Raw genomic sequence first — 72,089 nt, 5'->3', positions numbered from 1 at the left:
AAAAGTGTTATTTTTTTAAATATTATATATGCATGTTTGAAACTATCTTTCGAAACAAGTTTTATACATATTATAGATATGCTTTTGATTTCATATTTTTCATCATAAACATACACTTGAGAGTGCATGAATGTGCATAGTTAACCATGTTAACACACATATCGCTAATGCATGCGGTCTTCACATGTGCACATGCATAGGTTATGTTCTCAAGTGAAATATGCTTATATGAAATTAATAGTTTAATTATAATAGTAAAAAAATGCTTATATATATAAATATATTACACGGTGCCAATTGATTTGCAAATACGAAAAAGAAAAAATAAACGATACTTATTGATGAGTATCACTTGCAGCTAGAAAAGCCATGCGCATTGAAAACAATGCAAATTATCAATCGGGTGTTTACTCATGGTAGGTATGTGGTACAAATGCATCACACCATGAATTTATTTTTATTGTATGCAACACTTTTTTTCTCACACATGCCACTTAGTTATAGATATCTAGGACTATTGTGACTGTAGTTCAGAGATTATGCTGAACATGATTTGAATGTATGAAAAAAAAATGTTTTCTTAATGTGGTTCAAGAGATCATGCTCATCATGATTTTAAATAACATAATACGAAGTGTGTTTGTACAGGTACATGTTTAAACATATATTGTGTAAAATATATGTTGCATAACTTGATGTGTTTGACATGACTATATTGAGTGCTAGTGTGAAATAATAATTGTGTAAAGCATATGTATGTAAAGTATGTATCATGTGGGTATGCTTTAAAATAAATGCATCATGCATGTGAACATGAATACGTGTTAATGCATATCCTTGTTTGTGTGCAAATTATGATATGACATATATTATGCATAAAATTTTGAATCAATTGTGATATGTTTCATGCATAAAAACACATGTGAAAGAATCATGCATAAGGCGTGCTGTAATTGAATCATACATAAAAGTATGTTAGAAATGGATCATATATGAGAGCATGTGTGAAATAAGTCATGACATCATAGGATCATGCATGAAAGTAAATATGATTATGTTATGTACATGCATGAAGACATGTAAGATTAAGTCATGCATATGATATAGACTATTTTAGTCATGCATGAGGGCATGAGAGGGTTATCTTGTGAGATAACAATACTTAATTATGACATATGACTTAATAATAACGATAACCCTAAACCATGGCTCCATTTGAGGTGTCGGAGAAGCCAGTCTCTCTAAGATGGTTGGGTCCATCCTAATCTCTTATTCTCCTAAGAAAAAAAATGGTGGTACAAGCCTCTTGGGACACTTTAAGTTTTGAGGGCTAAAGGCGCCTCTTATCCCCGTCATACGGAGGTTAGGGGAAAAGTCTACCAATGAGTCCTAGGTGGTAGTATCACAACTCTGCAAAGTTAATGATGCATGCCCAATTTTTTTATCGATGATTTTGGTTTGTCGTAGGCTAAGACCTGAGACTTTAGGTCTATTCTCCCAACCGCTGCATACAAGGTTGAATTGCTCGAGAAAGAACTAGTTAAAACATACAACTGCAAAAAAAATAATAGAATAATAAATACTTCTATGGTTGTTTCTAGATGTCTATACCATCTTTTGTACCGGATGAGTCTAAATAAACAAGAGAAACAATGAATTAGATTTATTAGAATCACTGTTATCATATGCATAAACATATAGATGTGAACATGTAGAGGCTACTAAGGTTTACATATGTCATTGCATATGAATTTCATGTGAATGAAAGAAATATTTATGATCATGTGATTGACCTGTTGATATAAGTCACGAGCTTGTTTGTTGCATATGAGGTGCTTGTGTGTGTGTGACACACATAAGAAAGGTAGAATCAGAGGTTGTTCTCTCTCTCTCTCTATATATATATAAATATATATGCAAAGGTGTATTAATGTTATGAGAATGTACATGAGAATTAATAATTTAGATAATGCATATCATAGTCATGAGTATGCTTTTCTTTTAAGATAAAGAAAGTGAAAGTTTACATTTTCATGGACTGTTATATTTTATTTTACTTTGAAACATGTTTTGAATTGTGTATTCTCATTCATTTATGCAAACACCTGTTATGGATATGAACGAATATAATGTTTAATGCCATGAATGAAAATAAATACGAGTTTGAGTTTCATGCATACAACTTATGCAATTATGAATGCCATGAAATAAATGATGATAAATATCATTGGATGTTATGTGTATGTTTTGATGTAGATTCCCTTGAACCTTATTTTTTTAAATGATGAAAATTATAATTTGATTGTACCATTATAAACTTGATATGTATTCTTCAAGTTTAGTTTTGGGTTTCCTACGGGTTGATGTTGCACAATATTACAGATAACCTCATGGAGGACTGAAGCGAAGTGCGACTGAAGGCTACACTCTTACCTATTACACCTATTACGATCCCTAAAGGATTTAGATAATTTTTTATGATTATAAACTTGTAATACTTTAACTCTTTTACGACGAGATCTTTTTGTTAGAAGAATTATAATATTTTTTAATGAGAATATTTTTGAATTCTGTATTTTAACTTATGTAATGGTTGTGCTTATGATTTGAAGATTTTAAATCTTTACGTAACTCCTCAATTGTCTTAAACCTTAAAATTTTGTCTTCCGCATTTTTTTTATGTATGAGGATCCTTGAAGTAATAACTTCAATCGAGTTATATTTATAGATGATTACGTACTAAATCTTATAATGAGAGGCTAATATACACTAGTGTTTGTGCTCAGGTGAGTCGTCTAGTATTTGAAACAGTTGGAATATAGCCATAGATGAACTCATTGACATATTACTTTTGGAAATCATACGAAACTTTGTAAGGAATAAAAAAGTTTTAAATTTTTCTCAAAATTTTAGGTCTGAGAAAATTTTAAAAGGTTGGATTTTTTAGGGACGTTACATTTTGCTAGAGATTATACTTTAGTTCATCCCTTTTTTTATTTGAAATGACTCAACTAACAAAAATTATGCATTTCTTAAAATGTACCATAATTTACCAAATTTGTTAAAAAGACAATATTGCAGGTTTCCAATTTTTTCTTGTTGCTTTTACTCGTTGCAACAACAAATTTTTTATTTTTGCATATAATGATGCTAAAATAATACACCCATGAAACTCGTTAACAAAATTTCATATGATGTGAAATTTTTAAAAAATCTAAAAATCCAAACAATTTATGAAATTTGTCACGAGTTTCATGCAAAAAACCTGCAAAAATCATAACATTTACAGAAGTTCGATAATTACAAAATTGTTGACGAGTATCACATGAAGTATTGTGAAAGTTTGATAATGCAAAATTTCTTATTTGAATTACACATGTATTATGAAATTATTTTTTCATGCAAAATTATGACTCATATATATGACGGTTTGTTTCACAACCCCTTTTTTTCATCTGAATGTCCTATTTTTGTAACACCTAGTGTTCTTGTGGTCCTCAAATAATGGTCCCCAATCCTTCTGACTATCTTTTGATGATATTTTGGTGACATTCAAGAGAATATTTTGGTGGGCAATGACTTTGCAAAAATCCTCCAGCGATGGTGGTTCATCGGCAACAGTTCACTGATGGTGGAAAACCTTAAACTTTGGTCTTTCATCAACGAGTTTTCTGGTGAATGTCCTTCGAATATTTTGGTAAAACCATCGACAATGACTTCATCGATGTCCTTCAACCGAGTTTTTTTTTGTAAGGTTACCGATGGCTAGGTTTTTCAGTGAATTATTTTTCGATGAATAGTTTTTTTATGTTTTTTTTCTTAAAATATATATTTTTAAATTGGTTGTATATGTCAATTATGTCTCTCAATTTGTTTTTTCATGTATATTGTCCAGTTTAATCAATTGTTTTTGAGTTTTTTGATGTGCAGAACTTTGTAGAACAACATCAAAGCATTTTTGCTCTATGTACATACTTATTCATCGACTCGGGTGAAAAGACGATCCATGGATCATACTTGGAATTGTTGCAACCATTGACTTTCATTAATGAATATGTTTGGGAAGTATCGTTCTTACAGACATGTATGCAGGTTTGTCTGAGTATATGATTGAAAAAAAAATATTACAGACTTATTTGTTTTGTTAGAGGTATTCATTCTTTTATGTTTCCTATTTGCTATTTTTTTTTGCATTCATCATATCTAAATTGCTGATGTTGTACTAATCATTGTATTAATTCTCATAGGTTTTGGATATCAGAGCACATATCCATTAGAAGGCTCTTGAGGCATGACTCTTTTCTTGAATTTTTATGTGCTGCAATATAAAGACAGACACGTGACAATGAGGATATAAATGATCAAAGAGGGTTAGGTTTTAATATCAATAGAGCGTCTTGCATAGCACAATTATAGAACATCAGTAAAGCATATGTAAGTTTTCTTCAAATAATTTGTTGAAAGTATTCATTCTATTATTGGAGGTGTTTATTCTTTTGTTTGAGTCATTCATGATGTTTGTTACATTTTAGGTAATGTGGTGCCTCTACGTAGACATGGTAAATAAGGACCATGATGATGTGGCTATGCACGTAAGAGACCTCGTAATCAGTAACATTTGGTTGCATAATATGAACAAAGTTGAGCATCAACTAGTCAGTAGAGTGGTTCGACAATTTGACTTTGTTCAGCAAACACCCTGTCATCCTAGAATAGTTAGTAAAGCAATCTATAACACAATGGAAGAAAAGAAGAATGATTACCCCACTCTCTTTGAATACGAATTAGAAGAATGATATGATGGTGGGGAAGACATCAATAAGAAATCAATGGCTTATATACAAAGGGATAAAGAGGGAGATACGGTCCACATTCATGAGAAAGTTGGGGCTACAACAAGTGCTACTAGGGTGGATGTATAAAATGCACATTTAAGGAAAGAAAATACCTGTTTAAGAGAGATACTTATCTCTCAAGGTACTCTTATTGCTAAATTATAAAATTACATTAACGAGCTACTTAAGTGATGAATCTTGTGTATTAATTGAATATTGTATATTATTAAAATTTATTATGTATATTAATTGATTAATTAAACTTTTTTTAAATTTTGTTATATACATTAATTGATTAATTAAAACTTTATATATTATTGAAGTTGTTTGAATTTTGTTATATACATTAATTGACTAATTAAAACTTTTTATATTATTGAAGTTTGAATTTAGTTATGTACATTAATTAATGAATGTGTGTGTTATGCACATTAATTAATTAATTGAAGTTGTTTGAGTATTATTTTTGGAGGGAGATGAATTATGTATATAATAGGGAATGAAGTTGTTTAAATCTTATAAGTTGTTGGATATGTGTTGTTTTTATAACAGGCGATTGATTTGTTTATAAGAATCATTTGTGTATAATGTGTGAAAAAATATAAAATGGACATGTGTTTGCAACTAGTGAGTTTTTGCACTATAAAAAATTTCACAAGGAGCGTGCACATTTTTGTTCATCTTTTTTTTTAAATGAGAAAGTAAATTTGCAAGGTATGTGCAAATTTTTGTTTATTCTTGTTTAAATAAAAAAATAAATGAAAATTTGCATGTACCTTTCAAATTTACTTTTTTATTTAAAAAATATATAGAAATTCACAAATACCTTATGAATTTACTTTCTCATTTTAAAAAAATAAATGAAAATTTTTACACACCTTGCAAAATTCTTTTCTGATGTGAAAATTCACCAATTACATACACATGTTCATTCTGTGTTTTTCCACACATTATACAAAAGTAACACATATCCAACAACTTACAAGAATTAAACTAACTTCATTCCATATTATATACATAATTTATTCTCTAAAAACAAGACTTAGACAAATTTATTTTCTCTTATATACATAATTCATCCTCTTCAAAAAACAACACTAAAAAAATTTAATTTACTATTATATACATAATTTATTCTTCTCAAAAAACATGACTCAAACAACTTCATTCATAAATAACTTCAATTAAACATAACACACATTCATTAAATAATATACATAATAAAATTCAAACAACTACAATAATATATAAAGTTTAATTAATTAATGTATATAACAAAATTCAATCAACTTCAATAATATATAAAGTTTCAATTAATCAATTAATGTACATAACAAAAATACAAAAAGATGGTCATTAGCTCATTGATTCGTTATGTCACCCATAATTGCCCAGAGCTCCTGTAAACTCTCATCACCATCTGAGACCTCATTATCCGATGTCATCTCTACATTCACATGGGCAAGAACATCCTTCATCTTCGATTCTTCATCAACTTTCATTGTCGCAAACTCAACCCACTTTTTATTCTGCTCCTCACAAATGACCTTCCTTTCACGTTTATAGACCTTGATCAATCGATGCCTAAATGCAGTTACATTAGATTGAAAAAATGTCACTCAATAAACATGCTACAAACATCATAAAATAAATAAATAAAACATAAATACATAGCATAGTGTACCAATGAAAAATTTAATGGTTTGCATAATGCTATGTATCACATATATTCTACAATCATACATGTAACATTCATATACCAAGTGAACAACACAACAACAACAACAACTACGCCTTCATCCCAAAACAATTGGGGTCGGCGATATGAACCAAAAAAGAAAATCATTCTTGGTCTTCCACATGAATCCTTCTCCTCCAATGATTTCTATCCAATGTCATGTCCTCGGTGAGGTTCAAAGCATTCATATATTTTCCTATCACCTCCTCCCATGTCTTCCTAGACCTACCCCGACCTCTTTTAACTAATATATTTTCCCATTTCTCCATCCTTCTAACTGGAGCATCATTAGGCCTTTGCCGAATATGTCCAAACCACCGTAAATGATTCTCTCTCATCTTATTTTCAATGGGTGCAACGCCTACCTTCTTACATATCTCCTCATTCTGAATCTTATCTTTTATTGTATTTTCACACATCCATCTCAGCATACGCATCTCAACTACACTCATTTTTTGAATATGATGTCTCTTGGCAGCCCAACATTCCGTATTATATAGTAAAGTGGGCCTAATAGTTGTCCTATAAAACTTTCCCTTCAACCGCAATGGCATTCTACGATCGCACAACACTCCAGTTGCACTCTTCCATTTCATCCACCCAACCTTTATCCTATGATTTACATCTCCATCAATTTCTCCATACTTTTGAATGATAGATCCCAAATATTTGAAAGAATCATCCACCGGTATTTCGTGCTCACCAAGCTTCACTACACTCCCATCACTACTTTGTTGCTTACTAAATCGACATTCCATGTATTCTGTCTTACTTTTACTCAACTTAAAACCTCTTGCTTCTAATGTCTGTCTCCATAATTCTAACTTAGCATTAACCCCAGCTCTAGACTCATCAATCAAAACAATATCATCAGCAAACAACATACACCATGGCACATTTTCTTGAATTGATCTCGTAAGCTCATCCATCACTATAGCAAATAGGAAAGGGCTTAAAGCAGATCCTTGATGTAACCCAACCGTTATAGGAAAATTGGTTGTCAACCCTCCACAAGTGCGGACATTGGTTACTACTTCTTCATACATATCTTTAATTATACTAATGTACTTGAGAGAAACACCTTTCTTCATCATTGTCCACCATAGAACGTCCCTAGGTACTCTATCGTAAGCCTTCTCCAAATCAATAAAAACCATATGCAAATCTTTGTTCCTCTCTCTATTTTTCTCAATAAGTTGTCTAAGAAGATGTATAGCTTCTATAGTTGATCTTCCAGGCATAAAACCAAATTGATTCTCCGATATCATGACAACCTTCCTCAACCTAGACTCAATCACCTCTCCCAAAGTTTCATAGTTTGACTCATGAGTTTTATACCACGATAGTTTGTGCAATCTTCTATATCACCCTTATTCTTATATAGAGTCACCAAAGTACTCTTCCTCCACTCATTAGGCATCTTATTTGTCCACCAAATCTTGTTAAAAATATTTGTCAACCATTCTAAACCTTTCTCTCCCGAGCATTTTCAAGCCTCGATAGGTATACCATCTGGGCCAACTGCCCTTCTTGATTTCATTTTCTTCAAAGCCCCTGCAATTTCTTTCTTTTGAATCTTGCGCATAAAGTCACAATTCATCTCATGAAAAGGAATGGAGAAGTCTCTAAGATCTTGAGCATGACTTTCATTAAATAGCTAGCAAACATATACAAAAGTAATCACTAATTTGATTTCTTAGGAAAGTCTTGCACAATGTGGCTAATCATTCTAAGTAAATATCGTAACTAATTCTTCCATGAAAAAAATGAACCTGAAACACAAAATTAAACTGAATGAGTGCTTGAACAAAAAAAGCATAATATATAATAGGTAATAAAATTTTGTGTACCACCTCTACGATATTACTATCAACAAGTTTTGTATTATCCATCAAATTGTATAACCTTAACTCCTTTGCTTTTATATTCATCTCTTAAAGAACCTAGTGATAATTGCCCTAGTTGACATGAATTAAGACATGCAATATAAATTAATTGTAAGATAGTTATACAATTTGAATTTTATGTTATGTAACCGCATAACTTATCATATTCATATAATGGATACAACAAATAGTCAGACTCTAAGCAATTGCATGCCCCATCTTAATGTAGGGAAGTTTCGAGCATTTATTGTGAATTTCAATGTTTACTAATTAGTTTTTATTATAAAAAAGAAAAGAAAAAAAATATTGCTTTATAGTCTGATAGAGAAGTACATGGTTATGTAAATGGTTTTTAGCAGAACCTGTCCTACCATTTTTTTTCTGTGAAAACTACTAAGTCTATGAATCTTTTTAGGTGTTGTATCAAATATACACATGTTATTTTTAAAAGAATTCACATACAATCGAAAAAAACAAACACACCTAAAAAAACTTGTAATATAATTACTTTATTGACCTAAAAAGTTTTTTTTGAAAGTTAGTATTACTTCACTATATTTTGGCTAGTTCTGTAAAGTCTCACCCACCATAATTGTGTCGAGTGATTAGTCGTTAACTCCTTTACTTGCACCATGTGTAGACATCACAACCTACCTATGATTTTAAAATAAAAGATCATAGAATTATGCCCAACCTTTTCATGTAGATTTCTAAATTGAAGACTTCTATGTTCTTTATAAATGATGCATCAATTAAAGAAAATATCATAGAATCATGCAATATTTTGCACCAAATGCTTTTAACTTATAATAATAACCTAGATTATGGACAAACATAATTCTCTTTGGAACAACTGAGTTTGATGCATTAAAAAAACTATGAACTAGAAAGCAAAATGGACAGGTAGCAAGATTTTTTGACAAAACTCCATGATGGAAACATGCTACTTAAAAGAAAATTCTATGATATATATTGGTATCGATTTTTGAAGAAAATATCACAGAATCATGCAATATTTTGCACCAAGTGCTTTTAACTCATAAAAATAACTTAAATTATGGACAAACATAGTTTTCTTAGGAACAACTAAGTTTGATGCATTCAATAAACCACAAACTAGAAAGCAAAATGGACAAGTAACACAAATTATTTACAAAACTCCGTGATGGCAACATGCTACTTAAAAGCAAACTCCTTGATGTCGACTTTTATAGGTAACTATATGCGAAAATTCTTAAAGATCTAAACCCTAAACAACAAAATATACATATTAAGTTCACAATAACAATCAAACAGAAAGAAAAAAAACTATATTATAATGAAAAAAATAATAATAAAACAATATATATTACATGTGAAAAATCCCTGAAGATCGTAAACCCTAAACTGTAAATCTGGTGACAAATATTACATGTTTATGATGTAAAAACATCGTTGAAGACCTCTTTTATATTAAAGAAACTACATAGATCACATTTACAATGTTAGATCTATATAAAAGTGAAAAAATATGAAAATTGGTGTTTTCTACTTGGATTGCATATGCAAACAAAAGTAGAAAATTTTATATCCTTTTAAAGTTAATACAATCATGAGGCTTCTGGATAAAAATTGATAATTCGTGGATTACTGTTAGGAATTAATTTACACATAGTAGTGCATCAACATATCATTTCGTGGTGATATTGGATTTTGATGCAGAAAAGTCTAGATGCATTTTTTTTTTGTATTTTGGGGGGCTTCGCAGTGGGGAGTTAATTAACTGAATTCAAGCTTGGGATTGAGTTAGAGCCACAGATGGTAGCAACGAATCTCCATTCTCCTTGGATTTATCAATTAAATGAGTTAGATGGGTTTCAACTTACAGGGCATATGGACTTGATTTGGAGAATAGGAAGTTATGTGTTTGGATTGAGGCATGGTTATGTGCTCGGGGCAGAATGCCCTTTTAAGAGGAGGGGCACTTCACTGCCCCCCTACCCACCCCCTCGGCTATATTTAATAGGGGCGCTCCCTTTCATATGGGAGGCAGCAACTACATGGTAAGTGTTTTGCCCAGAAAACTGCTTTCGTTTGGATTAGATATTCAATTGAACTTCATCATTTAGCTAGATTTAGTATTTTTATAACAAGTATCATCAAGATATTGAATATGTTGCAATATCGCAAGGTGAAATTTTTGGATTTGGGCTGGAGTTCCAACCATGCACAACCCTTCAAACAAAATTTGGCTTCCATACATCAAATATAAACGGACCTTACAGATGATGCAAGCAAGACTTTTTTTAGACAATCCGAACCACGACACCCGCCACCCCCCGGTCATCAATAATCGGTCTCACATTGGCTGACCTCCACTTGGTAAAACCCTTGAGGTCTCCCTTGCCAACTGAAAAGTACACTCAGCTCCGACTTTGTGGCAAGGGACACCACTTATGCAAAATTTGGCTTACAAGGGCTTCACCTTTTTGGCTAGGGGCGATCATGGTATGTCACTTAGGATGGGATGACCACTGTTTGAAACCCCATGAGGAGTGTCCCTTGCCACAAATTAAAAGCTGAGTACTCCTGGTTGGACCAGAAGAACTTCAAGGGTTGTTAATGGGAGGCTTGCCAATGTGCAGTTAGAGATTGTAAGAGGGCAAGGTGCTTCATTGGCCTAGAAAAAAAACCAAAAACTATTCATGTGCCAAGCAAATTTCATTTATATTGCAATACATGCAACGCCACTGACAGCCTCCCATTTCCGCGTTTCTTGACATGAAGACCACCCCCATCTCTAAAAATGCCAAGATGGGTGGTTGTGTGGGCAGTGCACTATGCAGGCTTCCCTGCATATATCATGTGAATACTTGAAATGTATTGCACTATTAGCATGGTTTTCTTTTCATTATAAACAATTTATATTGTTAATAGTTTCTGATCAATGTTGTCAGTATGGCACTGAATCGTTTGGCAACAGATTCAGCTGTATAGGTTGATACCGATACTCAACTGATTGTTCTGTATGAGCCAAAAAATAATAAAATATTATTACGTGTCAATCATAACATGACACATGTTAAACCATTAAAATAATTTTAAAATAATATTTAAAATTATTTTTTAGTGTTTTTACATTTATTAAAAATAGCCGATTCAGGCTCGCAGCGTATCGAATTTTCTAGCGATACTATACTTATGGGCCGATAAGCACCGATACTGACAGCATTGTTTCTGATGATATATATCAAGATTTTCATATGTTTTGAAAACTTTTTTTTTCCAACGATTTCTCTCCTGCCAATCTTACATCATCGGATCTGATTAGGGTTCGGACTTGGATTGAGATTGGTTGCAGGAAATTTGGATCCGGATTCGAATAAAAAAAGATCAGGTCCGTATCCGAACCGTTTACAGTCCTACCTACATTCGTACCAGTGTGATAGGCTCAGTCTGGTGCAGAGAGGTGAATCAATGTTGATATGATAAAATGCTGCACTGAACCAATTCCACTTCCACCACCACCCGTTGGGGGCCACCGGTGGCCATGGAGACGTCCTGCCTCTGCTCTTCCCTCACCCATTCTCCGGCTGGAATCACCGGAAAGCGTACGGCACCGACAGCTGCTCGCCGTTCTTCTCTCAAGCTTTCACTTCACCCTCGCTCTTCTTCTTCTTCTTCTTCTTCGAAACCGCACGAACTCAACGACCCTTCTCCAATCTCCGGCCACGTCCGTCGCCCCGGAAACTCCACCTTCGGGCCTTCCTCCGTCCAGAAACCCGACCAAACCAAACCCAACCCACCAAAAAACTCGAACCCACTTCGCAATTTCGCCGGTTCTTCCAAGGTCTCAGAGAAGCTCTGGCTCTCCAACAAAATTTCCCCGGCTCCGTCCGACCACCCACCTCCCCAGTCCCCAGAGGAACCGACCGGGACCGCGGAGAACGAAGTTCGAGAAGAAAGACGAAGTGGGGTGCCTTCAGATGCGCCGTACAGGGAGGAAGGGAAGATTTTCGTAGGGAATCTGCCGCTCTGGATCAAGAAGAAGGAGGTCGCGGAGTTCTTTCGGCAATTCGGGCCTCTGAAGAACGTGATTCTGATTAAGGGCCACGGCGATTCAGAGAGAAACATGGGCTACTGTTTCGTGATCTATGGAGGGCCCACGGCCGCGAATTCTGCGGCCAAGGCCGTGGAATTCGATGGGGTCGAGTTTCACGGGAGGGTCCTCACTGTGAAGCTGGACAATGGGAGGAGGATGAAGGTGAGATCTGCGGAGAGATCGAAATGGTTGGAGGGCTCGGATTCGAAGGATTACCGGTCGAAGTGGCACGAGGAGAGGCATAACTCCTGCAAAGAGTTCCGGAGGGTCCTTGATACCGAACCAGAGAATTGGCAGGCTGTGGTTTCAAGCTTCCAAAGGATTAAGAAGGTACCAACGTCGATTATAATTCACTGAATTGTTGGTGTTCGAAAATGGATGCATAGACATGTTACAATTAATTTCAAATTCTAGTTGAAGGAAATGAATGCTCAAAGAAGGATGATGCTATGTAATTGTACACTGAAATGTCTTAGTAAGTGAATGCATCTAAATGTGTGTTTTTTAGAATGTGCCTGCTCTATGAACTAATTCTGAAGTACACAAATGTTGCAGAGGACAAAATACATTTTGACAACATTTAAATACTCTTTTAGCTAAAATTCTAACTCAGATATTTATAGCGGTGTTCAGCTTAAGATGATTCAATAATAAAGGATGCATGTGATTGCTATTTGTACTCGAAGTAATTCAGCACTTTGGTATAATTTTCAGTTGATATCAAGATGTTCTTATTGAATGTGCTTGTGCAATTGCATGTGTACCTATGTCAATTGAACTAAGGTGTGCAAGTTCTCTCTTTCGCTTCCTCGCTCATCAATGAGAGCTGGCTTACTTATTTTGCGTGTAGAATACTTTTCTGTAAGTTTGTTAGCTTTCTGTTGTTTATCTATGGATGCATTAGTTCTAACTGATTTTGAGGACTATAATGCAACTTATTGGCTTGCTTAAATGCTAATCTTTTTCAGCCTTCAAGAAGGGAGTTTGGATTAATGGTTAATTATTATGCTAAACGAGGTGACAAGCATCACGCACGTGCAACTTTTGAGGGTATGAGAGCAAGGGGAATAGAACCAAATTCATATGTCTATACCAAGTAAGTATAATTTTTATTCTTAATTTCTTTTGCTCCTTATTCTGGGTGTGGTTTTATGCTATTTTTGGTTTTGTCTATTCAACATATAAAGTATGGAAATGCTTGAGTTGAAGATGATGAGTTAAAGATGAAACAGATGGGAGGATTAAGAACCAGAGTAATACAAATAAAGTATAGAACTGCTTCATCTGAAAATGAAACAAATGAGGATAAAAGTGGAAGTAATACAGAAATGAATAAACAGTATAATTTTATGCGAGTCTGATAAACATTAAAATCACAAAGAGTTATATCAATAAAAAACACATACAGAATAACTGTCACAACGAAGAAGAAAATTCTGTACTCTAATAGGCACCTAAAATATTGTGAGACTATCTGAGAAAGATATAAGTACTTCCTCCTATAAGCTATATTTTTTATAATTTTCGATAGTGATGGTTTTATTAACAAAATTTCCTGCATTTTATGCCTGTATGGATGTCTTGTTGTTATGGATGTGTGTGGGATACTTGGGTGGACATGCATTACAAGTCATGGATACATTTTCCTATTAGGCAGCTGCATAAACGAACACTCACCTCATCTCCAAATTGATTTTTTGTCAACAAGTTATTGATATGCATGTGTACATGTGCTGCATATGAGATTTATAATTGAATCGCTATTCTAGTCAGCATCTTGATATGGACAAGATGTATTTTTTCTTTTCCCTTGTTTTTGGCTGGTATTGTGTGGGAGAGACTTGAACAAGCTGCATGAATTCTTCGAACTGATCACAGGTACATCACAACATCCTCTTTAAAAGCTGCATTAAATGTGGTTGGAGGCTTCGCTGTCATGATCTTCAACTATTAATTCAGAGGGTACACTTACATATATTTAGCAAAATTTGTATATAAGGGCTCACTGATTTTCTATGCTTAATTTCTTCAACTGTTAATGTTCATGCTAAAATTACTCCTGTATAACATAATTATAGGCTAACCTGATTTAGTCCAAGAGATTTCTCCAGTTGTTGCATTACAACCTTTCATATATAACTACATCTTATAGAAGACATTACTGTATTTATTTTAACATCTAGAGTTTAGTAGCTTTTCCGTCTCTTGGTAAGGCTTGACATAAACATCAGCAGACGAGAGGTGATGGATGACTTGTGCTATTTTCCTTCAGAATTCATATATATATATATATATATATATATATATATATATATATATATATATATATATATATATATATATATATATATATATATATATATATATATAAGGAGTATAGGACCCTGTTGCTGTTTTGAGATGTAAACTTTTTCTTATGGAGTATTGGAGGACACTATTCTTGGTTATGGTTTTGTCCTCTTTGTTCTCACACTAAGTTACTTTGGATTCATTTGGTCTATATCGGTCATTTTCCTGATGGCTGGCCAATTTTGTGATCTATATAAAAGTTGTGTCAGGATTTATAATTTTATATGTGATTAAATGTCCATTAAATGGTCCAGATCCTTCATTGAATCATTATCTTCTACTAGATTCTTTCATATGATGATTGAAACTTTTTTATTGTCTTTGTGATCAACAGCCATTAGAATCTTTAGAGTATGCCTCTTCTATGAAAAGATTTAGGTGCGAGAACTATCTTTCTTCGAAGAACTGAACCAAATTGATTGCATCTACAAATTCTGACAAGATTACAGCACATGCTAGTATGTTTTTTGCATAATCTCAGTTTAAGATTGTTTCATGCAGCCTTGTTCACGCTTATGCAGTTGCCCGAGACATGCAGGGGGCAGTAGCTTGTGTGCAGGAAATGAAGTCTGAGGACATTGAGATTACTTTGGTGACGTACAGTATTCTTATTGCTGGCTTTGCCAATATTGGTGATGCTAAGTAAGTAGCTTCATGCATCTGTATGCATTTTTTTCTGTGTTATCTTTTTTCTCATTTGTTATTAAGTTTTCAAATTCTGAAATGGGACTTTTGGCGTTGACTGTTGTCTTTTATCATTTTCTCTTCTGGAAATCCAGTGTTCATTCTTCAGAAAACTTCATTTTGGGCTTGACTGTTATTATTATTTTGCATGATTTTAAGCATAGCTTGAATTGAAAATCAAATGTTAGGTTTCAAAAAAAAAATAATCTTGGATCAGATTCCTTACAGTTCCTGAAGGCTTGATGTAGGAATTGACTAGTGTCAACTTGTCGAATTCCAATAGATGATGCAATATATGATGGTTTTCCTTCTAATTCCAGGAAGAAGAGGCCTCCTAATTTTCCTAGTTCGAGGAATTAGCTGCCTCCATAGAATTCTAGAGAATTCTCTATACTTTCATTACTTAGATAGATGCTTACAATGGAAGGCTCATGTATTTATACTCCTTTCCTAACCAGAGGCGTAGACCCAAATTATCAACCCAATTACTATATCTGGATCCAAGATCCAAATGCATACTCCTAACTAGGACTAAGAACCATCAAGGCACATGTAAACTCAGACTCAAATATGTCAGATAAGCCGAAACATATAAGAAATCCAACTAAACTCAGCATATTACCAATCAAACCTACTACACTACTATGAAGGTGGTGGGCTCGTAACATTAATAAGCACTTTCTGGTATCAACTCTTTACACATTATAATATACTTAGTATGTTTAACCATAGTTAATGCCTTATTCTTGGCAGTATGGGTTTCCCCATGGAATATCTATTTTTTGCAGCAATCTTTTTCCTGTAGTTGAGCAATCTCTTCTTCATTGATTGGTGTTCCTCTTTTTGATACATGTGTAAAAATATCTTCAAAGATGTGCACTACAAGCACAAGCTCCACAAAGGGATACATGTACAAAGACACACCAAGAACACTTGAATAAAAGTACACAAAGGTACAAAGAGAACACTTGAAATGCAAAAAAAAGAATCTATTGAGCAAGGGTGAGCACAAAGGCTCCCAAAAGAATAACTTACAATAGTGGGGATACACCCCTATTTATAATACAAGAGGAGACCAAAAGGAGGGGCTCCTACTAGACGTTGGAGGGGGGTCCAACGTCTCCCCCTCCTTTGACTTTTAGTCAAAAAGGTAAAAGAAAAAAAGAAAAGGAAAAAGGAAGAAAAGAAAAGAAAAGAAAAGAGAAAAATAAAAAGAAAAAGGAAAAGGAAAAGAGAAAAGAGAAAAGAGAAAAGAGAAAAGAGAAAAGAGAAAAGAGAAAAGAGAAAAGTTACATGCACATTCACAAGTGTGAATATGCGTAAAATGGGAAATGACAGAAATGCCTCTGAGGCTACATAAAGAATATATATATATATAATAGTAGATACATATGCATATATATATATATATATATATATATATGATTTGATACAATTTAACACCCCCCCTCAAACTTAGGGCATGATGACCGAAAGTTTGCCAAGAAGAAAATTAAATCTGGGGGAGCATAGCGCCTTTGTGAAAAAGTCTGCCAACTGGTATTCTGAAGTCACATAAGGAAGGTCTATGATTTTCTGTAAGTAGGCTTCTCTGACATAGTGGCAGTCCATCTCAATGTGCTTGGTACGCTCATGAAAAGTGTGATTTTTAGCAATATAGATTGCACTTTTATTATCACAATGCAATCGTGTAGGTCCTTGGATCAGTACTCCCATATCCTGCAACAATTGATGAATCCACACAATCTCCATAGTCGTGGAGGTCATGGCTCAATATTCTGCTTCTGTTGAGGAAAAAGACACCTTCTGTTGTTTCTTGCATCTCCATGAGATCAGTGATTCACCTAGAAAAATACAAAAATCAGTGGTGGAGTGACGATTATTTGGGTCACCTCCCCAGTCATAGTCAGTATATACAATCAATTCTAAATTAGAAGACGAGGAAAGAAATACTCCCTTGTTTATTGTGCCCTTTATGTATCTGACAATATGAAGTACAACACTCATATGAACTGATGTGGGGGCATGCTGAATGAGTTATGTCTGGCCGTGTGATACTAAGATACATAAGTGATTCCACAAGCTGCCGATAGAGAGTAGGACTTTTCAAAGAAATTCCATCATCACCCTTCATTTTTGAGCCCACAACTTCAGGGGTCTCATAAATTTTTTCATCGGTAATGCCGGACCTGTCAAGAATCTCGCAAGCTAGTTTAGTTTGAGACAAAAAATAACTTCTATGAGAGTAAGCAACTTCAATACCCCAAAAATATGTCAGATACACTAAGTCTGACATTTTAAACCTTTCTTTTAGAGTGGATTTGATATTTTTGATTCCCTTAATTTCATTGCCTGTTATTAGCATATCATCAACATATAACAACAAAATTACAATTCCTGCATAAGACTTTTTGACAAAGAGAGCAGTGTCAGTATAACAAGAATTTAATCCAGTTTCAACCACTACTTCATTAAATCGATCTTACCAAGCCTTTGAGGCTTGTTTTAAACCATACAAGGCTTTTCTAAGCCGAAGAACTTTACCCTTTGGTATATTCATGCCAGAGGGGGCCTCCATGTAGACTTTTTTGTTTAGGTCCCCATTCAGAAAGACATTTTTAACGTCCATTTGATATATGTTCCATTTTTTAATTGATGCAGTAGTGGTTAAACATCTCACAGTGACCATTCTTGTCATAGGAGCAAAGGTTTCTTCGTAATCAATACCATATTCCTGGCTATAACCTTTTGCTACAAGCCGGACCTTATATCTCTCAAGAGTCCCATCACTCTTGGTCTTAACCTTAAAGACCCATCTACATCTTATTGTCTTTTTCCCTTCTGGAAGACTTTGAAATTCCCAAGTTTTGGCTCTGTTAAGGGCATTAAGTTCATTATCTATTGCATCTCTCCATTTTAATCTTTCTTTAGCTTCTTCAAAGTTTCTGGGTTCTTCATACGTGTGAATGGCAGTAAGGCAGGCCCTATGTTTTGGGGAAAAAGATTCATAAGATATAAATCTGGAAGGGTTTCTCCTAGGTCTTTCAGTTCTTCGTAAGTTGCTATCTTGAGATGGCTCACTAAAATCATTATATCTTTCCATCACACTTCTAAATGTATTTATTGTAATGAGATATTGCGGAAATATAAAGAGTGCATACAAGCACTTATAACAATGAATAAAAGAGACAATATCACAAGTCCACAAAGGGACAATACAAGCACAAGCCTTTAAGAAGACAACAATATAAAAAGCCTCTTATTGAGAAGAGAGAAAGCTCTCAAGAATGAAAATACACAAGGGGTTCACCCCTATTTATACAAGAGGGAGAGAAGGAAAAAGGAGGGCCAAAGGGCCTCAAAAGGAGTGCCAAAAGGGGGCTCCCATAGAGTCGTTGAGAGCCCCCAACGGTCACATTTGTGACCGTTGGGGGCTCCAACGACTCTATGGTTGAAGCCCCTTTTAGTCCTCAAAAAATACAAAAAAGAATTCTAAAAAATAAAAAAAGAAAATTACATTTTATGAAATTCGAAAATAGTTGTTTTCTAAAACAACTATGTGAAATTACAAAAATACCCCTATCGGGTATTGATGTAATATACAGTATATATATATATGTATATATATATATACTATGTCACATGGGTGCGGGCGCGGGTGCGGGTGCAGGTGCGGGGATTCGGCACTTCCAAAAAACCCGGGTGCGGGGGTGCGGCAGGGGCAAAAATATAAAATATATATATATATATATATATATATATATATATATATATATATATATATATATATATATATATATATATATATATATATGCGACGCGGGTTTTTTCAAATTTCATTTTATATACAGTTGCACGCACCCATTTCGTCAGGAGAACAATGGAAATCCTTTACTAAAAAGAACCATCATTATCATTTATTATGGAGAGAGAAAATCCTTTACGAAAAAGGATTGAAAAAGCAGCTGCTGTCAGCTGTCATTTATTGTGGAGAGAGAAAATCCTTTACGAAATTGAAAAGGCAGGAGCAGCAGCTGCTGTCATTTATTGTGGAGAGAGAAAATCTTTTACGAAATTGAAAAGGCAGCTGCTAGCAGAATTGTTTTTTCAAAAAAATTTCGCAGCCCATTTCGTAGGGCAATTTTTTTTTTTTTTTAAAAAAAAATCCAAACAAAAATGGACCGAAATGATCCTGGTCCGCACCCAGGATTGGGTTGACCGCACCCGGTGCAGCACCCGCACCCGCATCCGCGTCGAGTCTCGTCGACGCGGGTGCGGCACCCTGCTAGCCGAATCCCTGTGACATAGTATATATATATATATATTAGATACATTTTAACACCCCCTCAAACTTTACGGGGAAATGACAGAAAGTTTGCCAAGAAGAAACATGAAGCGAGGAGCCAGAAGAGCTTTAGTGAAGAAGTCCGCCAACCTATGTCACATGGGTGCGGGGGTGCGACACTTTTAAAAAAACTTGGTTGCGGGGGTGTGGCAAAAATATAAAAAATTATATATATATATTTTATATATATAAAGTCCAAAAGTTGGACATAAATGACCCTGGGTGCGTTGACTGCACCCAAGGTCAGGTTGACCGCATGGGGTGCGGGTACGACGCGGATGCGGCACCTAGTTGAAGAGTCCCTGTGACATAGCCGCCAACTGATATTCTGAAGTGACATATGGCAGAGCAATAGTTCCTCGTAAGAATTCGTCACGAACATAGTGGCAATCCATTTCGATATGTTTTGTACGTTCATGAAAAGTATGATTGCTCGCAATATAGATGACACTCTTGTTGTCGCAACATAGCTTTGAGGCTTCGGTAATATCAACTCCCATGTCTTTAAGCAAACTGCGAAGCCATACAAGTTCCATTGTCATGGTTGCCATAGCCCGATACTCAGCTTCAGTGGATGATAATGAAACTTTCTGCTGCTTCTTGCATCGCCAGACAATCAAAGAGTCCCCTAAAAAGACACAAAAACCAGTAGTTGAGACTCGATCATTGGGATTACTTCCCCAATCCGCATCAGTATAAGCAAGAAGATTCAAGGAAGAAGAGGAGGATAGAAATAGCCCTTTATTGATAGTATTCCGAATGTAGCGGATGATTCGGAGAACAACACTCATATGCACAGTTGTAGGAGCATGCTGAAATTGGCTAACTGAGTGAACCGCATGAGTGATATCTGGTCTGGTGATGGTTAAATAGGTAAGAGACCCAATGAGTTGTCTGTAAGGTGTGGGATCTTCCAGAAGAACCCCATCCTCCAACCGCAATTTGGCATTAATAACCTCGGGAGTCTCTACTTTCTTATCATCAGAAATCCCAGACTTAGAACATATATCTGCAGCAAGCTTCATCTGTGACAAAATATATCCTCTAGGAGAATATGCAACCTCAATGCCAAGAAAATATCTGAGAAAACCTAAGTCAGACATATCAAAATTATCTTTTAACATATTTTTAACATTGATAATACTACTTTGATCATTCCCAGTGATAATCATATCATCAACATAAAGCAACAAAATTACGATACTAGAACCTGCATGTTTAACAAAAAGAGCAGTGTCAGTATAACAAAAGTGAAATCCTAACTTTATCATGATATCACTGAAACGATCATACCAAGCCTTAGGGGCTTGTTTAAGACCATACAAGGCCTTCAAAAGCCGAAGTGTTTGACCTTGCTTAATATTTATTCCGGGTGGCGGATCCATATAAACTTCTTCACTTAAACTTCCATTTAAAAAGGCATTTTTTACGTCAAGTTGATAAATATGCCATTTTTTGGTTGATGTGACAGCTATTAAGGTCCTGACACTAGTCATTCGAGCTACGGGAGCGAATGTTTCTTCGTAATCAATGCCATATTCTTGGGAGTATCCCTTAGCAACTAATCTAGCTTTATATCGTTCTAAAGAGCCATCGCTTTTAGTTTTAACTTTGAAGACCCAGCGACAACCAATAGGTTTTTTGTGTGAGGGTAGATTAACTATTTCCCAAGTATTGGCCTTTTTTTAAAACATTTAGTTCAACTTGCATTGCTTCAACCCAATGAGGTATAGATTTAGCTTGATTATAGTGGGCCGGTTCAAAATAAGAATGTAGGGTTATTAGACATGCCCGATAGTTGGGAGTTAAGGAATCATAGGATACAAACCTATTTGGGGGTATTGATATTCTAGAAGAATGCCTAACTTGTGGTTCCTCAGTGGATTTAGAAATTTGAGAGTATTTTTCAAGGGCACTAATAGGATTTTCTTGATTTCTTCTTGAGTAAACATTTATATTGGTATCACTATCATGAACATTTATATTTGAATCACTATCATTTGAGAGTGTTATGTCAAGAGGGGATACCTCACGAGTATCGTCTATGTTTTCAAGAAAATCTTCTTGTATGTCATCAATAAGATCATATAAGAATACATAATCAATTTCATTTGTTTCTTCTATTTTATCAAAACCATTTTCTTCTTCTAGAAATGTTACATCTTTTGAAATATATAGTTTATCATTCTTAAAATCATAACATCTATACCCTTTTTGATTTTCACCATATCCCCAAAAAACACATTCAATAGCTTTTGGATATAACTTATCCCTTTTATGTAGTAGGACAAAACATTTGCAACAAAAAATACGAAGACGATTGAAATCAGGTGAAAATTTAAAGAGTTTTTCATAGGGAGAAGCATTTTTTAACTTAGAAGAGGGCATTCTATTGATTAGATAGGTTGAGGTTAGAACGGCTTCGGCCCAAAACTTCTTTGGAATATTCCTAGAAATAAGTATTGTTCTAGCGGTTTCTATAATGTGCTTATGTTTCCTTTCTGTTAGACCATTTTGTTGAGGAGTCCTAGGACATGACTTTTGATGACAAATGCCATTTTGGGTTAAATAACTTTGGAATTCGTGAGATAAGTATTCGCCACCGGAATCGGATCTTAAAATAGATATGTTACTTTGAAATTGATTTTGAACCTTTTTATGAAAGTCTTTAAAGAAAGTAAATACTTCCGACTTATGACTAAGGAAATAAACCCAAACATACCGAGTAAAGTCATCAATAAACGTAACATAATATGAATAGCTCCCTTTAGACATAACCGGAGAAGGCCCCCAAACATCCGAATGCACCAATTTAAAAGGCCTTGATGAGAGAAAAGTTCTAATTGGAAATGAAATAGACTTCATTTTTCCAAAAATGCAATCTTTGCAATTAATTTATTTTTCCTTACAAAATTTGTTTCCATAAGGAAAGAGATACATTTTGGAATAACTTGGATGACCAAGTCTTTTATGCCAAGTTTTCATGTTTTTTTCTTGGACATAAGAACAAAAAAAGTTTGTAGGGAAATCAAGATGGTCCATATAATAGAGGTCTCCCTTTCTATGGCCTTGCCCAATCCGCTTCTCGGACCGGAGATCCTGCACAAAGCAACCATTAGATGAGAAAGATATTTCACATCCATGGTCGGCAATTTGAGAAACCGAAAATAGGTTTAAATTTAGTTTGGGAACAACTCTTACTTTTGGAACACAAAAATTTTGTGAATCTTTAAAAGAGCCAATACTTGAAATTTTCAAAAAAGTTCCATCGGCCGTAGAGACACAAGAGTCCTTTGAATTGGTGCAAACATCACTAAGTGCATTTTCATGAGGGGTCATATGAAAAGAAGCTCCAGAGTCAAGGATCCAAGAATACGTACCAGGTGATGATGATGAAGCAATAGCCGCACCCGATGTGGAGGAAGAAACTTTTAGCATTTGTTGGAGAGCCATAGATATTTGTCCAAGAGTTTCTTTAATGTCATTGTTCTTGCCTTCATCTTCCTTGGTGGTGGTTTCTTCAAGAGAGACCACTTTAGGCTTGAAGGTTCCAATAAGCTTTGGACAAGCGGGTCTAATGTGACCCAACTCATTGCAATAATGACAAACAATCATTTTTCTTCCTCCATTGTAGTTTCCTTGTTTTTCAAAATGAGGAGGCTTATAGGTTCTAACATTGTTACCCGGTTTTGATACGACAAAGACTTCATCAACATGCTTACTCATGCCAAGCCTTGTCTCCTCTTGAGTGATTTCGGCAATAGCATCCTCAATAGGAGGAAAAATAGATCTATGGAGAAGTGAAGATCTCACTTGCTCAAATTCGGGACGTAGCCCAAAAAGAAATTGAAACAATCGCTCTTGTTCCATTTGTTTTTGCCTTAAATCAATATCTTCCATAGAAACCCATTTTGGCTCCAAGAGAGCCAATTCATCCCATAGTGGGTTTAGGGCACTATAATAGTCTTGAATGCTAGAATCACCTTGCTTGGTGGTTCTAATCTTTTCTTGCAAGAAGTATGCTCTTGCAAGATCTTTTTGGGTATACATACCCCTCATAAAGGACCAAGCCTCATTGGCTCTACGAAATTTAGCTATATTAGCACATACCTTAAGCTCCACATTGTTCATAAACCACGCAAGGATTTTTGCGTGATTGCTTTTCCAATCTTCCATTTTCTTTTGATGACTTTCAATGGCCTTGAGGCGAGCATCTCCCTCAAGAGCCTTTTCTTGACCTTCTTCCATCTTCGTGAGCACAAGCTTTGGTTCCAGATGTTAAAATACATTTAATTCATATATACATATATATTTATATATATATATATATATATATATATATATAATACCCGATAGGGGTATTTTTGTCATTTCACAAGTACCCGATAGGGGTACTTGTTTTTCTTATTTTATTTTCCTCTTTATTTTTTGTAAATCACTTTTTTATTTTTTGTTTTTTGCTCACACAAAAGGGGCCCCACTATGTAGTCGATGGGGCCCCCAACGACTACATGGGGAGCCCCCTAGGTGGCTCTCCTTTTGTGGCCTCTTGGCCCTCCCCCTCTCCTTCTCTTGTGTATAAATAAGGGTGACCCCCTCTTGTATTTCTCACTCTTGAGAGCTCTCTCTCTTTCAATAAGAGACATTTATATTTTTATGTTGTGTTGTCTCTTGTGGGTTTGGGTATTAACCGTTGTTGTTTGTTCATTCGTGGATGTTGTAAGTGCTTAGTGCACTCTTTGCTTTTCCGCATATTTCATTACATGGTATCAGAGCCTTGTGTATGCTCTTCTTCTTAATATAGCTAGTTGTGTAGCTATATCTTTTTCTTGTTATATCTCTCTTCTTTTTATCCTCTTGTAAGTGATTATCATGGAAGGAGAACAAAAGATTGATCTCTCCTTCAAGCTCAATGGATCCAACTACATGATGTGGGCCGCCGCCATGGAAAACATCCTCAAGGGGAAAAAGCTTTGGGGATACATTATGGGCACTATTCCGAAACCGCAACTTCAACTAACTAAGATGGAAGGTGATCAAGAGAAAGCTCTTGAAGGAGATGCCCGCATGAAGGCCATTGAAGATCACCGATCTAAAATAGAAGATTGAGAAAGTAAGCATGCCAAGATTCTTGCTTGGTTCATGAATAATGTAGAGCTCAAGATTTGCGCCAACACTGCCAAATTTCGGATGGCAAATGAAGCATGGTTCTTCATGAAAGGTATGTTTACCCAAAAAGACCTTGCTCGTCAATTCTTTCTTCAAGAAAAAATCCGGACTATCAAGCAAGGAGAAATGAGTGTTAGGGATTACTTTAGCACTCTTGGCCCTCTATGGGATGAGCTATCTTTACTAGAACCAAAATGGGTTTCTAGTATAGATGTGGAATTAAGGAGAGAACAAATGGAAAAAGAACACTTTTTCCAATTTTTACATGGGCTTAGGCCCGAATATGAGCAAGTTAGATCCTCCCTCTTACATAGATCCAAACCTCTTCCCTTAGAAGATGCCATAGCCGAAATATGCCAAGAAGAAACCCGTCTTGGCATGATTAAAGGAGGAGATGATGTCTTGGCCGTATCAAAACCCGACAACCACATGAAAACTTACAAACCTCCACATTTTGGAAGACAAAATAACTATAATGGCAATTATAGAAAAGCCATTTGCCACCATTGTCAAGAACCGGGTCATATAAGACCTAATTGCCCTAAGTTGAATGAAGCACCAAAAAATAAGGTTGCTTCCGTTGAAGAAGCTACTCAAAAGAAAGAGGAAGCAATCAAAGGAAATGACTCTTTTTCTCTTGCTCAACTATCGGAAGCACTACAAACTCTACTCAAGATTCCATCAACTTCGGGTGCCGCCGTAGCTTCTTCCTCTCCTCTAGGTATGTCGTCTTGGATCCTTGACTCTGGAGCTTCCTTTCATATGACCCCTCTTGAAAATGAGCTTTCCGATTTATGTAATAATTATAAAAACTCCTATGTTTCAACTGCCGATGGTACATCTTTACAAGTAAAAAGTTTTGGAACCTTAAACTTTTCAAAAGATTTCTTTGTGCCAAACGTGAGAGTTGTACCTCAACTTAATTTAAATCTCCTCTCTGTTGCTCAAATATGTGATCATGGATGTAAAATCTCCTTCTCAACTAAGGATTGCTCTATACAGGATCTCCGGTCCGGGAAGCTGATTGGGCAAGGCCATAGGAGGGGAGATCTCTATTACATGAGCAACTTGAAACTCCCCACTAACTCTTTTTGTAACCATGTTCAAGATAAAAATATTGATATTTGGCATCAAAGACTTGGACATCCAAGTTTCTCAAAAATGTACTCCTTTCCATTTGGAAAGAAATTTTGTAATGAGAAACATTTTGTTTGCAAGAATTGTATTTTTGGCAAAATGAAATCTACTCCTTTTCCAAACCGAACTTTTGTGTCCAAAAGACCTTTTGAGTTAGTCCATTCGGATGTTTGGGGTCCTTCTCCCGTCATGTCTAAAGGAGGGTACTCCTATTACGTCACTTTCATCGATGACTACACTAGGTATGTATGGATCTACTTTCTTAATTTAAAATCTGAAGTCTTTGACTTTTTCAAAAAATTTCATATGATAGTTAAAAATCAGTTCTCAAGTAATATCTCTACTCTTAGATCCGATTCGGGTGGACAATATTTATCAAATGAATTTCAAAACTATTTAGAAGTAAATGGAATTTGTCATCAAAGATCGTGTCCTAGGACTCCCCAACAAAACGGTTTGGCCGAAAGAAAGCATAGACACATCATAGAAACCACTAGGACACTCCTTATTTCCAAAGAAATTCCAAAGAATTTTTGGGCCGAAGCGGCCTTAACCTCAACTTACTTAATAAATAGAATGATATCTTCATCCTTACAAAATACATCTCCATACGAAAAATTATTTGAAAGAACACCCGACTTCAATAGATTAAGAGTCTTTGGATGTAAATGTTTTATCCTTACTCATAAACGGGACAAATTATCTCCTAAAGCTATTGAATGCGTGTTCTTGGGTTATGGAGAAAATCAAAAGGGTTTTTGATGTTTTGACTTGAAAAATAACAAACTCTATGTATCCAAAGATGTAACATTTTTGGAAAATGAAAATGGTTTTGTGAAAACTAAAGATATTGACGAAAGTGAATATACTTTTTTATTTGATCTTCTATCTCAAGAAGATGAGACTCCTCAAGAAGAGGAAATCTCTAATGTATCTTTGAATGACCTAGAGGAAATTCCTCTTGATAATGTTATAAATGAGAATAATAGACCAATCCAAACATATGTTAGGCGTGGTCAACAATCTCAGATGAGTGCCTTAGAAAAATACTCTCAAGGATCCAACATAGAAGAAACCTCGTTAAGGAGATCCAGTCGGATCTCCAATCCTCCTAATAGGTTTGTTTCCTATGAGTCCCTAACTCCAAGATATAGAGCATGTCTAATTGCGTTGCATTCATTTCATGAACCCTCACACTATAATGAGGCCAAAGATATTCCCCAATGGGTTGAAGCCATGAACTTAGAGCTTAGTGCCCTTGAAAAAGCAAAAACTTGGGAAATAACTTCGTTACCCACTGGAAAGAAATCAATAGGATGTAGATGGGTCTTCAAAATTAAAACCAAGAGTGATGGTTCATTAGAACGTTATAAAGCACGGTTAGTAGCTAAAGGATATGCTCAGAAATATGGAATAGATTATGAAGAAACCTTCGCACCTGTTGCTAGAATGACTAGTGTTAGGACTCTTATTGCTATTGCATCAGTGAAAAAATGGCCTATCTATCAACTCGATGTTAAGAATGCATTTCTAAATGGCGAATTAAATGAAGAAGTTTACATGGATCCCCCACCTGGAGTATGTATTGGTAAAAATAAGATTCTCAAACTTAAAAAGGCATTATATGGTTTAAAACAAGCCCCAAAGGCTTGGCATGATAGATTTAGCAATGTAATGACAAGTTTGGATTTTCGTTCATGTTATACTGACACTGCTTTGTTTGTGAAAAGTGCAGGGTCTTCAGTAGTTATTTTACTACTTTATGTTGATGATATGATCATCACAGGAAGTGATGAGCAAGGCATTAATGATATTAAAAAGGTTTTGAAAGAGAATTTTGATATGTCTGACCTTGGTTTCTTAAGAAATTTTTTAGGAATTGAAGTGGCGTACTCTCCTCGAGGGTACATTCTCTCTCAGATGAAACTTGCTGCTGACATCTGTTCCAAATCTGGTATCTCCGATGATAAGAAGACAGAAACCCCAGAAGTCATCAATGCAAAATTAAGGTTGGAAGATGGAGCACCTCTCGAGGATCCTACTCCCTACCGGCAACTTGTTGGGTCTCTAACCTACTTATCCATCACACGGCCAGACATTGCTCATGCCGTCCACTCTGTCAGTCAGTTTCAACATGCACCTACAACCGTGCACATGAGTGCAGTCTTAAGGATTGTCAGATATATCAAAAATACCATAACTAAGGGAGTTTTTCTTTCTTCTGCCTCGTCACTTGATTTAATTGCTTATACTGATGCAGATTGGGGAGAAATTCCAATGACCGGGTCTCAACTACCGGATTTTGTGTTTTCTTAGGTGACTCTATGATTTCGTGGAGATGCAAGAAGCAACACAAAGTATCCTTGTCCTCGACAGAAGCAGAATATCGTGCTATGGCCACTACAACCATGGAACTTGTGTGGCTAAGAAGCCTCCTCAGTGATATGGGCATTGTCATCTCTACTCCTTCGAAGATGTGTTGCGACAACAAAAGTGCAATCTATATTGCAAGCTATCACACCTTCCATGAGCGTACTAAGCATATTGAGATGGACTGCCATTACGTTCGGGATGAATACCTAAGAGGAACTATAGCACTACCTTACGTCACATCAGAGTATCAGTTGGCGGACTTCTTTACTAAGGCTCTTGCGGCTCCTCGGTTTTTGTTTCTTCTTAACAAGCTTTCGGTTATATCCCCGTAAAGCTTGAGGGAGGGTGTTAAAATACATGTAATTCATATATATATTTATATATATATATATATATATATAATACCCGATAGGGGTATTTTTGTCATTTCACAAGTACTCGATAGGGGTACTTGTTTTTCTTATTTTATTTTCCTCTTTATTTTTTGTAAATCATTTTTTTATTTTTTGTTTTTTGCTCACACAAAAGGGGCCCCACCATGTAGTCGATGGGGCCCCCAACGGTCACATTTGTGACCGTTGGGGGCTCCCAACGACTACATGGGGAGCCCCCTAGGTGGCTCTCCTTTTGAGGCCTCTTGGCCCTCCCCCTCTCCTTCTCTTGTGTATAAATAGGGGTGACCCCCTCTTGTATTTCTCACTCTTGAGAGCTCTCTCTCTTTCAATAAGAGACATTTATATTTTTATGTTGTGTTGTCTCTTGTGGGTTTGGGTATTAGCCCTTGTTTTTTGTTCATTCGTGGATGTTGTAAGTGCTTAGTGCACTCTTTGCTTTTCCGCATATTTCATTACACCGGAACGGTCCCCATGACAAAACCCCAAAGCTTCTTTCCTTTGAGATTATTTTCCATTGTCGATGCCCACATCATATAATTCTTTTCATTGAGCTTGAAAGATAGGTCAATCTGTCTCCATGATGTTGCCAAGAAGTGAGAAGATGTCCACTAAATATGGGATACACGAACCACACCTTTCCTTCAAGAATCGAGTGACTCTGATACCATGTAATGAAATATTGCGGAAATATAAAGAGTGCATACAAGCACTTACAACAATGAATAAAAGAGACAATATCACAAGTCCACAAAGGGACAATACAAGCACAAGCCTTTAAGAAGGCAACAATATAAAAAGCCTCTAATTGAGAAGAGAGAAAGCTCTCAAGAATGAAAATACACAAGGGGTTCACCCCTATTTATACAAGAGGGAGAGAAGGAAAAAGGAGGGCCAAAGGGCCTCAAAAGGAGAGCCAAAAGGGGGCTCCCATAGAGTCGTTGGGAGCCCCCAACGGTCACATTTGTGACCGTTGGGGGCTCCAACGACTCTATGGTTGGAGCCCCTTTTAGTCCTCAAAAAATACAAAAAAGAATTTTAAAAAATAAAAAAAGAAAATTACATTTTATGAAATTCGAAAATAGTTGTTTTCTAAAACAACTATGTGAAATTACAAAAATACCCCTATCGGGTATTGATGTAATATATAGTATATATATATATATATTAGATACATTTTAACATTTATATCTCTATGTGAATATGTAATTTGTTAATTTACTGCTTCTTCTACCGATTGAATAGACAAGGGAGCTTCATTATCAATGTTCTCATTATTTGTTTCATCATCACTAAAGAAATCTTCATTCCTATTTAGTAATTCAAATAAAAAGGAATAATCAGCATTATCGGGGAGGGTTGTGTCCTTAAAGCCACTTTCATTTTTCAAAAAGGTGGCATTTCTTGAGACGTACAATTTATCATTTTGAAGGTCATAACACCTAAAACCTTTTTGTGTTTCTGAATAACCAAGGAAAGCACAGAGAATGGCTTTAGGGGATAACTTATCATTTTTATCAGTGAGAACAAAACATTTGTAGCCAAAAAATCGTAATCTATTATAATCGGGTTCTTTTTGATATAAAACTTCAAAAGGAGATATTTGGCTTAAATTTTTAGATAGAAGATGGTTTATTAGATAGACAGAGGCCAGGGCAGCTTCGGCCTAAAATCTTTTTGAAATCTTTTGAGAAATAAGCAGAGGCCTTGTAGTTTCAATAATATGTCTCTGTTTTCGTTCAGCTAAGCCGTTTTGTTGAGGAGTTTTGGGACAAGACCTTTGATGAACGATCCCATTACTCTCTATATAGCTTTTAAAATCATTTGAGAGAAATTCACCCCCTGAATCTGTTCTAAAGATTTGTAACTTCCTATTGAATTGGGTTTCTATCATTATATGAAAATTCTTAAAAGTGAAAAAGACTTCATGCTTATGCTTTAGAAAGTATATCCATCTGTATCTCGAATAGTCATCAACATAAATAACATAATATGAAAAACCTCCCTTAGATACTACAGGTGCGGGTCCCCATACATCCGAGTGCACAATTTCAAAAGGCTTAGTTGAAAACATAGATCTTGAACTAAAAGGTAAGCTTCTCATTTTTCCTAGAATACAATCATTATAACTAAAATTTTCTTTACATAATGTTTAGCAAAATGAATATGAGAAAACTTGTTAATATTTGGATGCCCAAGGCGTTTATGCCAAACATTTATATCTTTATGTTGGGCAATGTTACAAAAGGAGGTTTTTGAAATTTAAAGAAACTTCATGAAATAGAGGTTACCCTTCCTAGAGCCTTCCCCAATCAACTTTCCGGACCGACGATCTTGTATCCAACATTTATGTGATGAGAATTTTATATCACATCCATGATTCGAAAGTTGAGAGACGGAAAACAAGTTCAAATTTAATTTTGGAATAAATCTAACTTTAGGAACAAAAAAATCTTGTTTTTCAAAGTCTCCAATTCCATTAATTTCAAGAGAAGCTCCATCCGCAATAGAAACAAAAGATGGCGAGAGGTTTTTAGAATAATTGGTCAGTGTAAAAGCATTTGGAGTCATATGAAAGAATGCACCCGAGTCTAATAGCCAAAGAATTTTACTTGGAGGAGAGAAGGAGGGCACAACAACTCCAGAGATTGATCCCTTGAGGAGTGGTTGAAGAGCTTCAATAATTTGATTTAGAGATAGATTGACATTGTTGGAGGTAGACGACGCCTCCTCTTGGAAGGTTGTCAACATGGCCATTATCTTTTTCCATTTGGGACACATGGGTTTTATGTGCCCGGGTTCTTTACAAAAATGACACGATTTTACTGTACTCTTCTTCCATAATGTCCGTTATTTTCTCTTCCTCCTTGATTCTTGTTGAAGTGGGGAGGTTTATAAGATTTGACATTGCTCCCCGGTCTAGATACAACGTAAGCTCCCTCGTTCTCGTTTTTACAGGGGACGGCCAACACATTTTGATTGATTTTATTCATTCCCAATCTAGTTTCTTCTCCACTTAATTTGGTAAGAACATCTTCTAAAGGTGGAGAAGAAAAAGAAGATAAAAGAGAGGATCTAGACTGTTCGAACTCGGGTCTAAGCCCATTTAAGAAATTAAAAAAGTGATAATCTTCAAGTTGTTTTTGCCTCAATTCGATTGTCTCTCCACTCCATTTAGGTTCAAGGAGAGCAAGTTCATCCCAAATAGCCGATAATGCGGCAAAATATTCTCTAACCGACATCTCTCCTTGATGAAGAGTGAAAGTCTTCTTTTGAATGTAATATTTATGGGACAAGTCTCTTGACGTATACATTCGTTCAAGATACTCCCATACTTGATATGTTTTTTTGAATTTCAATATATTGACATTAATCTTTGTTTCCATCGAAAAGAAAAATCACGAAAGGATTTTGTAGTTTTTCATCTCCCACTCTTCATGCCTTTTATTGTATTCCTCAAAAGCTTTTTCTCTTTCTTCTCCGTCAAGAACCTTAATCTCCCCTTTCTCAAAGATAGTGATTTTAGGTTCGGGTTCGGGAATAGTTCCTTGAACATATCCCCAAAGACCCTTGCCTTTGATATGGGTCTTCATATTCCCGGCCCATATATGATAATTAAATCCATTTAATTTGAAGCCAAGAGAGAAGTGAGAGTCCTTTTCGCCCATTAGAGAGAAGAAAAAAGAGAACAGATGCGTACCATAAGGAGATATAAGGTCCTACGCTTCCAAAATATTGAATGAATAAACTAGTCTTTACCCCGGTCATCAAAACTTGATGGCACACTTTTCAAGGCACCCATTAGAGAGAACAAAATACACGATCTTCTTTTCTCCCAACCTTGCTCTGATACCATGTAAAAATATCTTCAAAGATGTGCACTACAAGCACAAGCTCCACAAAGGGATACGTGTACAAAGACACACCAAGAACATTTGAATAAAAGTACACAAAGGTACAAAGAGAACACTTGAAATGCAAAAGATTGAATCTATTGAGCAAGGGTAAGCATAAAGGCTCCCAAAAGAATAACTTACAATAGTGGGGATACACCCCTATACGTCTCTCCCTCCTTTGACTTTTAGTCAAAAAGGTAAAAGAAAAAAAGAAAAGGAAAAAGGAAGAAAGAAAAAAAAAGAAAAGAAAAGGAAAAGGAAAAGGAAAAGGAAAAGGAAAAGGAAAAGAGAACAGAAGAAAAGGAAAAAAGAAGAAAAGTTACATGCACATTCACAAGTGTGAATATGCGTAAAATGGGAAATGACAGAAATGCCCTTGGGGCTACATAAAGATATATATATAAAATATGCATATGTATCCCTCTCTCTCTCTATATATAAATATATGTATACATGATTTGATACAATTTAACATGGCCCATTCTTTCCATATTACACGTGTCCTACATGTTATATGTCAAATGTCTAAATACCAAATGCATTGTGAATTGTGTGTGTGTTCGTTAAGATTGGAAGCCAACAAGTTCACCACATTTGTTTTTGCTTCTGACTAATTTAGATTTTTTAGGGTGATTGAATACATTAAATGTCACTACTTGGGTTTAAGTGGTCTTATGAAGAAAAGAATCAAAAGACACATTTGTTCACACAGGAATTGCTCAATAGTTTTTGGAAACTGAGGGAAGTGAGTGTTTTTTCATGTTACTTTTGCCTATAAAATCATACGGCTTGATTTTTTCAACAGGATCTGAACAGAATGATTAGTTTCTTTTCCCTGTTGCTTGTTCATTAACTGGTGGTCTTTCATTTACTTTTTCCTATTTCCAGAGATTAGATTATTTTAAGCTTGCTAAAATATGCTGCTATAGTGCATGCTGAGTATCTTCTCTATAATTGTTCAAAAATATTCCATTATATAATCTTTTATATTGCTTTGGAAGAGCTGCAGAATATTGGTTTAAGGAGGCAAAGAGGACACATACATCCCTGAATGCAATTGTCTACAGTAACATCATATATGCTCATTGGTAAGTATTATCTACAAATCTTTAAATATATATTATGGTATTATCATTATCATTCCTAAATGATGCACTTAGTTCTCATTATTTCATAAGCAGTCTATTGGATTACTGTAACTGTTGTTCATTTTGATGTTCTCAGTGCCTGTTCACCTGTCCATGTTCTGTTTTAACTGCACAGACATATCTTGACATGTGTGGATAACTCTGTTTAATGAACCAAATAATAACTTATCCATTTAACAGCAGGGCTGCTTTAGCAGTGAAATTGGCCTGAATTGGACAACTGTGATCTACTTGGGCTGTCTCGTTTACTGTGGCTTCCAGAAGATAAAAAATGAACAACTACTGTGACTTCATCAATATGGAAATGCTCTCTCTATCAAATTCCTAGAGTGGACATCTTGTTATTATGCTGAAAATTACAATTGAAAATTAATCTTTTTCATGAAAGGATGAGAGTTATGTAGCAGAACATGCAAAATGGGCAGACTTTTATTGTTTTTGTTTTTTGGGTGTTGACTTAAGGAATTGACACAAATGGGGGATTGATGGCAGAGATGACAATGTCAGGACATAGTTTTGTATGTGTCTTCATGCTCTAGGAAGTGTGGTGACAGAGATGAAGCAAGGGTAAGTGGAATGAGTGAGATAGCCAGTATTTTTTTATTTGTGCGTGTGTTTTTTTTTTTCGAAGAGTGGGTGGGGTTTGCCTGGCCTATCAAAAGTGATGGATAGACTGAGCCAAGTAAAAAAAAAAGGAACAAAGAAGAAGAACACCAATCTAAGCCTTGACTAGATGGGCTGGACTTCCCATCACACACAAACTAAAGGATGAGCAAATGGGTTAGGCTGATCCAGCCTGGACTGAGTCTATTTAGACAGGCCTGAATCACCCACTGATGGGCCACTGACTGGTCAAGCACAGCGTGCCCTTAGGCTGACCTAAGCTAGATCTGGGCCATGCTAGTTTCCAAATTACTGGCCCAGATCCAGTCCAGAACGGCCACACCATGGGCAACCCAAGGGTAACACAGCATCCTTAAGTGCATGTGTGTGCTGTGTTAGATGGAAATTAGCTAGGAAAAAACAACACATTTAATGTAAAAATTTAATGGCTATATTGATTGCTATTTCATTATGATGGAGAAACTAGACTCAGAGGAGGATGGTGGCCAACAATTTTAGGCTACGATGCCCATGGTCAAGCTGGTTCAACTCAAAGAGAATAGTCCAGAGCATCTGTTATGGCATTTTATATTCATTATGAATGAGAAATTTTTGCAAGCCTTATTGAGGTGCTACTCATTGATTACTTGTCTGTGTTTAAATTAAAAAGGTATGAAATTTGATTAGTTAACATAAAAATTACAGCGGACCACATTGTAATTGTTACGGCTAATCTATGTCACATGGGTGCGGGTACGGGTGCGGAGCAATTTCAAAAATTTTGGACACATGAACACGGCTATATATATGTATATATATTTTAAAAAAAATAAAATAATATATATATATATATATATATATAACAATAATAAGACTCGGTCAAAGTTGTGCCCATTAGGGGGACACGGCTATATATATATATAACAATAATAAGACTCGGCTATATATATGTAACGCCTCAAAAATCCAGGACTTCTAACTTTTAGAATAGTTTAGAAAGCTTTGAAATCATACAATAATCATAGTTTAAATAATACTTCAGCGGAAAATAATATTTTTAAAACCACAAGTCAATGGACCTTGAGCGCATTACAGCGTAAACTTTCCTTTGTCAAATCACGCACAACCATTGAAATCAAATGGTTTAGAAACGGAGTTTCAATAATTGAGAATTCGTTTGTTGAAACCAAGAAGAAGCTTACTAAAACAGTTTTATTAACTCACGGTTTAATAAAACAGAAATTTTGAAACACACTTTATACCAAATTTACCAACATGTCCTCAGGAGCGAAACGTCTGGGAAAGAGCTTTATCTTGACCTCATCACGCCATCGTGCCATCGCGGACTGTATTACCTATCCATTACCTGCCCATAAAATGGGTCAGTTTCGCTAAAAACTGGTAGGTGCACAGACATGACAATATTGAACATAATTAAACAGAATAATTTAATATGTCAAGTAGACAGACAATTATATGACAATTTAATTCCACCAGATTCACAGAGCAACTATCATGAGCACAATGCTAAAATTATTACAAGCATTTTACTGGCACAAGTAGGCTAACTATTACAAGCAAAGCACTGCACAAGAAAGTTAACTAGCAAAATACAATGCTTCATCAACCACACACACAATTCCATAAGTATTGAACCTGTTGTACCCTATAACTTTCATACGTGCATAACTGAACACATTGTGTGATCGGATTTAAATTATGTTTCGATATTAACTGGCCAAGCGGGTACGCACAAGGCACGACTCTAGAAACAACCTAGACTGATCCGGGGGTTTATTATGCTATGTATTTTATGATAACCCGGATAGCTGACTGAGTCCGCACCTAAGGGGACGGTCGATGACCAAGAGAGAAATCCCCAAAGCAGCATAAACAATGGATGCATCCCAAACATGGAGAGCTACCACCTAGGATAATTATGGTAGTCCCATTCCCCTAACTCCGATGACTGGGGAAGCCGAGTCTTTTGCTCGTAACTGCCATTAATGGCTTGTCCATCGAAGTTTTGTACCTTCCTGTCCTCTCTCCTGACAGGAGTCACCGATTCGAATGAGTACATCAGGGGTAGTTAACTGAAGACCCATTCTACATACTCTAGTCTTTCGACCAACTCGAGTATCTTGCCGGTGAAGGCGAAAACATCACTTATTTAGGTGATCTCAGCATTTTGTTATTTGCACTCATCAAGGTTGCCACAACCTACTCATCCAATCATCGCAACGTAAGAAGACGTACTTGTCAAAAAGTACGAACGTACTTGTCAAAAGTACGACTACGATGAAAGGGAAATGGTTCCACAAAAGAAACCCCAACAGATATCATCTGCAAAAGAATTAATACAACACAGCCTGGCAAGATAAGTCTTGAATTCACTTCAACAACATTTTTCATATTTCATGATGCAAGGTCATCTCGGATCTCTCGTCCGATCAACAAAGTACTTAACATGTTGTGCATGTCTAAAAGTACGCTATACTGAACCAGGGAGGTGTGTGGGCTTCTAAAAAAGAACACCCAACACACAACTTCATAACGATCCAAAGAATAAAGGAGTGCTCATTTGACACGATTCATCCTTAAAAGCCATAATGCCACATTAAGTCATTCACGCAAGGCACAACACTATCAAACTCGCATCCAAAATTTATTTTAGTATCGACATGTGACATTAGATTGATAAATAAAGAATGGGTCCTTCAAAAGAACCCCACTCATTCATATGCTCATGCCCCTGATCGGGGTTATTCGAATTGGGTCGCAACTCGAATCAGGGTTATAAAATATTTCTCCCAAGTGTGCGGACTTGGGAGGACTCAAATGCAACTTCGAACTCCTGCGAGGATTAAAACTTAACTTTGCAAAAGATGTGCCATTTGAAGAGCATTGGGTTCGCAGGAGGAAACCCTCTTTTAAAGAACTGCAATGCACAAGTACAACTTCTAGTGTTTTGAAAACAACTGAATCAGGATAGGCACAAGACTTCATTTATGTAAGTACATATTTACCATAAATGTGAGCATATGCAGGTTATAACATGACGACAAGCAACTCTCAACTTGCGATGCCGCACATCAAGCGAAAAACACATAAGTAACACACGAGGTGCCAAACCATACCTTGACCACTTAGATAGGCAAACACATAAGGTCATAAGTAATACATGAGACACGAAGTCGTACCTCACTCAAAGGAAACGTGCAGGCAAAAATATATGCAAGCAAACGAGAGCATAGGTATTGCACGAAGTACGAAACCACACCTCAAACTCATAAGCAACTATGCAAAATAATGATCGAAGAATGAAATTGTACCTCGACCCATGAGCATACAAACATGATAATACGCAAGGCAGAAGCAATATAACTCTAAGCATATCTAGCATGGCATCTTAATCATTTCCACTTAAATACATTCATCAATTGCCCTTTGTGCGACTTTACTCTACCTCGGAATGTTGTGTAGCTGCGTACGCCTATGCGTGAGGATAATACGAGGGTTGAGCCGCGGAGCACGATCGGGACCTGTTGCGTAAATATGCAAGAGTGTTAAATATTCAATTTTGCTAATATAATTAATGGTGAGACGGGGGCAAGGGTAGAATTAGGCGGCCTGGAGTGATCCCCCGACTGTCGACGACAACAGGGCGACAGAGAAAGAGCCATAGTCAAACATAGCGAGGTGGCAGGGGGCGATCCCCTGCAGACAACACTGAAGCGGCAGGGGTCGCACCCCTGCCGACGACAGCGAAACGACAGGGGGCTAGCCCCTGCCGACAGCACTGAAGCGGCAGGGGTCGCACCCCTGCCGACAACAACGAAGCGGCAGGGGTCGCACCCCTGCCGACGGCAGCGAAGCGGCAGGGGGCTAGCCCCTGCCGACAACAACGAATCGGCAGGGGGCTAGCCCCTACCGACAACACTGAAGCGGCAGGGGTCGCACCCCTGCCGACAACACTGAAACGAAGGGGGTCGCACCCCTGCCGACGACAGCGAATCGGTAGGGGTCGAGCCCCTGCCGACGACAGCGAATTGGCAGGGGCCGAGCCCCTGCCGTCCGGCGAAAGGACGATGGCAGAGGGACAAACCCCTGCCGAAGAGAGAGAGAGAGAGAGATCGGGGCGAGGGGGTGTCGCAGGGGCCAATGGCCCCCTGCCGGCACTCTGGCGACCCCCCCCCCCCCCCCCCCCCCATGGAGGAAAAAGGGGACGACAGGATCCCGTAGGCCACCTGTCGGGCCTCCGATGGGCATAGGGGAGGTGGGAGGCGCGACAGGGGTCGTGCGCCGCCTGTCGGCCTCCCGGCGAGGTGACAGAGAGGGGGGTGAGGGGGAGAAGAGGGAGGAGACGACGTACCTGGGAAGAGGCCGCCGACGATGGCCGGCGTCGGCGGGGGTTGCAGCAGCGGCGGCACTGGAGGCGTGCGCAGGGAAGAAGGAGACGCAAGGGGGAGGTGTGCCTCCCCTTGTCCTCCACTGGTGCTCTTAAAGAGCTCGGGGGAAGAGTTGTGAAATCGGGAAACCCTGATTTCCATCCTTATCGGGTTGAAAAGGGGGAGGGGGGGTTGCGGCGCACAGGGGAAAGACCTCCTGTGTCGGGTTTTTTTAAAAACCCTAACGACGATGGGCCTGGGTCGGGTCCGAACCCGACCCGACCCGGGTCCGCTAATTTTTTTTTGTAAATGCGGGTTTTACAATATATATATATATATATATATATATATATATATATATTTTTTTTTTAAAAATATAAAAAAAAATGTTTTTATTAGTTTTTATACATCTTTTGCCCTAAAAATGGACAAAACTAGACTCGGTCAAAGTTGACCGAGTCGAAAATGTGGTCGGACTCGGCCCGGTGCGTTGACCGAAGCCGCACTCGTGTCGGGTACGGGTAACACGGATGCGTCAACCTTTTAGTCGAGTCCGTGTGACTTAGCGGATAATTGGATACTCTTCATCTTAACATTTTTCAGCTTGGAACATTCTGCAATAAGTTATCCTGGTTGACTTTGGTCTCTATTCATTGATCATTTAAACCTTTCTTTGTGCTGTTGTTCAGACCCAGCATTACTGCGTTTGTTGATTTTGCAACTCCATTTTGTGAGTGTTATTTGAATTGTTTAATCATGTATAGTTCATGAAGAATCTTGAGCAGCTTGCTTAAATACTTGTAGCTTATGAAAGATGAATAGAGGGAACATCTGCTGGACTAAGTAGCCTTGGATTTGTTTTTTGATAATAACATTGTTTTGATAAGATTTTGTTCTAATATTTCGTAACTGTCATGCAGCCAAGTTGGAAATTTAGCTCGAGCTGAAGAGCTGGTGGCAGATATGGAAGGAGAAGGAATTGATGCTCCTATTGACTTATATCACACAATGATGGATGGCTACACTAATATACGGAGTGAGGAGAAATGCTTGATTGTTTTTCAAAGGCTTAAGGTTAGTTCAGCAGTGTACAAAACGTAATTGTCAATCTCAACTATAATCATGTGAATCTCTGATTTGTTGTGCCTAGGCATCTGGGCTGTGTCACGTTAGGTTCATTGGCTAGTCAAATATCAGAGGTTGTCATGAACAGCCAATAAGGTGAATAAATAAAAAATAAGCCTTTCTTAGATGGACTAGGTGTTCACCCATGTTTATTCCTCTAAAGGGATCAGAGTTTGGCATTCTTTGGCTTTTCAGGACAATAGATGTAATTTCTCACCGTATAATGGTGAAAAGAGTTATTAGCCACAAAATAATGTGCCACTAACAAGTTTTTCTTCAAAGTTGTCAAAAGGTGGATCAAGCCCAATATGTATCAAAACATTTGACAAATGGTGGCATCCAGATTACTAAAAAGGCTAATTGGGTTTCCTGGGAAGGATTACTTAGGATAAGAGGCCAAAACACCTTAGATGGTAGAAGAGAAAGGCTTGCAGTGCAAAAACCAGTAGAACATACTTACCCAACTCTCTGCTTTGACAGCAACTCAATGACCCATGACTGGGCATTCCAAGCATCACTAAACACTTTTTAGTTTATGGTTTCACCCCCTACGTACCAGGGTCTTTGGCCCTTGGTTTGCAGTGATACAAACGTCAAGCAGCTGACTATGCACTAGAGTACCAACTACATAAATAAGCTTCACAACCCAAAATGTGTGTGTTCTTTGAAATGGATGCCCAAACTCAAATTTGCTTAAGGCTTTAAAATACAAAACAGAGCGACCCCAGACTGTTTGCTTGAAGTTACCTTTTCGGATAATTCTTTTTAAACTGAATAGTTGCCTCTTACATTGAACAAGTAAAGTTCTCGTCCAATTGAATGCATGATGAGGACGTGTAGATAAAGTATTTTTGTTGTGTAGATTTGCACTGAATAAAAATGGATATGAGCAAGCAGATATGACCGAAAGGCAAGCATACCCTGGGAAGAAAACAAGAGCAAGAAAGGTGCATATAGAGATCACATGCTCCCAAAGCAAAGTCAGAGAAGAGCTAGATAGATGCTTTCAAGGAGAAAACACATTGATAGGGAAGATATGCAACAAAGGAGCAGCATGCACCAGGAAAGGGCCAAAGTTGTGTGAATGAAACCAAGAAAAGGCTTAACATGATTACTTGTACTTGGCATGTGATGCTAGAAAATATGTTAATATGGAAGATTTTAGTTTTGAAGACTTCCATCATATTTAATGACACTGATACTTTTCTATGATTTTAATATTGGCTGAAGCATCTTGAAATTTGTGAGAATTTATTTCTAGGGAAAGTTGTTTTTTTAGTTTACTTGCACTTTCTGATTGCACATGTTTAGAACATAGAAATAATATTGGAACCATCCACGTTTATTCACTCTTTCACCACAAGCAATTTTAAACTCATTAAATGGTTATGCAGGAATCAGGCTTTCCTCCTTCAGTGATCAGCTATGGGTGTCTGATTAACCTTTACATAAAGGTGATGCATTTATTGATATATAATTTAATTAATAATTGCTTAGCATATGTTGATATATAATTTAATTAATAATTGCTTAGCATATGTTGCTGAGTTGGGAAAGTTGTTGATGGAAGTATAAAGTTCCATGGAATTGCAGTTTTCATCTGCAAATTGCTGGCAGAACTGCAGAAGTATCTCTTTTGAGCATGATTGTATTAATTTCTTTGTGGCTTCTCTTGTTCTTGCAGTACTTTTTCAATTACTTAAGGTTGTTAATAGACGGAAAATAAAAAGCATTCTATCTTTTTGTCATCATCCTTGAGAAGAATGTTTAATTTTGGTGGTTCAAAATTGTGTCCTGTTTCCTTTGATTCTGGAGTACCTAGAACCTGAGGGTAGGCTAATCTGGCATCAGCCTTGGGCTAAATCTAGACGGAAATGTTGGTAATTTGTTTTTTGGAAATGTTGGCTCTTTCATGCTTGGTGGTTTAGAGAAACGTATGGGTATTAAAGAACAAGAGTAACCAGGTGATGTCTATCATTTAAGGCTTCAGCAGACTATTAGGACCTGCATAACAAGTTTATGGTAAATCTTAAATATGTCCAAGTACATCTATTGACTGTCTCTGATACTTTTTCTGTTGTGACTGCTTGTAGTTAATGAAAGGTTCCCTTTCATTGATAAAAGCCTATGTGCCATAAGCAAGTTTGTCATTTCAATTATGCATTCCTAGAGTTCTAGTGGCATAGCCTTATAATGTAACATCAACATTCAAGTTTACTTCAAGATGAGTGTTGTGTATTTCTGTATATACTGATGTTTACTAGCAAAGCGATGCTACTTTTCAAAATCTAATATTAAATTTTTTTTTTGTACTTTTAGTGTGGAAATTCTAGGATTTGGCAAAAATTCTTCAACTTATTCAAAAATGTAAATTTATTTAATTTTTAAAAAAATGGAGGAATGTTTCTGTTTCTCAATATACCACAATCCTATCTTATTGAGATATAATTTGCTGTTATTCAGATGGGGAAGGTCAATAAGGCTCTGGAAGTAGGCAAAACCATGGAAGCTGTAGGCATAAAGCATAACAGCAAAACATACTCAATGTTGATCAGTGGCTTTGTGCAGCTTAATGATTGTGCTAATGCCTTCGTTATTTTTGAGGACATGATAAAGGATGGTTTGAAGCCTGATGCTGTCCTTTACAATATTATTATCAATGCATTCTGTAAGATGGGTAACATGGATCATGCTTTATGTATTGTTGAAAAAATGTGTAAAGAGAGGCACAAGCCTTCATCTCGAACATTTACACCTATTGTACATGGTTTTGCAAAGGTTGGAGATATGAAAAGGGCTTTGGAAGTTGTTGATATGATGAGACGATCTGGCTGTATTCCTACTGTGGAGACTTTCAATGTTCTAGTTCTTGGCCTTGTTCAGAATAAACAGGTATTATTATACCAGTATTTATCTGATGATTCCTACAATAAATGAATAATATTTAGACCCTTGCATTTTCTTGCTATATCATTTCAGGAACTAGAACTATTTCAGCTGCTTTTTTTATTTTTATTTTTTTCATAAGCAGATGGAAAAGACAGTTGATATCGTTAATGAGATGTCTATGGCTGGCATAGCTCCAAATGAGCGCACTTACACCACGATAATGCAAGGCTATGCTTCTCTTGGTGAAACAGGCAAAGCATTTGAGTATTTTACAAAAATTAAAGATGAAGGTTTGAAGCTTGATGTGTTCTCTTATGAGGCACTACTTAAGGCATGTTGCAAGTCTGGCCGGATGCAGAGTGCTCTGGCTGTCACAAAAGAAATGAGTGCACAAAGAATTCCTCGAAATACTTTTATCTACAACATTTTGATTGATGGGTAAGCATTTCATCTTACATTAGTTGGGTTTTAAGTAATTCTTTTTTCTGATTTACTCATGAAAGAATCTCTCTCTCTCTCTCTCTCTCTCTCTGAGTATACTCATCTGAATTACTAATTCCCTGTGTAAGAGAGCCCCTAGATTATGTAATGAAACAAAAAAATGTGCACAAATAGATGCCTCAAAAGGATACAAAGTTACACAAGTGTGCACAAACACAACAAGCCACTTATGGGCAAGATACAAACTCACAAAGAGTAGCACAAGTACAAGCGACCAAAGGGCTACAAAATGTAAAAAATAATGTGTTTATTTATCACAAAATGCTGAAGCCAAGCATACATTACACTATGGGAGATCCCATGTATATAGGAATGAAAGGAGCAAGGGGCTAGTCCAACTAGCTATTAGGCTAGTCCCAACGACTAGAAATACAAAAATAAAAATATACAAAACTGCCCCTAATGGGCAGAGCCTATTACAAAATAGAAAAGATAAAAATGCCCCTAGAGGGCATAACCTATTATATATATATGCATAAAGTATATATATATATATATATATATATATATGCATAAAGTATATATATTTATCATACAACTTAACACTGCCCCTTAAACTTACGATGTGATAACTAAAAGTTTGTCTAGTAGGAAGTGAAACCGAGGTTATCGAAGTGCCTTGGCCGAAGAAATCGGCCGACTAATATTCAGAGCTGACATAAGGTAAAATGATAATCTTCTTCAAAAATTCTTCATGAATATGGTGACAATCCTATTTGGTCCTTTTGTGAAATGTATGGTTGCCAACCAAGGTTACCAGAAACACTACATGACTCGGGGAAGCATGCTTTTCCAAAATGCGTTTCAGAAGCACGAAATGCATCGCTTTCGAAATACGCAGGGAAGCGACCCTTTTAAATGGGAAGCTCGCTTCCCAATATTAGGAAGTGAGTTTTTTTTTTGAGCTTGAGTCTTTAACAAATTTTTTTGCCCAATATTGAGAAAACTCGATTCCTATTCGCTTCCCACTAAAATTCTAGGTCGCTTTCCTCTTCATTTTCTATGTCGCTTTTGGTTTACTTTTGAGACGATTCCCGGTTCGCTTCTAAGTTGTCCTGTGCTTCTGACTTTCTAAAATTTTAGAAGTGCCTCACTTCTTGCTTCCGCTTCTTGAATTTTCCCGCTTTCTCGACTGGCAAATCTGTTGCTAATTATGTATAGTGCACTCTTGTCATAACATAGTCTAGAGGATGTCTACAAGTAAACCCCTATGCCTTCAAGTAATCTCAGCCACACGATTTATGATGTTGTAGTAGTCATTGCACAATATTCAGCTTCAATTGATGACAAGGATACATTATGTTACTTTTTACACTTCCAAGACACTAGAGAATCACTTAAAAAGACATAAAAACCATTAGTTGGGCATATGTCATTAGGATCTACTCTCCAATCTAAATCTGAGTAAGCAATTAATTCAAATGAGGAGGAAGACAACAAAAGACCCCTAGAAACAAAATTTTGTAAATATCTAGTAATTCTCATCACAATATTAATGTGAATTGTGGTAGGTGAGTGTTGGAACTGGCTTGCAATATAGATTGCATGGGCTATATTAGGTCGAGTGATTGTCAAATATGTCAATGCTCCAATTATCTGGCGGTATAGAGTGAGATCCTCCATTGGTGACCCGTCATCTTTCTTCATCTTGGTGTTAATTACTTCTGGAGTATCCACCTTCTTTTCATTAGTAATTCCTGACCTGTCAATAATTTCGATAACTAACTTGGTTTGGGTTAGCAAATATCCTTGTGGAGAATAAGCCACCTCAATTCTTAAGAAAAATTTGAGAAAACCAAGGCCAATCATTTCAAAATGTTTTTTAAGAATACTTTTAATATAGCTAACCCCTTGTTTGTCTCTGCCAGTTATGATCATATTATCTACATAAAGGAGAAAAATAATGATACCTGTATTAGATTTCTTAATAAACATAGCAATGTCAGTATAACCAGATTTAAATTCAAGTTTAATCATCACATAACTGAATCTATCATACCAGGCTTTAGGAGTCTTTTTAAATCCATACAAGGCTTTTATCAACTGAAGGATCGTTCTATATAGAATATCATATCCAAGAGGTAAACCCATATAAACATCTTCTTTTAGTTCCTTATTTAAAAAGATATTTTTTACATCCATTTGATAAATGACCCATCCCTTGACAATAACTACAACTATAAGAGTTCTATCAGAAGTCATCATGGCTATAAGTGCAAAAGTTTCATCATAATTTACACCATATTCTTGGGAATAACCTTTAACCACTAATCTCGCTTTATATATTTCTAATGTCCCATCACTTTTAGTTTTGACTTTGTAAACCTATCTACAATCTATGGTCTTTTTTATTTTGGGCAAATCTTTTATCTCCCAAGTTTTAGATCTCTCAAGTGCCTCTAATTAACATTCATAGCTCCTATCAATTCAGGATAATTTTTGGCTTGGTCATAGGTGGTGGGTTCATTTGAGAAAAGCCTTGTATGGATTTAAAAGACTCCTAAAGCCTGGTATGATAGATTCAGTTATGTGATGATTAAACTTGAATTTAAATCCGATTATACTGACACCACTATGTTTATTAAGAAATCTAATACATGTATCATTATTTTGCTTATTTATGTCGATGATATGATCATAACTGGTGGAGACAAACAAGGGATTAGCTATATTAAAAGTATTCTTAAGAAGCGTTTTAAAATGACTGACCTTGATTTTCTTAGATTTTTATTAGGAATTAAGGTGGCTTATTCTCTACGAGGATATTTGCTAACCCAAACCAAGTTAGCTATCAAAATTAGTGATAGGTCAGGAATTACTAATGAGAAGGTGGATACTCCAGAAGTAATATTTTGGCACTTTGTTGTTGTCCTTCTAGATTAAAATATTTTTCTAGGGCATTAGGTTGTCTATCATTTTTTCGTTTACTATATTGGATTATTGTGGGTTCAACTATATCTATTTTTACTATCCTGGATATTGAGTTGTGGTTATTCATTGATAACAACATTATTATTCTCACTTTCATCATTACTTGCAATAATTCTAACAAGAATAAATATTCAGTAACTTAGGCACATTTTGATCAAAAAAGCTTTCTTTTTCTATAAATGAAACATTTTTTGATACACAAAGTTTGTCATTTTTAAAATCATAGCATCTAAACTCTTTCTGGTTTTCACCACACCCAAGAAATATATATGGTATGGCTTTAGGTGAAAGTTTGTCATTTTTTTTTGTAAGAACAAAACATTTGCATTTAAAAGTCCTTAGTCTTGAATAATTAGGAGATATTTTGAAAAGTTTTAAGGGGAGAGAGGTTTTGAAAATTGGTAGAAGGAATTCTATTTATCAGATATTCGGTGGTAAGGGAATTCAGTGGTAAGAGAAGAGAAGCTTCAACCCACAATCCTTTTGGAACATGGTTTGAAATGAGAAGTATCATGGTAGTTTCAATTGCCTGTCTATGTTTTCTTTCAGCCAAATCAATTTATTGGGGTGTATTGGCACAAGAGCTTTTATGTAGAATACCATTATTTTTCAAATATTATTTGAAATCTTTTAACATAATTTTTCTCCTTGAATCTGAGCAAAAAATTGATATATTGGTTTTGAATTGATTTTTAATGTTGTGAAAGTTTTTAAAGATTCTAAAAACTTTATATTTATGCTTAAGAAAGTAAATCAAAGTATATTTAGAGAAATCATCCAAAAAAATTACATAATAAATATAACCACCTTTAGAGACAATGGGAGCAGGTTTCAAACATCTGAGTGCACTAATTCAAGAGGTTTAGATAAAGAAAAATTTCTTTTTGCAAATGAAAGGGTTTTTATTTTGCCAAGAATGCATTCGGTACAATGGAAATCTTCATTACAATTTTTTTAAATGTGGTATATGAGATAATTTAGATATACTAGGATGATCTAGCCTTTGATGTCACAAAAGAATATCCAAGTTTTGTACATTGCAACAAGAAATATCTTTTAGAATAATCAACCGATCCATATAATAGAGATCTCCTTCCCTATGACCTTCCTCAATCCACTTCCCTGACTTGAGATCCTACACCCTACATCGGTTTGATAAGAATGAGACACTACACTCATGGTCAATAAATTGAGAAACCGAAAGTAAATTTAAGTTAAGTTTAGAGACATCTAATTTTGGGAATGAAAAAAATTGTAAATTTAAAAACCCCAATTCTTTTTACATGAAGAAAAAAGATGAAAAAGGATCCGACCCGAGTCGACCCGATCCATGTAAAGATTGTAAAGATTGTGTACAGAGTATACATTTCCTTTTAATCAGGTCTGGATACACCAGACCCAGATCCATATCTATGTAAAGTAAAATTATAAATGCATTGTTTTAGGTCACGATTTCATACAGAAATCGTGACAGCCGCAGACCCCTTCTTGCTTTCGCCTCTTCGTCTCTCTCTCTCTCTCCCTCTTTCTCAATGCAAGTACGGGTGGATTTCTAACATGGTATCAAAGCTTAGATCTGTCTAAGGGCAAAAAAAGGCTTCCGACAGGAGCGACAATCGGAGTTTTGAGGTTTTTCGTTCCTCCCCTTTTCTACTCTTCTTCATTTTCTTTCTTCTCTCGTTCTTCCCTCCTCTTCTGAATTTTTCTGTGTACCCACATCTCATGTGGGCTTGCTTCTCTCTTGGATTTGAGATTCACGTGAATCCTGTTCACGTGAACCCAGACCGTGAAAAATGAGGGTCTGTATTTCACGTGAATAGTTGAAATCGATTCACGTGAAACATCAGACCAATCGCGTGCCCTATTTCAGTTTCTGTTTGACATTGCCTGCTTGACTCCCTTTACTGCTGTCATCCGCTCGATCTCCCTTTGTCCAATCCCTTTCACGCATCCATTTCTACATATTCAAATATATATTTGCCGTGTAGTTTTTTTTTGTTTCTCTTATTGCTACTCGTTTGAAAATATATTTAACGTGGGAAAGTTTTTTTAATATCAGTTTTCTGGAGAGCATAGAAAAAGGTTCAGTCTCTCTATTCTTATTCTCTGAATCTGACAGCCGCAAAAAAAAAAGGCTGAGCATTTCGTGAACACTCTTGCTGAAATTCACTCTCTATGGATCCCTATTCCCCTCAATCAAATATTTCTTTAAGTTTTCTCAACCAACTCATTTTTGAAAAGTTGAATACCTCAAACTTCTTGATTTGGAAGAGACAAATCATTCCTTTTATAAGGAGCCAAGGTCTCTTAGGTCACTTGGATGAAACCATCCCAGTCCCACCAGAATTTGTTCCGAGAGAAGAGAAAGATGATCAAGGGGCGAGTTCGATCGTATATGTCAAAAATATAGAATTTCTCAATTGGGAAAAGAAAGATCAATCTGTTGTTGCATACATCACCTCAACCCTGTCTCAAGAGGCCCTTGTTGCCATTCCCGACAATTGTACAACATTGCAACTCTGGGAGCGACTGGTTCAGACGTATTCACAGGTTTCACAAGCCAGGATGGTTTTTCTAAAAAGGGAATTTCAGTTGCTAAGAAAAGATTCCATGACCATCATGGAATATTTGAACAAGATGTAGACCATCACAGATCAGCTTGCAGTTATAGGATATGCCATTAGTGACAATGACATGGTGCAACAAACTCTGAGCGGATTGGGATCTGACTACAATATGATAGTCACTTCACTATTGTGCCTTCCTGTTCTTCCTACCTTTGATGAGCTATGAGCCAAATTGATCCAATACGAAATGACTCTGAAGGGATTCTCTGAAGAAACTCACATTCACCCAAATTCTCAAGAAGTTTTTGTCACAGGAGTGACATATGGTAGAGGACGGGGACGAGGAGGATAAGGGCGAAGTGGAGGATAAGGGCGTGGTCTGCTTCCCACTCCAAACATGTTAGCTCATGCGCAAGGATAAAGATCCATCCCTACTTGCTTCCTTTGTAACAAAAAGGGGCATATCAAGGCAAATTGCTGGCATAATCCAGTGAATAAAGGAAAGGGTCCACAGACGGAAACCAAAAGAAAGTTCACAAATACCAGAGACAGTGGAGAGATTAAAGATCTGCTGATATCTGCCTTGTCTGAGTTGAAATTAAGACAGAGTGATGAAGGCACTTGGTTTGTTGACTCAGGGGCAGCAACTCATGTGACAGGTGATGCAGGTAAAATTTCTAACCCTATTCCTTATTTTGGAAAAAGTAAGATTGTCAGTGGAGATGGATCCCACCATCCTGTTTCTCATGTTAGAAAAACTGTCATTCCCATGCCATATTCCACTCTTACTCTTTCTGACGTTCTTCATGCTCCTGACATCAAGAAAAATATTGTTTCTGTTTCCAAACTTATTGATGATAATAATGCTTCAGTTGAATTCACTCCCTTGTCTGTGCAGGTCAAGGACCTACGCACGAGGAAAACATTCGCTGAAGGAAAGAGACGAGGCAATATGTATGTCTTTGAGGAAGCTCCATGTCATGCTGTTCGCCCTGTTTATCTGAATTCGAAGCCTTCATTAGAGTCATGTTCATCCTCTTATGCTAATGTTTTTAGTATTTCTGAATGTAATAAGCCATTTTTATGGCATAGTCGATTAGGACATTGTGGGAGTCATTTTATTCAAAAACTTGTCTCTAATAATCTCATTCCAAAAGAAAGTCTCAATGGGAATGAGAGCAGTCATAAGTGTTCTAGTTGTCTTTCATGCAAGAGTCATGTATTGCCTTTCCATTCCATTAATAAGAGAGTTTCAAAACCTTTTGAGATAATTTGTTCTGATGTATGGGGACCCGCCCCAATTGCCTCTGGATCTGGGAGCAGATACTATCTAATCTTTGTTGATAACTATTCCCGATACACTTGGATATATTTCATAAAAAATAAGTCAGAAGTCTTCTCTTTGTTTCAAAGTTTTCTTTCCTTGGTCAAAAATCAATTTTCTAAGTCCATTCAATTTTTCCAATGTGATGGAGGTGGGGAATTCTCATCCCGTGATTTTATTTCCTTTCTCCGAAATAACGGAATAAGAAGAAGGGTGTCCTGCCCTCACACCCCTCAACAAAATGGGATTGCTGAACGAAAACATAGACATATCGTTAAAAGTGCCATGAGTATGCTTCATGACAGTAATCTTTCCATCAACCTATGGACAAAAGCTTTCCATTCTGCCGTACATGTGATAAATAGACTACCTATGGTTGTTCTGGAAAATAAGTCTCCTTATCACTGTCTTTTTGGAGCTCATCCTAGTTATCACGATCTGCGTGTTTTTGGATGTGTTTGTTATGTGCATATTGATCAGTCCCTGAGAAACAAGTTTCAGGACAAGGCCAAGAAATGTAGGTTTGTGGGATATGCAGATGACTATAAAGGATATAGGTGTTATGATCCCATCAACAAACGCATCAGAACCTCAAGAAATGTTGTCTTTGATGAACAAAATTTTGATCGTGAAGCTGACGCAACGAACATGTCAACTGAAGTTTACCATCCTTGGCTGAGTTCAGAACTTTTTGCTGGCCCCAATGAAGCGTGTTCCTCAGATTGCGTGCAACAAGAAGAAGAGATGTTTGATAACACTGGGACGTCGGGATCACAGAATGCAGAGGAAGTACCAGGTAGATACAAAGGCATTGTCTATTCCAGACAGAGACCGATAGCATCAAGTCATTCAGATCATGTCTCAGTCACCAATCCAACTCCTTCTCATACTCTTGAGGTCAGAAAATCAAACCGCATACGACATCCTATTGACAGGTGGGTTAGCTATAACAACTTTTCCTTGGATCTTCAACTCTTTTTAACTGCCCTCAATAAGAAAGATGAGCCCATTATGTACTATCAGGCAGCCACTTCTACCAAATGAGTAGAAGCCATGAATGATGAAATGCAAGCCTTGCATGAATGTGGAACCTGAGAAGTTGTTCCCAGACCACCTGACAAAAATGTTGTCGGATGTAAATGAGTCTATAAAATAAAGTACAAGCCAGATGGAACCATTGAACGATATAAGGCAAGACTTGTGGCAAAAGGATTCACTCAAGAAGCAGGGCAAGACTATGATGAGACCTTTAGTCCGGTTGTAAGAATGATAACAATTCAAATTATTATTTCTTTGGCTGTTGAACATGGATGGAAGTTGAGTCAGCTTGATGTAAAAAATGCATTCTTGCATGAAGATTTGAAGGAGGAAGTATACATGGAGCAACCTCCTGGATATCAAGAACAAAATTGTAAAACCCATGTGTGCAGGTTAAACAGAGCTATCTATGGTCTGAAGCAAGCATCTCGCTCTTGGTTTGATAGCTTCTTCCTAGAGATTCAGAAACATGGATTTTCACGTTCCATGCTGGACCACTCATTATCTATGTCACATGGGTGCAGGTGCGGCAGCGGGTGCGGGGATTCGGCACTTCCAAAAAACCCGGGTGCGGCAGGGGCAAAAATGTAAAAAAAAAAATTATATATATATATATAATTTTGAAGTTTTAACAATTTAACATTTAACAATAAACATTGTCATAAACTCATAATATGATTCATCATGCATGCAATATATCAACCTAAATATCAAATTATCAATCAAATAAGTAAAACAATTACATAAATCAACCTAAATATCAATCAAATAAGTATTGCATAAAAGAACTAAATTACATACCAAAGTATATCCTGATGAAGTAATGGATGCTAATAATTTTCTTCTTCATCATCAAATGCATCATTAGAAGGAATACTGGGCTCAGCTAAATCCATGTTTGTTACATTGAATTCATGTTCGCCCTCGAAGTCACACTCTTCTGGGTTTACATCCCAAAATTTGGATGTTCTTTGTCTGCATTATAAACCCAATTTGAAAATGATAAATACAATACAAGTATATTTAAATGAAAACTAAGAAATAATCAAATAACTAAGAGAGCAAATTAGTACCTGTATTCATCATTGCTTCGCGAAAGTAATCGAAGATTTGAATGAACATATACTAAATCCTCTGCACGCTTGCTGGTGAGTTTATTTCTCTTCATGTTGTGGATTTGAGAATATGTGCTCCAATTTCTTTCACAACAAGGTGAACTAGCAGGCTGCGATAGCAATCTTAATGCAAGACGTTGCAGAAGAGGTGTTTCTGATCCAAATGTTGACCACCATGTGATAGGATCTATATTATCTTCTTCTCTCGCGAATAATGCCGGTGCATATAATCTCGAAGATGAAAATTTTCCAAACTCTTGTGTGACTTGATGTAGAAGATATGCTTCTGGAAAAAGTCTTGTCATACAAATATTTCTATGTCTTGATAGCTCTGGGTCTAAATTTGGAGGGACACGACCAATACCACCAGCCCGCCACTTATTTGCATAATATTTTGGATTAAGAGAATGTGCCATGCAATGCAAAGGAGTGTTGCTCTTATCCCATCTTCTGACTAAAATTGAATGAATATGATTAAAAAAATCTGAATCATCCAATGCAGAATTTTTTTCTTCATGCATGAAAACTATAGCTTGTATTTTTTTAATCATATTATCCCACATTTCATAAACTCTGTGAAGCATGGGCTCATCCTTATCAACTTCTCTTAACATTTCTCAAATAGGTTGCGTAAATTGAAGGAAGTATACCACTATGTCCCAAAACTCATCATCAAGAATGAATTTCTTAATTTCTTGTGCCTTCATATCATCATCAACACGATAGAATGTCCAATTTTTATCAGTCACCATGTTAATCAAATCATTCTTCACTCTTTTAATCCTCTTTATCATCACAATGATGGACGCAAAACGTGTTTCAGCGACCTTCAACAATTTCAAATCAGAATGCCTATTAAATATAGCATTAGCACGATGGTGGTTAACAACAAAATTCCTAATGCTTTTGACATTTCTTTCTAAATCTTCAATCCATGAACATAAAGCATATGCTTGTGAATTTTCTTCTTCTTTGGGGTTGCATATGCTCTTTAGGGCTAGATTTAAGCTGTATGCTACACAGGGAGTCCAAAAAATATGAGGGTACTCACTCTCCAAACTCAACGCTGCACTTTTACAAACCGGAGCGTTGTCTGTAATGATTTGTACCACTTTCTGATCACCCACTTCTTTTATCACTTCTATAAACAATCCCTTCAAATACTCTGCATTTTTATATTCCCCAGATGCATCAACTGCTTTCAAGAATATTGGGCCACTAAGCGAACAAGCAATGAAATTGATTAATGGATGCCTTTGAATATCTGTCCATCCATCAGACACAATGGAAACTCCATTTTGCTCCCATGAATATTTTTTAATTTCTAGCAACCTCTCCACGTTTGCCCTCTCTTCTGCAAGAAGTGGTTCGTATTTTTTCTGAACTTGGAGGCACATAACCACTCAAATTACAATTTGCCAAGGATGTTACTAAATCCTTCCAATAAGGATTTCTAGCCGCATTAAATGGGAGTGAACCAGAATAAAAATACCTCCCAACTTTTCTATTCAATTCTTCTCTTCCATATGTATTGAATGCTGCTTGTATCGTTCCTCTACCTCCTAGATTGACTTTTCTTTTTTTTTCAGCATCTTCTTGGTGGCTTGCAAATGGCACACTGAGTGCAGAAGAATCGGCCATTGCCTTTCTCTTCTCATATTCTTCTTGTATTTTCTTGTATTGCCTTCGCATTGCCTCATCAACTTTTCTGCAAGCTGAAATGCCATGTCCTAGTATCTTTAACAAATGAGCCTTCACTCTTGTGTAAGACCCAACAAAATCTTTTTCGCAGAGCTTGCATCAAAATCTTTTGTTTCCACCACCTCCTTCTCTAGTTTTTGCAAGTTTATCTACATGTATTCATAGTGGCCCCACATCATCAATCCCACTGCAACTATCAGCAAAACTATCAGCAGAACTCACATGTTGGGATGAAGATGACGCAAGTCCTTTCCCTTTATCCGTCATTTTAATCCTGAAAACACAAAAAAAAAATACATTACAATTTTCAAATCAATTCGAAAATACAGGGAGAAGGGGGGGCTCAGCCCCTCCCCTGCCAACCCAACAAGAGAGCGAGAGCGAGGGGGGCTCAGGGAAAGAGAGGGAGAGAGAGAGAGAGCGAGCAGAAATTAAAAAACCGATAACCCTTAATCACTCAGGGTCGGCTGCTATCTCATCTCATTTATAATAACATACAAATATAAGACTAGGGTACAAAAGTACCCTTATTACAAATAGGAAAATTACACAGTGCCATTAATGACACGTTACGGGTCTGGATTTCCAGACCCGTGACCCGTAACTGAAGAATACACTTCTTTTCACCCTCCCTCAAGTTGTGCATGATCTTGGACCATGAACAACTTGCCTTTTAACATCCAAAATCTGTCTTTCGTCAATCCTTTTGTAAATATATCCGCCACCTGATCTGTGGTTCGTATAAATTCAGGCTCAATCTCTTTCTCTTCTACTTTTTGTCTCACAAAATGCTGATCTATTTCAATATGTTTGGCACGACTGTGATTGATTGGATTAAAAGACATACTAATGACACTCTGGTTGTCACACAAAAGAAGTGATCGAGAGATCGATTCCCCTACTTCTGTCAGTAAATGTCTAATCCAAGTAGCTTCAGCAGTGGCGGCTGCCATTGACCTATATTCAGCCTCTGTACTGGATCTGGCAACAGCCTTTTGTTTCTTACTACTCCAAGAAACTAAATTCATCCCCACAAACACGCAATAGCCGGATACCGATCTGCGTTCATCTGGATCTCCTGCCCAGTCCGCATCAGAATAAACAGTGATCTCATGTGCATTTTGCCCATTTGTCTTTCGCTGATATATGAGACCATCTCCAACAGTTCCCTTGAGGTATCTAAGTATCCGTTTAACTGCTTCCATATGCCCTTCACATGGTGCATGCATAAATTGAGAAGCTTGATTCACCGAGTAGACTATATCTGGACGAGTAAAGGTGAGATATTGTAACATACCTACTATGCTACGATACTGTGTGGGATTATCAAAAGGATCCCCATCTTGAGAACTAAGCCTTTGATGAAGGACACTAGGAGTTCCCAAAGGCTTGCAGTCTTTCATACCAGCTTTATTTAGAACATCAATGGTATACTTATGTTGAGTGAGAGTCATCTCGTCAGAAGTACTGTCGACTTCAACTCCAAGAAAGTATCGCAGCTTGCCAAGGTCCTTCATTTTGAACCTTTGATTCAAGAGATGTTTCACTTCTTTAATGTGCTCATTGGAACTGCCAGTGATGATGATATCATCTACATATATCAATAACAGAGTAGTTGTGTCTTGGTTCTTAAAAATAAATAAAGAATGGTCAAGAAGAGATTTCTTAAAACCATATTTTTGAATTTCAACAGAGAAACTGTCGAACCAAGATCGGGATGCCTGCTTCAATCCATATATCGCCCTTTTTAGTCGACATACATATTTTGTAGGATCGCCTTCTGCGTAGCCAGTGGGTTGTTCCATGTATACTTCTCTCAAATTTCCATGAAGAAAGGCATTCTTCACATCAAGTTGGCTAATAGTCCATTGATGTTCAATAGCTAAAGAAAGTATAATCCTGATTGTTCTCATCTTCACCACTGGACTAAAAGTTTCATCATAATCCTGTCCTTGCTCTTGTGTAAATCCTTTGGCTACAAGTCTCGCCTTGTAGCGCTCTATAGACCCATCTGGTTTATACTTTATTTTGTACACCCATTTCGAACCAACAACATTTCTGTCAAGTGGTCTTGATACGACATCCCACGTACCACATTCATGTAGAGCTTCCATTTCCTCATTCATGGCTTCAATCCATCTTCTGGAATTTGATGCTTGAGAGAACGTTGTGGGTTCATCTTCTTTATTCAAGGCTGTTAGAAAGAGTTGAAAGTCTAATGAGAAATTTTCATAACTGACCCATCTTTCAATTGGATGACGAGTACGTGTCGATCTTCTATTATCAGCGATGTTGGGTGTAGAGGATCTGTCTGTTTCTGAATTAACCATGGTGGGCGGCTCTCTTTCTCTGCGAGCATAGACAAGACCTTTATACCTTTGTGAATTTGAAGTTGGGTCTGTATTTTCATGAGCAACCATTTCATCAGCAGACATAGATTCCTCATTCTTTTGAGTACAGTTCGAGCAAACCTCACTAGTTCCGGAAAGAAATTCATAATTCAACCAAGGATGATAAGCCTCAACTTCAGGTTGTGATTCTGAAGAACTAGTACATCGACAATCAAAATTCAATTCATCGAAGATGACATTTCGTGATATTTTGATGCGCTTGCTCACCGGATCATAGCACCTGTACCCTTTATAGTCATCGGCATAACCTACAAACCTGCACTTCAGGGCCTTGTCCTGAAACTTATGTCTCATTGAACTATCAACATGAACGTAACATAGACAACCAAACACATGCAAATCATGATAGTTGGGATGTACACCAAAAAGACACAAGTAAGGAGACTTGTTTTCCAAAATAGTCATGGGTAAACGATTTATAACATGAACTGCAGAATGAAAAGCCTCTGTCCATAAAGTGATCGGGAGACTGCTGTCATGCATCATGCTCATCGCACTCTCAACAATATGGCGATGCTTTCTTTCAGCAATCCCATTCTGCTGAGGTGTGTGTGGGCAAGACACCTTTTTCCTTATCCCGTTACTTTGGAGAAAGTTAGTAAAGTCAATGGATGAAAATTCACCTCCTCCGTCACATTGGAAACTAAGGATGTTTTCAGAAAATTGGTTTTTGACAAAGGAATGGAAGTTTCGGAACAACTTGAAGGTCTCAGATTTGTGTTTCATGAAAAATATCCAAGAATAACGAGAATAACTGTCAACAAACAAAAGATAATATCTAGTTCCAGATATGGAAGCAACTGGAGCAGGTCCCCAAACATCAGAACAAATGGTCTCAAAAGGTCTTGAAGCTCTTTTATTGATAGAATGAAATGGTAAAACATGACTCTTACATAAGAGACAACTAGGACATTTGTTGTCATCGACATTTATTCTTAAACTTGACTTGGGAATAAGGTTATTTGAAACAAGCTTTTCAATGAAACTACTACTGCAATGACCTAGACGACCATGCCAAAGATTTGGCTTATTGATTTCAGAGACACTGAAGACACAAGTGGAATTTTGAGAGGGCAACGATGATTGGAGCTTCAAGTTTCGGTCTGCAGAGCGAATATGTGCTGAAGGATCTTCTTGAAAAACATACATATTGCCTTGCCGTTTTCCTCTAGCGAACGTCTCCTTCGTGCAGAGATCCTTGACAAGAACAGAAGAGGGAGTAAATTCAACTGAGGCTTTGATATCATCAACAAGTTTAGAAACTGAAACGATGTTTTTCTTGATTTCAGGAACATAAAGAACCTTTGAAAGATTGATAGAAGATTCAGACAGCGGTATAATGGAGTTTCCAATATGAGAGACAGAGTGGTGTGATCCATCTCCAGTAACTATACTGCTTTTACCAATGTAAGGAACAAGTTTTAGGAGCTTACCTGCATCACCAGTAACGTGAGTCGCCGCGCCAGAGTCCACATACCAAGTACCTTGCTCATTTTGTTTCAGATTCAATTCTGCTAAAGCTGACAACAATAATTCCTTTACTTCTCCATTGGTCCTTGTACTGTCTGTGCTTCTTTTTGCTTCAGTTTGGGTTGATTTTCCTTTATTTAAAGGATTGAACCAACAGTTAGCTTTGATATGCCCCCTTTTATTACACAAAAAGCATGTAGGGATTGGCCTCAGTCTTTGTGAGTTGGTATATGTGTTGGGTGTGGGTAATAATCCACGACCTCCTTGACCATTTCTCCCTTGTCCTCCTTTTCCCTTGATATCATAGCTTCCTCGTCCTCGTGCATAAGTAACCCCTGTAGCAAGAACTTCATGTGCCCCAGTATGCATAGATGATTCTTCAGAAAACCCCTTTAGGTTCATCTCATATTGTAACAATTTTGCACGCAGATCTTCAAAATTTGGGGAGCTCAGGTAAACATAACAATGAAGTAACAATCATATGATAGTCGTGTCCCAATCCATTGAGAGTTTGTTGTACCAAATCTTTATCAGTAACTGTACTTCCAACAACTGCAAGTTGATCTGTGATAACCTTCATTTTGTTCAAGTATTCCATGATGGTCATGGAATCCTTTCTTAACATTTGAAATTCTCTTTTAAGAAACATAATCCTGGCCTGAGAAACCTGTGAGTATGTCTGAACAAGTCTGTTCCAAAGTTGCATGGCAGTACAGTCATCTGGAATTGCTACAAGTACCTCTTGTGACAGTGTAGATGTGATATAAGCAACAAGCGCTTGGTCTCTTTTCATCCAAACCACAAATTCAAGATTTCTAACATATACTGTAGTAGGTTCCCCTTTATTGTCCCTTTCTTCATGTGATATGAATTCAGGAGGAACTGGAATAGATCCATCCAGATGTCCAGAAAGATCCTGACTCCTAATAAAAGGTATGATTTGTCTCTTCCAAGTCAAGAAGTTACCATTGTTTAATTTTTCAGACACGAGTTGACTGAGGAAGCTTGAAGAAAGAACTGACTGATTAGAAAAGGAATCCATGGTTTACAGTATTAAGGATGAATTTAGCACAATCTGTCTACCGTTTCTGTAACTCTTTTTTTTTTTTTTGAGCAGAAACTAATTCTAATTCAGATCAATGGCCGACGACAGTGGCTGAATTTGAAGCAGAAATTAAATATTTGTCAGATTTCTGACTTTCAAAAGTGATTGAATATTGACTATGAAAGTCGTGAATATGAATTCACGACTGTGAAATGAAAAGCAATATAGTTAACTGGCAAGGTGTATGAGGGCAACTAGCAAAGTGTATGAAGGACAGAATGAAGTGCAGCTGTGTCAAAACAAAAGCCGATTGCGTGATTAGGTCACGCAGTGATCAAAATCAACTAGCAAAGTGTATGAAGGATCTGAAAAAAAAAACAGAATGAAGGGATATTAAAATGTATGTAAGAGATATCTAACTCTGTAACTCAGACAAGAAGGAGAGGAAATGATCAGATCTGATTAACGTCAGATCTGATCATTATTTGGAGATGGAAATAAATACGAGATGAAAGAAAGTGCAGACAAGATTAGGGAAAGACAAAGATATTTCTCTGAATATCTTCAGGTCTGATTGAACTTGGGTAAACCAGAAAATAGGAGCAGACGAGATTGGGGAAAAACAAAAGTACTTTCTTGACTTGGGAGAAAGAGAAAATATCGAGGAGAAAGGGATCTTTAAGACGTACCTTTTGGATCGATTCCAGCTTCACCTGTAACGTGGCTCTGATACCAAGTTAGTTTTTTATTCACTCGTAAGAGCTGAGAGACAGGGAAAGAGAGGGAGAGAGAGAGAGAGCAGAAATTAAAAAACCGATAACCCTTAATCACTCAGGGTCGGCTGCTATCTCATCTCATTTATAATAACATACAAATATAAGACTAGGGTACAAAAGTACCCTTATTACAAATAGGAAAATTACACAGTGCCATTAATGACACGTTACGGGTCTGGATTTCCAGACCCGTGACCCGTAACTGAAGAATACACTTCTTTTCACTCGGCCCCTCCCCTGTCGACCCAAAAAAACAAAACAGATGGGGGAGGGGCCCCCTGTCGACCCAAAGAAAAAAAATGGATGGGGCTCGTCCCCTCCCCTGTCGACTCAAAAAAAAAAAAAAAAAAAGATGGGGGAGGGGCTCGGCCCCTCACCTGTCGACTCAAAAAAAAAAACAGATGGGGGAGGGGCTCGGCCCCTCCCCTGTCGACCCAAATAAAAAAATAAACAGATGGGGGAGGGGCTCGGCCCCTCCCCTGTCGACCTAAAGAAAAAAACATATGGGGGAGGGGCTCGGCCCCTCCCCTGTCGACCCCCCAAAAAAAAAACAGATGGGGGAGGGGCTCGGGCCCCTCCCCTGTCGACCCAAAGAAAAAAAAAAGATGGGGGAGGGGCCGAGCCCCTCCCCTGTCGACCCAAAAAAGAAAAACATAAAAGGGAGGGGCTCGGCCCCTCCTGTGCCGAAAAACGAGGGAGCAGGGGAGGCTCAGCCCCTCCCCTGCCGACCCAACAAGAGACCGAGAGAGGGGGGGGGGGGGTGCTCGGCCCCTCCCCAGTCGACCCAAGAAAGTGAGAGACATACCTGCGAGCCGAGAGAAGGAGTCTGGGAGGCGGAGCTGGGGGCGGCGCCGCTGGGGGCGGCGGAGCTGGGGCGGCAATGGGAGAGCTTGAGCTCAGGGGGAGAGAGAGGAGAGATTAGGGCAAAAAATTTTTTTTGCCCTAATCCTCCTCCTTTTCATCGGGGGGAATTTTTTTTTTCGCCCAAAAATGTGGACAAAAATGACCCTGGGTGCGTTGACCGCACCCAGGGTCGTGTTGACCGCACCCGGTGCCGCACCCGCACGCGATCCCGCGTCGCGTCGACGCGGGTGCGGCATCTATTTTGCCGAGTCCCTGTGACATAGCTCATTATTTATTTTTAAAAGTCAGACTGTGACCACTCTATTATTAATTTATGTCGATGATATTATCATCACAGGAAACTCTGCAGCCCACATTCAAGAAGTCAAAGACTTACTAGGTCAGAGGTTCAAAATGAAAGATCTTGGAGTTCTACGTTATTTTCTTGGCGTAGAAGTTGATAACCAGGCTCATGGCTTGACACTCACTCATTATAAGTACACCGTAGACGTTCTCAGCAAGGCAGGCATGAAAGACTGCAAACCTCTAGGAACTCCGAGTGTGCTTCATCAAAAACTTAGCGCTGATGATGGAGATTTGTGTGATGACCCCACCAGGTATCGAAGCATAATAGGAATGTTACAGTACCTCACATTCACTAGACCTGACATCGTTTATTCAGTCAATCAAGTATCTCAATTTATGCATGCGCCAAGTACTGGACATATGGAAGCGGTCAAGAGGATCCTTAAATATCTGAAAGGCACTATTGGGGATGGATTGATATATTCACCACAGTCATATGGCAAAGATGAGCACAAACTTATTGTATATTGTGATGCAGACTGGGCAGGAGATCCTGACGAACGAAGATATACATCAGGATATTATGCCTTCATTGAAAGAAATTTAGTCTCTTGGAGCAGTAGAAAACAGAAGGCTATCGTTAGATCAAGCACTGAGGCTGAATATAGATCCATGGCTGCTGCTACTGCCGAAGTCACATGGATCAGGCATCTACTAACTGAAGTAGGAGAAAAGATCTCCCACACTATCTTGCTATGTGACAACCAAAGTGCTGTCAACATGTCATTCAATCCAGTACATCACAGTCGTGCTAAGCACATTGAGATTGACCAACACTTTGTGTGACAGAAGGTTGAAGAAAAAGAGATTGAGCCTGAATTCATCAGTACTGAAAGGCAAGTTGCAGACATATTTACCAAAGGGTTAACCAATGATTGTTTTTGGATGCTTAAAGGCAAGTTGTTCATGGTCCAAAACCATGATCAACTTGAGGGGGGGTGGAAAATGTGAAAAAGGATCTGACCCGGGATCTGACCCGGGATCCGACCCGAGTCGACCCGATCCATGTAAAGATTGTAAAGATTGTGTACAGAGTATACGTTTCCTTTTAATCGGGTCTGGATACACCAGACCCGGATCCATATCTATGTAAAGTAAAGTTATAAATGCACTGTTTTAGGTCACGATTTCATACAGAAATCGTGACAGCCGCAGACCCCTTCTTGCTTTCGCCTCTTCGTCTCTCTCTCTCTCTTTCTCAATGCAGGTACGGGTGAATTTCTAACAGAGATGACCCATTGATGGTAAAAACATGGGTTTTACTTGAATTAATGGCACAATTGGAGAGTAAAAGATCGTTTGAGATATGAAAAGATGTCTTGGAATCTAAAAGCTAAGAAACCTTACCGGGAGATGAGGCGACTTTCTAGATGGAGGAAGATGAGTTCTTGAGAAGCGGTTGTAAAACCTCCATCAATTGAGACAATGTAATGGTTTCAATGGATTTGGAATCCCCAACAGTCCCACTCTTGTCTTCTTGAGAAGTTCCCATCGACGCCACTTTCTTCTCATCTCTTCCTTTGAATTTTAGGCAATAGGGCTTAATGTGCCCCCGGTTCTTCACAATTATGACAAATGATTTTCTTCTCGTCATCATTGTATGGCTTCCCAAAATATAACTTGTTGAAATAAGGAGGTTTTTAGGTATTTGCGTTGACTTCGGGTCTTGAAACGTCCAACACATTGTTTTTAGTGTCTTTAGATTTGGACATAGACCTTAATTTTGTCTTCTCCATACAAACTTTGGCTAAAATTTTATGTAAGGGAAGAGTCTTTTCCCTATGAATAATATTCACTTGAACTTGTTCAAACTAGGGTCTAAGACCCCTCATGAATTGAAAAAGTTGCTCGTTAGGGATTTGTTTTCTCCTTTAAAGTGCATCATTCGGCATCTTTTAAATAAACTCCAACTTAGCCATTTGATTCCAAAGTCTTTTAAGAGTATTATAGTCCTCTCTATTGGATTTATTTCTTTGCTTGCAATTGTTGATACGATCCTGCAAATCCCATTTATGAGAGGAATCTTTGTGGGTGTACGTTTGCTTGATGAACTCACATGCTTCGTCGGTCCTTTCAAATTCAAGAATGTTGGAACATGGCTCTTCATTCATGCTTCTCATGAAAAGGGAGATGACCTTGGCATGTTCAACCTCTCATTTTTTATGGATTTTTTTTAGTCCTACAATGTCTTCTCTTTATCACTTTCTTTAAGTGACTCTTCTTTTGATGCTCCATCTTCTCCCACTGAAGTTTTCGTGAGAATAGGTTGAGGTTCTGGAAAGGAGCTATCAACATATTGCTACAAGTCTTTGCCCATAAGAATCATCTTCACCTCCATGACCCACATGTTATAGTTTCTTCCATCAAACTTAATGGGAACAACCGTAACAACTTATTTGTCGGCCATTGGAATGAGAAGAGAAGAGAAGAGAGAGAGAGAGAGAGAGAGAGAGAGAGAGAGAGAGAGAGAGAGAGAGAGGATAAAATAGGTATAGATGTTGAAGGCTCCACCAAGAAGCTCACACAAGCTCACGAGCCTTCAACACACGATCCACATGCACAAACACGAACCCATAATCTTCAAGGGCTCAAGGCTATGATACCATGTAATGAAACAAGAAAATGTGCACAAATAGATGCCTCAAAAGGCTACAAAGCACAAACACAACAAGCCACTTATGGGCAAGATACAAACTCACAAAGAGTAGCACAAGTACAAGCCACCAAAAATGTCTTTATTTTATCACGAAATGCTCAAGCCAATCATACATTACACTATGGGAGGGATCCTATGTATATAGGAATGAAAGGAGCAAGGGGCTAGTCCTAACGTCTAGAAATCCCCAAAAAAGGGAATTTACAAAACTGCCCCTAATGGGCAGAGCCTCTTACAAAATTGAAAAGACAAAAATACCCTAGAAGGCATAACCTATTACATATATATGTTCTAATACATATATACATAAAATTTTCTCTCTAAAATCTCATTTATTATTTTGTTAATTGATGCTAGTTACCTCTTTATTATCATCTCATATCTGTTACTTTAATCTGGAGGTAAGGCATAAGTTGAATAGGTCTCCCTTTTGGTCAGTATGCAACACCTGAATTTTGTTTTTCAGCTCCCCATTGCAAGTTTAATGCTCTTTTAATATGTCATGCTTATTATTTTGTAAATCCCTCAGATATTTGGGGTTGAATAAGATAGGTGGACCAGTGAGACTTGCACTCTCTTAGCCAATGATCCTATTAGGGCCAACCCCAGCTTGGTTACAAAAAGAAAAAAGTCCAATCTATACATTTTTAATGACTTCTTGCTTTCATAATAGTTATAAGGAAACTTGATCATAAAACCATTTCTAGTATGCTAATACCCTCACCAAGGGCCTATTTTAGATATCCTAATATTCTTTTTAATTGCTTCCATGTGTACTATTGGTTCATGCATATACTGAGAGACAAATTTTAGCTACTATCTTCTACACTTGACCTTTGATTTATAGGATTGTGTGTGCCCACTGGTTTGTATTCTTTGATTTTTATTTTGACCAGCTACTTGGAATTCTTGTGGTCAGTGAAGGAGTTCATGATGAGCCATTTTAGATTATGTTTGTTGCTTGATTCTGTCCAACTTTATATGTATTTTTTGGTTTATAGATGGGCTCGAAGAGGTGATGTGTGGGAAGCTGCTGATTTAATGCAACAAATGAAACAAGATGGAGTTCTGCCGGATATCCATACTTATACATCATTCATTAATGCATGTAGCAAGGCTGGGGATATGCAGGTAATCTTGTTTGTGATAGTCAATCTTTTATTTGTTTGGATCTCTGTTGAATGTTACAGTTAATTTGTTTTTTTCATGCAAACTCTGTAATCTTCTTTTAAGATATAGTTTCTGCAACGATTGTGGAAAATTAGATTATAACCTTGTTGATTCATTGTCACTGCCCATGATTTTGTGGTTTGAAACCTTCATGATATTCTTTGCCATTGAGCTTGATATTATCAGCTGTAAGATCTCTGATATCTGACCTAATACCCAAACCTGAAACTGAGTCCCCTATATGATATATGGTCAGATTTGGGAAAATACAAATGGGTTGGATACCCGATCCCTTGACAGCACTAGGGATATCACGAGGGCTCTGCTCATTTGATAGGGGCAACTCATGAATGCCACCAGGTAGATAAGACGTCAAGAGTTTGAAACCCATGGGTCCTTTGCACAAGGCCAAAGCTGGGTGTACTCCATGGTGGGCTGGGTGGAACTGAGGTTTTATGCCAATGAACTCGGTGAGCAGAAAATTTTTCCCCAGTTATCACGGAAAAAAAAGGAAAGAGAGAATGTGAGGGGAGGGACATGTGGTACGGTAGTCAAAATGGATTACCTTAGTGTTATGGTAGTAGAAATCATGCCATGCCCAGTATTATCTAACAGCGGGGTGGATCAGAGTCAAGATTTGATGTTGGGTTCCTTCGTGATTTTATAGTATTTTTTCACTACCATTGACAACAAAGATGCAGTCTTATAGCAGGGGAATGTTTTGCTATCAATAGAGCGGACTGGCTTCTCACTCTACTTTTTTAAAGTTCTCACCCTACTTTTTTAAAGTAAACATACATGTGGGCATGCATGAGTCTTTGGGTTGGGTATCTGACGCCAATGTGAAAATGGAATACATTTTTTACCAAGTCGGTACCTGACAAGATACTCTTACATATTATTCATAACTGGACCAGAAGCTGGCTGGGTTTGAAAAAAATGAACCCAAACCAGGTAGTATTTTATTCTGGTCTCTACGTTTTCACCCAAACCTGCTAATATGGACCCAGATCGGATCGGGTACCTGAAACAAACCTGACCTGTTGACAGCCCTAGCTGCCCCCACATTTTCATCAAAAGCAATATAACAAAAGTTTCTCCTGTATTCTGCACCTGTATCCTGGTGACCTTGGTTTCAGTCTTTGTTTATATAACAGGAGTAGGAATAAAAACAACAGCTGCCACCAGTCATACTGCTGGTTCTCTATGACATTTTAGGTTTTCTAATGTTCACAATTTTCTTTTTTTATCCACTATTTCAGCATATAATCATTGGTGGTACTGCTAGCAGCACTCCTTTGTTATGCAGTCATCAACTGTTTCACACTGTTTTGTAGTCTCATTAACCAATTTATGTCAATAACAATAGCTGTTGGTGGCAGTGATGTTACTCTATTGGTACTGTGTCCATAGTTCTTGGGTCCAACATTCACTAACCTGCACCCACCCTGCATCTCTCCTCCCCACCCCCAACAAATATAAAAATAAAAATGAGAGAGAGAAAGAGATGATATGGAGTTATATACGAATGTAGGATCTATCGGGTGATGACATTATCCTTGAATCTTCTTGTTAAGAATTTCATTCCCTTCGCTTTTCTTGAAATGCATGTTATAGCTTTATACTTTGTCTGTTGGGTAGAGAGCCACAAAGACGCTGGAAGAAATGGAAGCTGCTGGAGTGGAGCCTAATGTCAAAACCTATACCACACTAATACATGGATGGGCGCGTGCTTTGCTTCCTGAGAAAGCCTTGGAGTGCTTTCAAGAGATGAAGGATGCAGGATTGAAGCCAGACAAAGCAGTATATCACTGCCTTATGACATCATTACTGTCGAGGGCAGCTGTAACTGATGAGCACATATGCTCTGGGATCCTAAGCATCTGTAAGGAAATGGTGGAGCTTGGCTTCACTGTTGACATGGGTACTGCGGTTCACTGGTCCAAGTGCCTACGCAAAATTGAAAGGTCAGGCGGCAAGCTTACAGAAGCTTTGCAGAGGACCTTCCCTTCTAGCTGGAGTTCTTACGCGACCAATGAGGCAAAGTTGCATAATTTGACACAAAGCTATGAAAAAGGTGAATTGGATGACGCAGGCAATGAGTATGATGATGGTTATGATACCAATCCTGATGATGATGATGATTACAGACACTGGTTTAGCACTAATGAGACTTGAAGCTGTATAAGCTGTATAGTTGATGCTATCTATAGCTTGTAGAAGTTTCAATTTTGTGTATAATTGGTCCTAGAGCTAACAATATATGTGATTCGTTACGTGGAAGTTCATTATTCATTTCAAAACACAGGCATTTTCCAGTTTTATTACAATAAGCCAATTGCAGGATTCTTTAGACTTTTCATGATTAGAAGAAAAAAACAGTTGTCGCAGTTGGAACTATGCACGACTGTTTGCGTTCAGCAGTGTATGTTTTATATAATTACAACCATATCTTGCAGTTTTAGTGATATTGCTGACCCATAATGCAATTATGCTCACATTGTTACTGTTAAAATAGTATTAAGATTGGCTATTGCATTTATAATCTTTCAAGATCTAGGATAGCTTTTTCCAAAGTGGAGTTGCTCCTAAGGTCATGAACATGCAGATTTCTATTCAAAGATTAAGCGTAATTGGTAAGATGGTGATATTTGACCAAATATAGGCCTAGCGTGGGATGCTTATTAATTTGATTCAACTACCCCAGCTATATCTGTTTTTCTTTTGCGTGCTTCTTCCTCTTGCTAACTGAACACTGTGACCACGACAGATCTATGATGTAATACAAAAATTCCCATTTTTATGCCTACAGACGTCTTAGGTAACACGTTTCCTTATCCTCTTTTCTGTTGAAGTCGTCTTGGAACAGCAGGAAATTTATGTTGGTTGCTGCTAAAGTTGGGGCCCCAGTTGTGGAAAGAGATGGTAGGCATTAGGATGGTGATTGGTAACAACTATGCCCATGCATATATCAGATTGATGGTTGTTTTGGTTGGTGTTGAATTAAATAACACACTTTCCATAATTCATAAGGGATTACAGAAAGTCACATAAAAACTTCTTAATATGTCATCCCAGAGTCTGAATGTCTTTTACCTACCAAGATTGGCTAGTTATGCTTGGTAACCCTCATGGGAGTATGTACGCTTGGTGTTTTACACCGTCAACACAGAAACATGACCACAGTTAGGCTCTTTTTGGGAGTCAGGAGCGGAGAGGGGGATTCATCGACTCCCCATCCATCTCTGTCATTTGGGAGGGACGATGCATCAAGTGGCAGATTTCAACAATGTCCGCTGGAGGATGCGAAATCTGCCGATTTCGTCACCCATCTCATCGCCTCTCCCAATAAGTGGTACCCATACAAGGCCTTAATGAAGAGGAGATATAGGACGTTTAAACCATGACTGGTTTCTCTTCATCATCCAAAAAAAAAAAAAAAAAGAGAACCTGACACAACAGCGTAGGGGTAAACCATTGCATTGTGTTTTTTTTTTATATATATTTACACAGAGAAACCACCTCCAGGATTAGAGACCTAGCTGTGCTGGCTTGGATGCCATATTTAATTTTTTTTAAGGCAAGTTGGGGTTAGGCAGTAGACCGGGGGGAACCGGGCCCCGTCCTGCCTCACCTTGCTTGGACTGGGAATGGAGGACATGAAATAGGGATGGAGGTTAAAATCAAAACCCGTACGGGGATGGACTTACGCTTTTCCCCTTCCGGCCCCCATCCCGATCTCAGCCTTGCCCAGCCCCGTCCCGTCCCCAATCCTTATTTAGGGATGGCAATGGACCGAGGAGAAATGGGGCCCTGCCCCGCCTCTCCCCATTTGGACAGAGGATGGAGGACATGAAACAGGGATGACAGCTCCTACCAACCACACGAAACCCTCTTTCCCCGAGGGAGTCACCATGCCCTGTTCTGGCAGCAAACCATACTAATGATCCCTGTTCTGGTGACAAGCTGGGCTTTGCCTGCCATACTTAGATCCCTGTTCTGGCAGCCTAAAACTCATGGGATTTGAACTTAGACCACCTGCCTAGCAGCCTAGGTCTCATTCCACTAAGACAAACACCTTTGGGCCCATTGCATCAAGTGCTTGTGTTTGTTCTAACCTCATTAGAATGGATCTTTCTGTTGTCTTGGTGCTTGGCTCTTTTTCCTTAAATATTAAATACCTCATTAAAATGGGTCTTTTTGTTTTCTTGGTGCTTGGTTCTTTTTCCTTAAATATTAAATATGTGAAACATGTTGGTCTTCTCCGTCTTTCTCTTTGTGCTCTAAGGGAAACATGCACAATTTCATTTCATTGTTATGTCACAAGGATGCTCCATTTTTTCTCTCATGTCATGTCCTCTTACACGCTATTCTTAATGTGAAACTACACAAAAATAGTACGTCTTGTGGCCTTTTAGCCGTGTCCATGTCGGTCTGTCATCTCAATTATTGTGAACGGGCCATCCTGCTTGTGTTGCTTTCATGGAAAAATGAAAAGCTGGCATTGGTAACATATTGAGTCTTTTTTTTTTTATAGTTAAGATGGGGTTAGGCAGAACCCTAGCTACCTGTGTACTAATAATCATGTAAATATCATCTGTACACAAAAACACCCTCATGATAATGGGTGCCAATCTTGGGGCTGGGGTCCTTTCCTTCCAGGCCCCCTTAGGCCTTAGCTAGTCTAGCTAGAACTTTACACAAAAAAATTTGATTTACAGTGTCGGTATTCCACATGTATATTTTCAAACCTGTACAAGCTCTCTCTTAACGCTGTGGGAACAGTATGATTGTACTTTCTTCCAAAACCTGCCTGATGGTTTGCGCCACATCCGCACAAATTGAGTCTTTTTATTTTAACTTAATGATATTACTAAATGAGTAATAACTATTAGTAAGCACACAGATCTTAACTTGTGTTAGTCTGGCAATTCCGCCAATCTGAGTCCCAGCTGTTGGAATAGGTTAATCATGCTGCCTGATGTCACCCCTACCAATGTAGGGGAGAAAAAGAATGGACATGATAAAAAACAAACTCAGTGCCCAAGACATGAGAAGTCAATGACTGCTGAATGGAAACCAATTGACTTTTTTTTTTCATGGACCAAGAAACTACCCTTGGAATCAGAAACCTAGTCGCGCTGGTTAGCCAAGTCTGCTGTACTTATGATCGCTGTCTTGGCAGTGTAAACCCATGGTGCACCCCTTGCCTCCAAAGAGTCGCCAAGCTTCGTCTGAAGAAGAGCTTACCCCTTTCCCTCATTAATGAAACCCTGACCACCCACCTAGTCGCCAAGACCCCCGCCGCTATGCCAAACCTCTTGGGGGCTAACCAACTGACTTAATTGATACAAATAGGCCCAAGATCTTTCTAGTTATAGAGACCATGATTATTTGAATACCAACCTTGAACAGAAGATGGAAACCATGCGCATTGGTGCTTCATTGCCCAAATCAAGGCCTGATTCTTGGGTGCTTTATAGATTATGATCCTTTGTTTTTTTTTTCTTGGTAGTCGATTGCGATCCTTTGCTTATCCATGAGAAAGAGTGCATGCATGATGTATTGTATGAAAGGTTCAAAGAAATTTGTAAGGCCTGGGATTTTTAGAATTATGGAAGGCTACCAACATGTGTTTGATAAAGATGCTCTCATGCAGTTATGAGTCTGCCACAAATATATGTAGACACAGTAAAATGTAATGCGTTCTTTCAACTTGTAAGTTTGAAGATTTTTTTTCGGAAAATAAGACACGAGGACACATAATTATTTAATCTTTTTAATCAATAAAAACTTATTTTGATATTTGAATATAAAAATGCATTTTTATTGAAATAATATCAAAGAGTATTAACAACCAGCGACCCAGCTAGCTACTATATATGAGTTAACAATCAACATCTCTGCTTTCTTCCTTGGAGGTTTACGAAGCTTCTTAGAAGATTCCGGCACAACTGCACAAGCTTTATGGTGGTGGGTGGGGGTGGGGGTGGGGGTGGGGCATGGAGGTAAGTTTCTATGGATTTATTCCTGTCTTCGTATCTGGTTCTCTACAATACTACACCAACATTACCATTTACCCTATGGATGCTTAAATAAATGAATAACATTGATGATGACAATATTGGTGAAAATACCACTGATGGAGGTCATTGGAAAATGCTCTCTCTCTCTCTCTCTTCATAAAACATACTTAAGACTCCTCATTCCACAGTGTCCTCTTGATAGCCTGGTTTCTGATGAGTTTGCACAGTACCAACAATAAATTTGCGATAATAATCCGGCAGATCTCGGGAACATAAGCTTATTGTAGCTCAAAGTAATAACGCCAGGCACATAGAGTCCAATTCCACATTTAAACATCCAACTACCCTTGAGTAATTGAGAATTACTCATTTCACAAGCATACAAGTTAAAGAGTTATTGGTAGTTGGTAGAAGTGCCTATTAAATGTCACAAGGTTTATATATGAAACACCAAAACATATAAGAATAACCAGTTGACATTTCAAGCCATGTTGAATATGTAAATTGTGAAGGGAAATGCATTAACCAACTTTAAATTACAAAATATACCTCACTTGCCACATCTGTCTACAGGGGTCCATTTGATTGTCCAGATAGAACTATGTAAAACAGTCTTGTTTGGACACTTGGTCGGTCGCAAAGGTGTCTTGGATAAGCTAAGTTTTTGTCCCAAGTGTTCCGTAGCTTACACTCCTTTTTTAATTGTGTCCCAGGTGTTCCGGCCACCACTGTTCCAGGGGGAGGGGTAGACTGCCGCTGGACGCCATACATGTTCTGGGTGCCCCGTGCATCTGCCATTTGCGTGGGGCTTGAAGTATCCATATTGTTCTCATAGTCATGTGTTCAAACAGATGCTTAGGATACCTGTGAAATGTAAAAGTACAAAGCTCTAGTAGCTCCCGTAGGATTGTCACTATACCATGGCTTGTGAGCATTCTACCTATAGGACATGCTGAAACTAGGCCAAAAGAATCAATTGAAATAAAAGTTGATTCATGCAAACAAGGTTACATATGAACTTTAAGTGTGCGTTTGATACACGGGACTGGACTTGCTATCCCTGCTCGGGCTGTGTCCAGTGTTTGATTATTCGACAACGCAAGCTACACAG

General features: G+C 37.5%; 1 protein-coding gene across 2 annotated transcripts; it reads left to right on the top strand.

The window, feature by feature from the left end:
- Positions 1-11,914: 11,914 nt before the first annotated feature.
- LOC149848681 (uncharacterized) lies at positions 11,915-67,255 on the top strand. 2 transcript variants are annotated; one of them, XM_089996863.1, is made up of 10 exons: positions 11,915-12,870; positions 13,509-13,636; positions 15,391-15,531; positions 33,887-33,973; positions 39,945-40,098; positions 41,544-41,603; positions 42,613-43,041; positions 43,181-43,476; positions 64,784-64,913; positions 66,594-67,255. In XM_089996863.1, the coding sequence occupies exons 1-10, from the start codon at positions 11,989-11,991 to the stop codon at positions 67,128-67,130; spliced, it is 2,844 nt and encodes a 947-aa protein (XP_089852989.1). In that variant the 5' UTR covers positions 11,915-11,988; the 3' UTR covers positions 67,131-67,255. The 2 variants fall into 2 exon arrangements, with proteins under 2 accessions (XP_089852989.1, XP_089852984.1); XM_089996858.1 differs by having other exon boundaries at positions 43,178-43,476.
- Positions 67,256-72,089: the final 4,834 nt, after the last annotated feature.

Source organism: Nuphar pumila, chromosome 1 (genome assembly GCF_984573655.1).
Source record: "Nuphar pumila chromosome 1, dmNupPumi1.hap1.1, whole genome shotgun sequence".
In the NCBI taxonomy this organism is placed as follows: Eukaryota; Viridiplantae; Streptophyta; class Magnoliopsida; order Nymphaeales; family Nymphaeaceae; genus Nuphar; species Nuphar pumila.
This window is presented reverse-complemented; position numbering and strand designations above follow the sequence as displayed.

Excerpts from the sequence above, each read along its gene's own strand:
- LOC149848681 (XM_089996858.1), top strand. The coding sequence starts at position 11,989 with ATGGAGACGTCCTGCCTCTGCTCTTCCCTCACCCATTCTCCGGCTGGA. Across the intron at positions 13,637-15,390 it reads AATTCATATGTCTATACCAA|CCTTGTTCACGCTTATGCAG; the intron begins GTAAGTATAATT and ends TGTTTCATGCAG. Across the intron at positions 64,914-66,593 it reads GCAAGGCTGGGGATATGCAG|AGAGCCACAAAGACGCTGGA; the intron begins GTAATCTTGTTT and ends TCTGTTGGGTAG.